General features: G+C 38.9%; 2 protein-coding genes across 4 annotated transcripts; one reads left to right on the forward strand and one right to left on the reverse strand.

Annotated features, from left to right (window-relative positions):
- Positions 1-203: 203 nt before the first annotated feature.
- On the reverse strand, positions 204-6,304 carry LOC115793761 (maternal B9.15 protein). Its single transcript, XM_030748854.1, has 5 exons — positions 6,150-6,304; positions 3,112-3,289; positions 2,879-3,016; positions 2,347-2,701; positions 204-1,416 (listed from the first exon to the last, which is right to left on the reverse strand). The coding sequence occupies exons 2-5, from the start codon at positions 3,282-3,284 to the stop codon at positions 1,219-1,221; spliced, it is 864 nt and encodes a 287-aa protein (XP_030604714.1). The 5' UTR covers positions 3,285-3,289; positions 6,150-6,304; the 3' UTR covers positions 204-1,218.
- Positions 6,305-45,513: 39,209 nt separating this feature from the next.
- spaca6 (sperm acrosome associated 6) lies at positions 45,514-50,652 on the forward strand. 3 transcript variants are annotated; one of them, XM_030750602.1, is made up of 9 exons: positions 45,514-45,781; positions 45,895-45,981; positions 46,174-46,245; positions 46,463-46,486; positions 46,592-46,669; positions 47,183-47,286; positions 47,705-47,861; positions 50,070-50,250; positions 50,417-50,650. In XM_030750602.1, the coding sequence occupies exons 1-9, from the start codon at positions 45,568-45,570 to the stop codon at positions 50,493-50,495; spliced, it is 996 nt and encodes a 331-aa protein (XP_030606462.1). In that variant the 5' UTR covers positions 45,514-45,567; the 3' UTR covers positions 50,496-50,650. The 3 variants fall into 3 exon arrangements, with proteins under 3 accessions (XP_030606462.1, XP_030606463.1, XP_030606464.1); XM_030750603.1 differs by lacking the exon at positions 47,183-47,286 and having other exon boundaries at positions 46,575-46,669; positions 50,417-50,652; XM_030750604.1 differs by lacking the exon at positions 50,070-50,250 and having other exon boundaries at positions 50,417-50,649.
- Positions 50,653-62,743: the final 12,091 nt, after the last annotated feature.

Consider the following 62,743-nt stretch of genomic DNA (forward strand, 5'->3'; position numbering starts at 1 on the left):
TGTCCGAGGAGGAACAAAGGTGTGACCTTCGGCTATGTGACGCATCCAGCGCACTGGAGTACTTCCGCTGACGGCAGTAACTTAACAGTCCTACCCAAGGATGCGTTCAGGCAGAGTTCTTATACTGACAGGTGATTTCCAAGCCAAGTACAAATATAAAAAAGTAAAAACGCAAACAACATTTAGATGCAAAAGCAAAGACTTTACTGAGAAGTAAAGGTTGTACAATTAATTGTCAGAACAATATTTTCAGGTAAAACCTGTATGGTTTAACTTTCTGCAATAAAACAAATGACTCAAGCAAAAACTGAGAACAAATCAATAAACTCGTAAGCTTCACAGTGGCGTAAAATGGAAATAAATATGCATCAAACCGAAGTCAAATAATTCATGGTTTATAAAGCTGTAGCAGATTCTCATAGCAAAGAATGAACAATATAAAAGTCACGGCCTTAAGCAAATTGATTTACAATTAAAACAAAGTGACACAGGTATTCTGTATATTACAAGAGAGACCATTTAAGCTATTAAATAAACATGTTCATGTTTGGCAAAGTGAGATATGAAATGTACATCAACCTAAGTTTTAAAAAATATATACAACTGAATGTACTGTATGTGGCATGAGTGCCATCCACTGGTGGCTAAATAAATTACAACAAATATGATAAGGTTATAAAGTGCTCAACTGTTGTGGTCATATTTACAGGTAGCTTAGTAAAAAAACAAAACAGTCTGTTCTACTTAATATACAGATATTGTCACTATTGCTACAGTAGGTTAAAACCCTGAATCACATTTCACAATGATTAACTGTGACTTATACACTGGCAAAGAGTTACAGGTGGTAAAATGTAAAAATATATATATTTTTTTGGCATTAAACATGTTGCTGAGAAATCCTGAGTTATTCAAGCACCCAGTGACTGATATCATTCTTGTTGAGTACAATTCATTAGTAGAAAATCAACAGTGCAAACATAACAGATTAAATGAGAAGTTTTCACTTGAGTTCTGGGGTATCCCTGTGCAGCGTAACAGCCATCAATAACAAAAGAAAGTGGAATTATTTCAGATTGTGAAAGGTATAATTAAAAACTTTACAGTTAAACCTTTTGGTCCAAGTTTAGCTGCACTCAGGCCTGACATCAGATGGCTCAGCTTATAATGCTTATAATGCCCCCAGCCTTGCCCTCCTCGTAGTTCACAACTGGTGAACTACTCCTTCCCTGCTCTCCATGGCTGCAGGGGGGCCTGAGGGATGATGAACTGTGAAAAGGTGCGTGGCAAGACGTAGTATCCAACAACCTGTTGGGTCGGAGGTGGTGGTGCGGTGCTGAGGAACACTGGAGCATGCTTCTTGTACTGAGGCCACACTGGTGTAGGGTGGTAGATGACCTGAAGGTTAGGAGGCACCTGAACAGAGAAAAAGACTGGAATGAGTACAATAAATCTGAAAGGAAGGAAAAGTGTGAGCCAGTTGGTCCAAAATGTCCTAAAAGCAGTCATCTGTTGTTACCACATATAGTATTTTGTAATTTATATGAAGAAATATTCTTCAGTGTTTTTTTTTAAATTTCTAATCACAACAAACCCCATAAAACACTGGACTGATACAGCCTTCAACAACAAACCCATAAATCTTCTTCACACTTCTTCCCTCAGAACTCTTTCAGCAGCTCAGTTCACCAGATTTATGGACCCAAATTGCTGTGGAAATTACACTAAAACTGGGCTACTTGACCCAGACAAGAAGACAATTTCACAGTGCACAAACGTCAGACAGTGACGTGATACAACTCACCGCAATAGCAAAACAGCAGGCTAGGGCCGACTTTGATGAAGATTAGCAAACAAGATAAAACAATGCTGACCTACTGGCTCAGTGAAACATTGCAACATATTGAATGTGTCTTGTAACCCTGGACTGTGAGTAAAGACACAACCCTCAAAGCTACATATAAAGCAGAAAAAAATAACCTGTGTCTGCATTCAACTCTCACAGGTCTTTCCATTTTAGGAAAGCCTCACCAACATGACCACATATGCCCAGCTGAATGTCTTACAAAGCATACAGGATAAGAATCTGTAGATTGAGTGTATATTTACGGCAGCTGGATGGTGTATATGTGTGTTTCTGACTACAAACTACTGTACTCATTTTCATGGTAACAAAGATATCATTTCCTGCAGCAGAATGGTTAATTAGTGTGAATTTTTATTAACATAACAAATAGGCTCACTAATGTAGACCCATGAGGCCACATAGGTAACTGCTTTAAAAAAAGACTGTGGTAAAACCCAACAGATGGTTCTTAAAGAAAATGGGGAGTGAGATAAACTTACCATATTTCTTGGGTATTTGACCCTATTTGATCCATCTTCATGTGGCTTCCGAATCCTGGGCACCATGGTTATTTTGTAGGTTTCACCTCGCGGTCCCCCCTTCTGTCCCTTCTCAGCAACCTCCTCTTCTTTTTCTTTCTCTCCCTGTGCCTCCCCATCTTTGGCCTCCTCCTCCGTGTCACTCGATGCAGCTGAACCACAATCCGAAGATGTAGCAGAGTGGTAATCTGAAGTCTCCTGGCTTAAAGAGTCCAGCGAGGACACATCCAGGTCATGTTTCACACACTCCTCACTCTCCTCTTCCTCCTCCTTGTCAAAAGAAGCAACTTTAAAGGGACTGTTGTTTTCTTTAGATCTGTGAAAAAAAAGTAGATTATTTTAAGTCATGTTACCCATTTTCCAGCTTGACTTCCTACTTGTTTTCACTTATCATTTCATATACTGCATCATGACTATGGCTTGCTCGTAATTCTTGGCTAGACTGAGAAATGTCTGTTTCACTGTCTGCCTCTGCAGGTACCCAGTGACTCACCTCGCAGACACCTCCAGAGGATCAATCCACAGTGTCATCTCAGACGGAAATCCCAGGTTGGTGGGCATGATGTTGCTCGCTTTGCATGCCTGCAGGATTGTGTCATCGCAGGGTATGTTTCTGTTTATACGAATGCACCTGTTAAAGTTCAAACATTAAAAGTTAGGAGTGTTTTTTCTTTGCAGGAAAAAGCCAGTCATTGACAACTGTGTAAAAGTTTAAACAGCAATTACCTAAATGCTTGGCCTTTGCTGGGACAGTCAGGGTACCAGTGGTCTTTGTATTTTTCACACAGAAGTTTTTGTAGATTTTCTGCAAACAGCTCTGCTTTGGCCCCATCGAGGTCACCACGTGACACAGCCATGCGTTTGAGGAAGTCTACCCCAGCCTTGATCTCTTGCTTCATGGTCACTGTAGACAAAGAGAGAAAACCACAATTTATCCATGTTATTCTGTGCATGCATTTTGTTTCTTTTGCTAGCAAACTATGACTTCAGTGAGGTGTGGAAGACCATGGACTTCGGTTATCACATTTCCCTGCGCAGTTGCCCCTTAAGTGTTTATTTTTCATATTTTTTTGCCTTCAGGATACCCTGAGTGATTTTACATATATTACCATACTCTATGATGACAGAAAGATAGAGTTTGTAAACAGGCAAATGAGATGGAAACTAGTGCTGCAGACGTGACATCCAAGTAATTTGACCATGCAAATTCAATGAGGTCATCGCACTGTTTATTTTCTGATAGCATGCCTGTTTGGGTTGAGTGTCAGTGTCAATTTGACCAGAGAGAAAAATGTGCTCTTCGCGGCCAAGGCAATTCAAGCTTTGCAGCCAAACTAGCTGACTGTGCTAACATCTTGCTGTTATCCCTGACAAGAAAGTCAAGCCTTGAACTTTGAGGTGCAAACTGTACTTTATTATTGTGGCTTGGAACGTGCCACTATTGCTTCAGCCTGTGTGATGTGTTGTGACAGAAAATTATTATTTTCTCTGCTAGATTCAGCCACAGTAGCTATGAGTCTGTGACACAAGCAGTATCTTTAAATCCCTAACAAATGTTTTGCTGTTGCATGAACTATGAGAACATCAATGTGTTATCATCCTTGATGTTGAAACAGCAGCTTGGAAATTCCAGTTTATAATTTGTCTGTGAGGTAAACAGGGACACATTGCACGTATTCTTTTGATTGTTGATGTTAACTCTGTTTTGCATTTTTCTCGTCACCTAAACATCATCCAACTAAACTTTTATACATGTTGCAGCATGCTGCCCTATTGGTTGTTACCTTGATCCCACACATAAACACTTTGTTGTTGTTGTTGTTGTTGTTATTACTGCTTTTTTTTTTTTTTCTTACAGATTTCTGTTTTGGTTCTGAAAAACAGTTTGTTTGTTTTTTTAAAAAGTCCCTGAATCTTTAATATTATTCTAATGTTTTTTTATTTATTTATTTTTTTTTTTTAATGCAACTTGACCTATATTCTTCTGGTTACCCTTTAAACAGAAAGAAGGTGATTGGAGTAACTGGATTGCATTGGTAACTGCACCATTAAAAATTTAAATTTAAAAAAGTAAATAAATATTCTGGACAATAAGATAATTTGAGAATTGATTAAAGAATTGTGGTATAGGTGACTGCAACAGCTGTTTAAACCATGCATCTGCAGATCTGGTGATGGACAGGGAAGCAGCTAATACATCTGAGCATTGCTGTTTCTTTCTTTCTCTGAGATCAAGTCAAGTCAAGTCAAGTCAAGTTTATTTATAAAGCACATTTAAAACAACGACGTTGACCAAAGTGCTGTACAAGATCTGTAACCCCAAGGACTATACTAAATAAAATAAAAATATATAAATAAATAAATAAAATAATAAAATAAAAATAAATAAATAAAAACATTAAGAACAATAAATAACATAAGAAAATTAAAAATTAAAACGTCAAACCTCAAAGATACTTTCTTTTTATAGCAGGTTAACACATACAATACCTTTATTTTGATTTTGGGCATTGATACCTATAAATTAGTAATTGATTATCAACATTACCCTAAATTGGATAAATAGATGGCTGGAGGGTGGATGGATGGATGGTTTAACATTGTTGCCAGTTAAACTGCTGTCAAACAAACAGTAAGTTAATGACGCTAAAGTGAAGGAATAGCTCTTTTTTCCCCTGTTTTGTTCTACTTGATTAAAAACACATTTATTTTAAACTAGATTACAGAGTCATCAATATGAATACATTGCAATATTTGCCTATAAATGGTTGTTGTTTTAAAACTGATATTCATATTTTAAATTCCTGGTTTATCTTGAGACAACTTTTGTCCTTGTGATTGGGTCATCATCGACAATCTAACATCCCCCACATCACTGCTAGTTTATTATAATTCTACTAAAGAGAGGTGGCTGGTATTATACAGTCGAATGATTTACGTTTTAGGGGAACTTAAACGCATCACTGACGGTGTTTGTTTTCTCTGATTACTTATGTATAATCAGAAGTTCAGTGATGCCAAAAAGTGGTCTCAATCTGCACAATATGTTTGTGAGCTGCTCTTTATGACATAGTTTTGATTCTACATCTGAACAGAACAACTTGACCTATTTTCAGGCTCGGGTTTGTCTCAGCTGCTAATACTGCGGTTTTTAATGTTTAACTACTAGGATGAAACTGTTAAAATGTCGGTCTGCTAAGTGGAGACCAGGTGACCCGATTTTTTGTTGTGGTTTCGTCGATATTCTTACGCCTGAGTGAAGCAGATGGGGACACGATGTGATACGTGTTCACGTGCTTATGGGCTGTTGTCCGTGGATATAAAATAAAACCAAGACAAAGAAAGAAGAAAAAAAAACAAAAAAACAAAAAATAAAAATGTCCCCAGTCTGCTGTGATAAAGGAAACCTCACGCTACTGGGTGGAAATAACGCGTTTTTGAGTTTTCTGGCGACGCGGAAAGCCCCCAATGGAAATTCAGAAAGTTTGTGAGAAGCCTGCAGTTGTAGGCAGTTCAGCTAAACAATGTAACAGTTTTTGAACTGTTTGTGGTAGTTACAAGTGAATTAGTAACAAGTTTTCCTGGGGTCAGGTACCAACAAAACCAAAAAGTTTTAAAATATTAAACGAGCTGGGGTTAAAATAAAAAAAAAAAATCTAATCAATTAAACCCGCGGCGACGTAACACAACCGAAACAACTCAATAAGCCAAACGTAACGTATCTAAACACGAAACTTCAAAGCTAAACAAAAGTGAGTACTCACATTTTAACGGTGTCCTCAGGTTTCTCCTCTTGCCGTAGCCTCCTGCCCCTCGGTGCTGATGCGCTGGTCTGTGGTGGCACGTTTCTTCCTTGTTCTCTTCGCAACTAAAGCAACAGAGACGTAAGATTACCGTCAGTGTGACTCACTTCCTTCGCTCCGCGCCGTGAGCAAGCGCTGACAAGCTCCCGCCCGCCCGGCCCAAATATGGACTACCGGAGTACCGGAGTAAACAGCTGATGAGTGTGAAAGAGAGCGAAATCCTCTCTGCGGCGCTTTTCTAGCCTAAACAGCCAAGAGGGTGGGGAGGTGCGTCCCTCCCACCCACAGTGAGAACATAGCTGTACTCTCCAAAGGTGTGGTTTCATCCAAACTGTGAAGCAATTTGCAACTGCGTGTTTTAGAATGTGCTGTACAAATAAACATTTTATTACTATTATCGTCACCCTTCAGTGGAATTAACCTTCGGATTTCGTGTAAATCTGTGTTATGTTTGTTTGTTTAAGAGAAAGTTTTTGCGAGTTTGTTACATACCAGCAGCTTCATGTAGCTGCAGATTCCATCACAAGTAAGAGGTTAACTTAATTAGTCTAATTACTACCAGGCTAGAGGGCAGCCTCTAACCTGCTGTAACGTTGGGTTACATTGCTGTGAGGACAGTGCAGTATTTGCATAAGCATTACAGTTAACTGAAATGAAACATGAGTGAGGGGAAATCCCCCACGCCTACGCTTACCTCCGCACTCCCCCCACCCACACACACACACACACGTGTCGTGGCGTAAGACAACTACTGAAGCAAAGCCAAAGTTTCGTACCCTTCAAAATAAAAGCACGGGGTTATTCCCGATACTGTGGATAGTCTGAAACTGGCTGTAGCCCGAAGGCCAGGGATATCTCAGACAGGTGAGCGGCGGCAGCTTTTGCCTGGGCAGTCCAGAGTGTTATTATGAAGGTCATGCTATTTTTGAAAATAAATAAATTAATATAATACATAAGGTCCGAATTTTTTTATTTGGCGAGTGTATTTGTTACTTTAATAACCGAATTACTCACTGGATCCTACACAGTTTAGGAAACCTCAGTAAACGGGTCCGTTTAGACCGTTAAGCTCAGGCGTCTGAAGCATAAATCAAGAAACAGCCTACAAGTGACACACAATACGCGCGAGTGAACAGCAATCGTATAATATAGAATAACATCATTAAGAGCGAGTACGAATACAAGCAGCAATTACACTGACCAAGATAACTATTGTCTCCATCATTTAAAATGGACTGAAACTCCCCATAATGACCACTTCTGCCAATTTCAGGTCCTTGCGGGAAAGTGACCGGGTATAATTCCAGCATAAAACGACGTTAACAGAAATATGCGCATGTCTGAATGTGGCTTAAAATGAAAAAAGAGATGTGAATGAAAACGCAACTTGATAGTAAAATAGTTACAGTAATAAAGAAATGTAAATCTATTGGTCCCAGGCAGGACTCTAACCAGGGCCACTGCAACTAAAAATGTACCTGGCTGATATAAAACTACTGTTAATTCTTCTTTGAGCGCGGACAAATTGATATAATATGACCTTTTCACGAACTGCCCCCAGATTGTGTAGCAGCCTTTATCGGCGTTCACACAGTTTACAATTCTGAAAAAAAAAAAACAGTTTATCAGAACTTAAGCTGGAAATCAGAATTTTACTTACAATAATGCTGCAGAGGTTTCTTCTCCTTGCGGTGAGTGCTGTGTTTGTCTCTCCTAAAAAGTGACTTGGCAGAGATCTGCCAAGTATTTAAGCACTCAGTAAGATGATTTGCATAACTGTAACAGACAAAACAAACAAAGTGTTTTTAGGTGGTGCCATTGTGCTGACCTCAATTTCACTCAAAGTCCAAATGGCTCTTGTGGAGTGTGAACTTTTCCAGCTTTGCATGACATGAAAACAAAACAAAACACAAAAACACAAGATTATGTGGTCTCAAGCAATTGTGGGCTGATCTTACAGGAATTCTGGGGAGAAGGATCTCTACTAATATGTATTTATTTTATTTAGGGTGAACGTGTCAGCAAACTTATGCAAGCCTGGTTAGCAAGCTGCATCCACAGAGTGTATGGGTGGGTTCACTGTACAGACACAGATACCTGCTAATTAGTGCTTAGTGAAATACAAACTATAAACTATAAACTTTACCAAAAATCAAAGTTTTAACGTTAATCTTTAAAAGAGAGAGAGAGAGTTTCTGTCTCCCAGCCCCCAAATTGGGAGGGGGTTTGTTCCACAGCCTGAAGGCTGTTTTAACGGCTTCAGACTGGAACGGCTCCAATGTATGAAATCACACACACACACACACACACACACACACACACACACACCTGACCAACCCAGACATAACATTTATAACTTCTAATAAAACCTCTTGAAGTGGTTGCAGTTCTAAAAGCTTACTGGGGGTCTGAGGTATTGAGCCTGTAATGGGATTGTCACCTTGGTCCTAAGAATCGTTGACCCACTTTCCCATTATGTGAGTCGTTAGGGTCATAAAGCCAGTCAAGGTGTGGGCTGTTAGGGTGAGATGAACCCATGTGTTAATTCTCTGTGAGATGTTGCCCCACCCTGCCATCAATAAAGACACAATTCAAGGTGTAAATGGGGGGTTAAGCATCTGGAAAGGGACCTCAAGGCTGTGTTGGTACCCTTCTGTTAAAGACAGATAAACCCACAATGGTCACTGAAATAACTGACAAAAGTAATAATAAATAAAAAATTTACTGAAAATTAACTAATGAAAATAAGACATTGCTTTTGAATTGTGGTTCAGCAGAATTATTTTAAAAAACAATTGAAACTGGCCTGGACAAAAATGATGGTACCCTTAATATTTTGTTGCACAATCACTGCAATCAAGTGATTTCTGTAACTTTCAATGAGATTTCTACACCTGTCGACAGGTATTTTGTCCCACTCCTTATCATAAGCAAACTGCTCCAGCTGACTGAGGTCTGAAGGGTGCTTTCTCCAGACTGCATGTTTCAGCTCCTTCCACTGATGTTCAGTAGCATTTAGATTAGGGCTCATAGAAGACCACTTCAGAATAGTACAATGTTTTGCTCTGAGCCACTCCTGGGAGATTTTAGCTGTGTGTTTTGGGTCATTATCCTGTTGGAGGGCCCATGAACTGTGACTGAGACAATGCTTTCTGACACTGGGTAGCATATTTTGCCTACACAGATAAGACACCCTGTGCCAGATGCAACAAAGCAGCCTCAGAACATAACCGAGCCTACTCCATATTTCCATATTTAACTGTTTTCTTCTTTGTATGCTTCATTTTTTGCATCTGTGCCAAAAAAAAGCTCCAGTTTTGTCTCATCTGTCCAAAGGACATTCTCCCAGAAGCTTTGTGGCGTTTCAATATGCATTTTGGCAAATCCCAGTCTCTCTTTTTTGTGATTTGTTTTCAACAGTGGTGTTCTCCTCAATCGTCTAACATTAAGTCCACTGTGGCTCAAACAGCGATCGATGGTGTGATAGGACACAGATATACCTTGACCTTGGAGTTCACCTCTAATCTCTTTGGAAGTTGTTCTGGGCTCTTTGGCTACCACTCTCAAGTGGACCTTAAACTTCTGAATCATGTGTGCAGCTGTGGTCACAGGAACATCAGGCTGCTTGGAGATGGTCTTATAGTGTCTTATAGAGAAAAATATGGAGAAGGAAAAGAACAACCTGAAATCCAAAGCACACATTGCATCATCTGGCAAACATGATGGAGGTAGCATTATGGCATGTGTATGTTTAGCTGCCAGTGGAACCAGATCACTAGTGTTCATTGATGATACGAGTGCTGATCGAAGTAGCAGGATGAACTGTGAAGTGTACAGGGCCATACTTTCTGCTCAGATTCAGCCAAATTCTACAAACCTGACCAGACAGAGTTTCACAGGGCAAATGGCTAATGACCCAAAGCAAAGTGCAAAAGTAACCCAAGAGATTCTCATGGCAAAAAGAATGGGATAGTTATGTCACTCACCTGATCTCAACCCAAAAAGGACTTCTTTTTAGTTATTAAATACAGAACTAAATACAGAGAGACCCACAAACAAACAGCAGCTGAAGGTGGCTCCAGTGAATGCCTAGCAGAGCATCTCAAGAGAGGAAATATATTTGGTGATGTCCATGGTTTCTAGACTTCAGGCAGTAATTGACTGCAAAGGATTTTCATTCACGTGATAAAACTTATATTTATAGTGATGTTAATTTGTACAATTAATTTTGAGTGTCTGAAAATGGAACACTAAGTATGAAAATAACTGTAAGTCCTAAAGAGTTAATGCAAAAATGTTTATTTAACCCCTTGAATTGAATCCAAAAATCTGCACATCAATCACATATTGATTATTTTGTTTAAAATCTGCTTTGGTGGTATACAAAGTCAAAACTACAAAAATCACTTTTTCCAACAAATTATGGACGAAGTGACATAAGCTGTAGATGGCCTCTTTTACTTCTTTCTCAAACCATCTTTCTTTTCTGTTCAAAATGGGCCCCTTCTCCTTTAACCCTCAACCTACCAACTGGGGTCTGTGAGGGGCTTTTTCTTTTTATCATTTCAATATTTTATGACTTTCGCAATCAGTTTGTTCCTAATGATGTCACATTATTGTTTTGATTAATGCTTTAAAAAAAATCACTAATCAAAAACACCCAATTCCACATATGCAGTGTTAATAAATTGAAATTTATTCAATTATTGTTTGGCATAGGCCTTAAATTAAAGTATCAAAGGAACTGTATATTGAGAGAGGTGTTATGGTTGGGGAGAATCTCCTGAAGTGATGAACAACAAGGGGGGTGTCTAGACCTGTTTGTATTATGAATCGTCAAGGTGGTGGAACTAGGGGGCAAAAGTGTTGAAAAGTACTGGGTGGAGAGGGCAGAAGTCTTTCAGTACAAACCCTTCAGGTTGTTAACTGCCTCAGGCCTTTCCTCACAGAAGCAGAGTCGTTTGCTAAGGAGTGGTGTCATTTCTTTGAGTAGGCCTAGAGCTATTAAATCTGTACTTGGGCTGCATTTTCAAAGTGCCTCTGTCTCCAGTCCACAGCATGTCCTCCTTTTCAAATCTATCCTCCCTAGCTTAGCTGTGAACCAAGGTTATCAATATTATAACTCATCCTGGTGCGTGATGGTATGCAGCTGTCCAAACAGAAGCTTGATATAGGATGTTACTTAAGGGGTTGCACTCCAACCTCCCAGGTTTTTTGTCCTTGGGATGAACCCATTTTTGTCTAAGGGTGTTGCTGGGTCTGAAGTGATGACTCTCAAGTTAAATACCTAGGATTCGCTATCAGTTTTCTGCTGAAGCTTTTTGGATATGAGATGAAGCATCTTCAAACTTAAAAAAAAAAAAAAAAAGAACTCCAGTTGCCTTCAGTTCAAGTGTTTAAGACTGTTAAGGTGCCTGTTTTATTGGGAGTTAGAAATGTTATGAGCTGGAGAAGGCCTTGATCATGCTCCGTTGCAGACACAGACACAGAGACGGGACGGCCAAATAGTCATTCCTGTTATACTTCTTTGAAGTCAGTTTGTAGTCCGTTGCCTGGAGTGCATGCATAATTGATGCATTGTAATGTAAATATGTCATGCAGACTCGACCGGACTCTCAGATGCAGAAAGTATGATCCCAGCCTAACTGAGAACATACACAGACATGAAGTCACCTTGTCAGGTTTTCTAAAAAAGAAACAAAAAAACTTTCCATTGAACTGCAGATGCTTCAAAATCTAAATCTATACATGCATATCAGCTACATCTAAAATAAAAAAAAATAAACATAAAAACACGCTTTGCAGGTTACAGGTTAAGAATCAGTCCTTTGAAGGACAGATATATTGAGTAAGCCTTCACTCTTAGAGTGAAAGGTGTGGAACACATTTTATTGGTTTTGTTGTTGTTTTTTCATGTTTCTGGCATGAACCCTGGTTCAGTGTCTCCTCAAGTCTCCTCCCTTTGTGTAGAGAAAGGGTATGTTTTCACTGGGCTGGCAATCATACACCTTCTAACAACATACAGAGACGAATTCTTCAGTAAAATTCAAGAAAGGAGAGTATAATGAGAGGGGAAGTGTAATGAAAAGTGCTTACTGGTATTGGGAATTTCTTATTACTTTGATATTAGTATTTACAGTTATCATTCTTTGTATCATTTAGTGATAATTATAGTGGTCATATACACTGGATTAATGAACACTGTATGCTTTAGATTAGTACTATAAGACTGAGGCCTGTTATATTGACTCTCATTTATGCTTGAGGCCTCAGTCTCATCTGTGCACATTTTGGTTCACATGACAAACCTGACATATATCACCTTATGTTATATTTCAGGTTATTTTATGACTGTGTGCCCCCTGGAATTTGGTTCTGCAGACCAACCTGTGTTTGGATAATATGAATTACTATGGGGATAAATTTTAGTTAAGTGGAGATTGTCCAAAAAGTGTTGTTGTAGCAAAGTTTTTAATTGGAAGAGGATCTTTTATTTACTATGCCTGTCAGAATTGTCATAAAGCATGGGGTACGCTGGTGACATTTGTGTGTTTTTAGCACACGTGAGAATGTAGTTGGCAGTACGTCTGGAGGTAAGTGGTCTGTGATCAGGTTTCAGGGAACAACACTTTTTTGCAAATTGAGAGGGGTCGAAGGCAAGTGGGCAGAGTTAGGATCTTCAAGTTATATAATGATGTGCCTGCTCTTTGTCTCTCTTCTCTTCCTGTCTCTGCATCTGTCCCAGTCTCTTTGTTTCTCTCTTTCCTTTCCTTTCCTTTTCTTCTCTATGTGTGTATTCTTGTCTTATTTCTGTTACCGTCTGTGTCCTGGGCTTTGCCTGTGTTTTGATATGTCTAATAAACAGCCTGCATTGGATCCTGCTCATCCCAGTGATTGTTTGGAATCTTTGGTTTTAATTGAGATTTATACAGGATTGAATCCACTTCATTTCGGCCGAAAAGAAACTCGGGGACCCCTAAAATTACAACTCCAACAGGACCTATTCATAGTTAATGTATACTAGTCATTATGAATGTTAAATACCATTAAGATTAGAGAGCTTGCAGTTTTGGTTTGTTTTGTTTTGCATTTTCAAACACATCTTGTTGATGCCTGCAACAGTGTAATGTTTTTAGACAAATTGGTTGATTTTTTTTAACCATTTGTTCAGCCTTCCATATGTATATTCCATATTTAACAACAAGGTCAGCTACAGTCATTCTGCTTTCATCAATTACACAGCTGTGTTCCTAATTCCCGGTACTTTTCTTCTCCCTGTCTTATAAAACATTTCTCCAGTGTTATTAAGTAAAGTCATGGTTTCACATGTGGCAGTGTGGAAGGACAGGCAATGGATGCCTAACACTTCTTGGGGTTTTGCCAGAAGTGTATTATTATAATCAAAGGCCAGCAGGTTTTAAAATTCATACCGTCACTGCATAGTTTGTGTATCATGTGCTAAGTTAAATTATTGTGTATATAATTTATCAAAGCAAAAGAGTTTGATGCAAGAACTGTATATATTTTTAAGAACTGCAAAGTGTTTTGTTGGTTTGCTGTAATGAAATGACTGGAATATTAGCAAATCATTGAAAAATACTATTTTATGTATTTTTGATATTGATTTTTTAAAAAACATTTTAGTTAATTCACAATAGTACAGAGAGCAGGAAATGTCTTTTGAACAATATATGGCAGCAACACTTCAAAAAAAACTTGCCACAGGGACCACCAATATGTGAAAGCTCTTTAGTGAAAATAATATTTTTAATGCCAAAATATAATTATTGTTGTTTTCCACAAATTTGCAAATTTACTGTTTTACAAAAAAGCAGGAAAAAATAGCAAAGCACAATTATCTGTTTTAATTAAGATGCCAAATTACAGTTATTCTCTCACATTCCTGAGAGAAAATTTATTATGGAAGTAACAAACCTTTGTAAAGTATTGTTAAAGTGAAGTTACATACTTTATAAAATATTTAACTTTACAAGGATTTAACTGTATTTAATTTTAGTTTGATTCTCTTTGTGACCATGTGAGGGCAGTGTGGTCTTTCTTTTCAAAAGAAGAGCTTCTGGGTTGTTTTTAAAACACATTAGTCACATTAGAAATGTCTTGCCTTGGTTTCTTTATCTTCATTCTTCTATATTCCTTTCTGAACTATTTCTCAAACCCATCTATTTATCCTTTATCATCAAACATGTGTGCCACAACAGACTGCCCCCCCCCCCCCCCCCCAAAAAACCCCCACCCAAGTCAAATACTCATATCTGTTCTATAAGACCGCATTAGCTACTGTTTCATGGCAATACAGCTGCTACATAAATATGTACAAATACAGGCTGTAATTATAAAGTTGTGTGTGTGAGATGACATTTTTCTTTACTTCTGCCTTTAGTGGGTTGAACTCGCTGTTCCAGGGACCATTACAAGAGTAAATTATTATTGTGAGCATGTCTGAGAGTGAGCTAAAGATAAAGAATGGTGAGAGAGGGGTGAGAGAGGGGTGAGAGCAATAAAAACTGTTGAGTAGGGCATGTATTTTGCATTGATTAGCATTGTTTTGACAATTGATTAGAATTTAATTGGTTTCTCTGTCTTTGTTTTCCTTTTGTTGACCTTTGTCCCACTCCATATTCTTCATTTACCCATGTACCCTAAGACTAACAGCATTATATCTTTAACATTTGCTTTTCTCTAACACTCACAGGTCATTCATCTTCTCTCTTTCCTCCCTTGTTTCTCACACCCCTCACCTGCTTCAGTAGAACTTTATCCAACTGAAAATTATTTGATTTTTTTTCCCTGCCAGTGTGCCATTTGGGTTCTTCAAGCACTGGCTGATATTGTGCTGTGATAATATGAACCCAAACTGGGACTCTTCATACACATTTATGCACCTTTACCTGTTATCTCTCTCTCTCAGTGTTGTCATTTATAGAAGTATTGGAAATGAGACCACTTGACCTCGAAATGTGATTCTTTTTCAGGAACAGCTTCTCTTTGAATGCGTCTGGCGGCATCAATGAAGCCCACACGCATACGCCACATGTAGCCTGCCTTGCCTTTAAAAACATATTGATTTCTCCCTTTCACAGGGAGCTTAATGTGATTGATCGTCCAGGCTCTTTCAAGATCAGCGCCAGTATAAGGATCTCTTCTTATAACACACATGCTGCCTCTTTTCCTTCAGCTAATGATTGTCCTTGGCCTGAGAGAAGAGTTTGTCTGCATTAAAACAGAGAACTGTTTCTCTGCCCCCTCAGTCCCCAGTAATGTGTAAGAGTATGGAACTTTTAATTTCCTTTTTAACAAAAGGTATGCCAGATGCAGCACACACATCCTTTGACCTTTATCAATCCTCACCACACCCCATACCTTCTCCCCACCTGTCAGTGGATCGATAGCTCTTTGTGTTTGCAATGCATTACACCCCTTCCCTCTGTTTGGACAAAAAAAAAAGTTGTCCTTTCTCAAGTTCCTATCTTGCAGGCATGTTTTTTAATGAATTTTTACTTTTTCCCATGTTAAAATCAAACATAAAAGCAAATAAATAAACAAATAAACATACATGAATCTTTTAACAAACATGTTTTTAAAAAAGTTATATTAGCAATGGAATTCATTTTGTGCCGTATGCAGACACATGAAAAAGAAAGTTTTCACAGCACTCCATGCAGTCCTGTGAAAAACAAAGTATACCCTTATTGTTTCTATAGGAATTAAGAGGGTAAGTAGCAGTCAGGTGCTACTAAGATTAATTGATTAATTGATCATCAGCAATGTATTACCACCTCTATAAAAGCAGATGTTTTGGCAGTTTCTTGGTCTGTAGCATTCAAGCATGTGTTAACACAGAGACACAACCTTCCCAGGAGCAGATGTCCCAGCAAATTTACCCCAGGGTCAGATCGTGCAGCACTCAAAGAAAAACTGACCCCCCCCCCCCCCCCCCCCCCCCCCCCCCAAAAAAAAACAAAAAACAACAAAAAAAAACAAACAAGAGCTGAATCATAAATTTTAAAGTTCATGATCGCATAATTAGAAAAGGACTGAACCAGTATGGCTTGTTTAGAAGAGTTGCTAAGACAAAACCTCTTCTCTCTCTAAAAAGAACGCGGCAGCATGGCTTAGGTTTGCAAAGTTCCATCTGAACAAATCACAAGACTTCACAAGACTTCTGGAACAATGTCCTTTGGACAGATGAGACCAAGGGCTGATAGACTTCTTTTGGAGCCACAGGACCTGGGCACCTTGCAGTCTATGAATCCACCATGAACTCCTGTGTATACCAAAGTATTCTAGAGCCAAATGTGAGGCCATCTGTCTGACAGATGAAGCTTGGCCAAAACTGGGTCATGCTACTGGGCAATGATCCCAAGCACACCAGCAACAGAATGGCTGAAAAAGAAAAGAATCAATGTGCTGCAATGGCCCAATCAAAGTCCAGACCTCAACCTGATTGAAGTGCTGTGACGGGACCTTAAGAGAGCTGTGAATAAACAAATCCCTGCAAACCTCAATGAACTAAAGTAATGTTGCAAAGAAGAATGGTTCAAAATGAATCCACAATGATGTGAGAGACTGACAGTCAGCCAAAAAACTATTACCTCAAGTTACTGCTGCTAAACGTGGTTTTATGCTGCTGAATCGTGGGGTGTACTTAGTTTTTAAGTTAATTTTTAGAATTTTAACCTTTAAACATCAGGTTCTGGCATGATTTTTAAGTTGAAAACCTCCAAGATAATTAATTGAGTGCTTGCTTGCTTGATTGATTGATTGACTGAATAATTGATTGATCAATCAACAGACTGAGTTTTGGAGAGGTGGCATATCACAGTCTGGAATAATTCTGATTTTGCTGATTTTGTTGTATTGTTGATAAAAACAACATCACGATATTTTCTGTTAATTGCTTTTTCATTCGTCTCTAATGTGTTTGTTTCTCTGAGTCAAAATTTTTTTAGCTGTAATTGTTTACTTCATTAACCCACTAGATGCACATTTTGTGGGCTGTTTGAAGTGGAGCAGACTGGGCCAGTTTGTATCTGTATGTAACTGCAGCCCGAAAGACACAGCTGATCAGAGCATTGATCAGATAATGTTTGATCAATGTATTGCTCAATTAATATGCAGAAATAATCCATAATAGAACAAGAATGAGATCACTGTTTTCAAACAAAATAGTGTTTAGCAATAAAGTGTCACAAACTAAAAAAAAGTGCATGGAACAATAATGCAGGGAACAACCTAAACTTGTATTTCTATATTCCACTGATATTTTAATTGGTTAATTCTAAGTAAACACTATTTTTTGCCTAAAATAAACTAATTATCTTCTAGTGATTTAAAGAAGTGTTTGTGTTGTTGCTTCACTTCTGCTCTTGTGGGCATGCTCTGAGTCTGATGATGTACTTATAATCCCTACACTGTTCTCCAGTAGATGCTGAGACTAGTTGAGATTAGCAGTAAATTTAGGCCCCTATCATTGCCATTGTATGCTGTGCAATGCAAGATATGTCTTTCCAAGACCTTTTCTATCTGTTGCATTGATATGTTTTGTGAAGGACGCCTTTTTTTTAAATTTTTTTACCTAAATGTCATGCATGTACTTGAGTGACTTGAGTGAGTGAGGATTTCCTGAGCTCCTGTACAGGAGATCAGGAAATCCACACAGAAATTGACCACATTTAGAAATACCAGTGAGTTCATAGCACAGCCATGCTTCTGTCTCTAGAATCTCACTATACTGTATATGTAGGCTATATTTTAACAGGTTATTTCCAAGTCCCACAGTTTTTGAAAGTGAAGTCACTAATAAATAAGAATATTTCCAGTATTGTGGGTGGAAAGTCTTTACTTCAGTTTTGCAGGCGGCCCTTTACGGGTAGGGTTCAAATGCTGAGCAAGTCGTGTCGGTGTTTTTCTTCCACTTATGTTTTCTTCATAGCCAAGACAGCTTTACCCCAACCCTCATATCTTGCTGTTATGCTTTAGATAGGTTTAATTAAAAATGAAAATCATTTGCATGTATTATCATGTAGTTAGGTGCCTCTAACTGGTTCACATGGTTGCTTTTTAAACGCAGCATACAACTTAGTTCTAACCATCATATTAGTACATTATGAATAAACAATTCAATAGAGAAAATTATTTTTAAAAAGTAATGAAAACCAAAATAACTGTTCAATATGCTTAATTTTCTGCTTGGAGCAAAGTTCTTCTGCTTCTGTTCGAAAAGCTTGCAAAAAGTATTTCCTGTTTTTTAAAAATAATTTTTAAGAAACACCCTCTTGAGTCCCCCAAATTTCCTCCTACCTCTCTGCTGATGCAGCTCAAATGTGAACGTGAAACACAAAGGCCAAAGCTCAGGTTCAAATTTCTGATGAGAGTGAAGGTAAGCTTTCGATTATTTCTTTTTGGTTTAGGGAAAAAAACTCCTTAAAAGAAAGGCTAAGTATTCAGAGCTTTTCACTGTATGATGTGACTTCTTTGTCTGTGTTTTAATGAGGAATTAAAGGCAAATCTTTTTCAGGACGCTTAAGTTATAAACCAATATATTTTAATTTGTATTTTACTGCGTTTAATAAATGCCTCCAGATGCATTTTTGTAACATACTGCCAAAACTGCAGTGGCTCTAGAAAAATCTGAGGGGTATTAAAGTGACTGATAAGGTGAAGAAGAAGAAAATACTCAAAAAAGGTTATATTTGCCAAATAAAAAAGGAAATTAAAAAAATAGCAGTTATGGTTTAAACCTATCTCCTTTCAGCCACATGGAGGCAGTGCTAACACTCTCTTTCCATAACACCCTCACCACCATTAAGTTTACTGGTACACTTGCTAGCCAAAGCATGTTCACACATTTATCCGTAACAGTGGAAAGTCATTGATTTGCGGTCATTATCTGACGTAAGTCCGGCATTTTTTGCTTTTTAAGCTCTGATTCTTTAGCTGGAATTCTCCACTTTATTCACCAGCTGGTTGTCATATTTGTGTGCTCTCTGGAGATGGTGGTGGACAGCTTTCTGCTGGAAAACAGAGCAGAGTAAAGTTGCAGGCAGAAAAAAGAAAGCAGAAAAGGTAAAGTGAAAGACAAGCCTCTTAAAATGAGGAAAACTGTAGAGCCATATGTTTTTCTACCAATGGCATCTTTCACAAGTTTTTTTTTTTTTTTTTTAGTTAAAAAAAGGATAATAGTGTTTGGCAGCATAGGCTTACAAGCTAAAACGGTCTGGAGCAGTAATAAAAGGAGCAGATGATATTTTAATTAGCTAATTTCAGCTCTATATTGAAAAACTAACAAATTGTGATTTTACTGACTTTCAAGTGTCCTTCAGTTGCTTAGTGATAGTATTTTGGTCATTCAATTTAAATACCTATTATGGGAGCTTGGGGAAATTTGACAAAAAGTTCAAACCCTTGAGAACTTTCTGACCTATGCACAGTCAAAATGATCAAAAAAGTAAAACTAAATAGGCAAAAATGTCCCCAGTGATGTAGAACAGTTAAAATGCAGAAATTCCCCTTTTCTAATTTTTGAATTAAAGATACTAGATCAAGCTGCTAAAGCAAAAATCGTGAGAGAAACCCAATCCCATCCTGTCATAAATGATTTAAAGCTGAATTGTATAAGAGAGAAATTGGCCTTCATCTTCTGCATAAAGTGCAGAAGTGGCTCTCGACCTATGAGCCTAAAAACTCAGGTCTCTAGAAAAATCTGAGAGGTTTTACAATGACTCATGAGGTGAGAAAGAATGAGGGAAAAACTATTATATTATATCTGACACTAATAAAACATGCAGTCGAAACCAACCTTCTTTCATGCAGTGTAAACAAGCTCTTACCATAACACCACCATTATGTTACATTAAATGTTTGTTACCACATCTGACTGTAACAGTGGAACATGATCGATGACTCATTATCTGATTATTGTAAGTACAACATTCCCATTTTTTCCTCCACACCAATCCTAGTGTCTACACTATGGAGACACCAATCCTAGTGTCTCCATAGTGTAGTGGTTTACAGTTGCCCAACAACTGTAAAATCCACAGTTTGATCCTGGGTGGAGTCATAAATCCCTTTGGGATTGTGTCAGGAAGGATATTTGGTGTAAAGAAGGAATCTGTCACATCAAACATGTGGTGGTACCTGCTCTGGTGTCCCCTTGTGAATAAGGAGGAAGCTGAAAGTAGCTGCTTTTTCTTTAGCACCAGTCCTCCAGCTGGTTGCTCACTTTGTTGTTTGCGGCTGGACAGATATTAGACATTATTTAAATTTTAAGCATTTTAATAGCTGCAGAGCATACAGAAGAGAATAAAGCTGTTGGGCAAAAAAGAAGAAAGCCAAAGCAAACAGAAAGATAAGCCTGTTAAAAATGAGGAATGCTGCAGTGTCAGATAATCAACACACACAAGTTACACAACAAACAATCGAAGATGGGAATTTTTTTTTTTAATTAAGAATGTTTCCAGTATCGTGGGTGGAAAATCTACCAGCTTTACTTCAATTTTGCAAACAGCGCTGTTCAAAAAGCTTGCAAAGTGCATTTCCTGTTTTGTTTTTTTTAAACTAATTTTCAAGAAACAGCCTCTTGATTCCCCTAAATTGCCTCCAAGCTCACTGATGATTTTTAAACTTAAATGTGAATGTGAAACTCCAAGGTGAGCGCTGAGTTTCAGTTATCTGAGAAGCGCGCTGATAAGCTCTGGGATTTCAATTCTTTCATTGTCTGGATTATAATGAGAACCTAACTGCAGCAAAAATCCAGGATTCTTAAATTATAAACCTATAACTTTTAAAATACTCTACAGTTACAGCATTCACTGTGAACCTGTTATGCAAAGTTGAAAATGCTGAGGGACAGCTGTAGAACAATTAAATATATGCAAGTCTAAGAGACGGAGTAAGGTTCAGTTTACTGTGTGCCCCCACTGGCCTACAGTTGAATCCCGCCAGAGCTCCTGTCTGCATTATGTACACCCCTTCCCCCCTTTTGCTTTCTCAACAATTAAATCAGTCAAGGTGAGGTGACTGCACACTCTCTTATTTCAAAAACGAAATAAAAAATAAATAAAATAAAAATAGGCAAGTGGATAAAAGCATAAGCTGGTATAATAGTCCACTCTATGACCCACGGCACAAATGAATTTTCTTATTATGAAACATTTCACCTGTATGTCAGCAGTTGCCATGGAGATTTGGTGCAGATATGTGGGGCTCTGCTTAATGGTCTGACCTTAACCTTGCACTTTCTCCACTGTATGCTTCTATGATGTAACAATCATACTGAAATACTTTATAACGTAAATCAATATTTCAAAAGCCAGTCCATTCTCCCACCTCTTCCACTCATCTTCACACATATCAATCGTTCTTTTAATATCAAAGCAGCCCTCAAAATGAAAAGAATGTTTGGGCTCCAGTTTTCATTTTAATATGTGTAAGGTTTACATATATACTGTATTTCTTAAACTAAGTTTTCCATAGCCTTGAGCCACCATTTACAATCCATTCCCTTCCCCCATCTGCATTTGTCTTTCTGCCCCTTTCTGCCCCTCTGTCCTGCTCTCACTCTCTCTCTCTCTTCTGCAAGCTGTGTCTCTTTCCTGTGTGCTGGGGGGCCAGCAGAGGGGAAGTACACAGAGAAAGAAAAGCACTCTCTGAGTTCAAGTGCACGGGCTTAAAGACACAGCTGGCTATAAACAAAGGGTTACAGGATGAGGAGAAAACAGGCGTGGACAGGTGGAATAATAACACTGCTGATAAGGTAGTCATGTACTCGAGGACAGTATACGGCTCATTCCATAAAAATTACATTTTAAAACATGTGAACAGGAAAAAGGGGAAAAAAATGTCTCCTCCCCTTTTCCTCTTCCACATACACACTCCTCCTATTCCCTCCCACCTCCTTTCTCTCAATCTCCGTCCCTCCCTCTCGCTCTCCTTCATTCCTGTATGCACACACACACACACACACACACACACACACACACACACACACACACACACAATGACTGATGCCTTTTCCCTCCTCTACTTGCGTTCTCCGTTTTCTCAGCTCTCTGAGCACCTCTGAGACTTTTGGTTGTTTGTCCTCCAGTTTTACCGTACGGTGGAACCCGCTCTGCACAGCTCCAGCACCATGCTGTCCCAGCTACAAACTGAGCAGCAGCCGCAGCAGGAGGAGATCAGCCTGCCTCTCACTTTACTGCCTGTGACTTTGTCGGCCGCCTTTCCGTCCTGCACTTTTTCCTCATGGTGTTAATTTCCTTTGTCTGTAAGGCATGTTTTCCCTTCAAAGTCCTGAGCATGGAGGGATAAAGAAAATATTTTAAAAATGGTGCATGTGGAAGAGGAGATGAGGCAACAGTGGATAAAATGTGATGAGGCTGGAGTGATATAGAGATGCAAGGCTGCAAGTCAAGAGGCAAAGCATTAAGTCGAGAGAGAGGAAGAGGAAAGAATCAAGTTGGAAAATAGACGCGGGAAAAGGTAAAAGAAAAATAGGCTTACATGTTATAATATTTTGTTATTTCCATCTTTAACTGTTTGATTTTGGAAGTAATTGTGTTTATTTTTGTCGCTTTGATTCCTGTTCTCGGATCTGCTTTGGTTTGTGCACATAAAGTCATTTTCCTTCCTCCCACTCCCACTGAAACATTTTCCTGTCTGCATGCTTCTTCAATAATCCAACTATGCCTTTTATCTCCTCTACTTGCTTGACAGTATTTGCATGTTTGCTTTAAAATCGTTTGCCTGAAATTATTGAGTTACAGCTCAGGACCGGTGTTGGGGCCCAGGATAACAGGGAAGGAAGAACGGGGTTGGGGCACTCACTCTTGTGTCATTATTGTGTCCGTCACCGCCTTTGTAAATTTTGAACATGTTGTGTGTTAATAATGAGGATTCTCTTACTTAGTAAATGTGTCTTCGGCTGGGTATTGGATTTTGGTTTCAGCTGATTTGAAACTTAAAAAGACGACAGAAAGTATCTGGATTATTTAGGCATCATCCTCCCTACTTTGGAACCAACACGTCCCACCTTCTACTTCCCCTCACTGTTTGTTTGTAGTATCAGCATGCATCCCCCTCATCTCATCTCATCCTCTCCTCGCTGTTCGTTCACGGCCTTGCCTCCATTATTTAGGTTTGACAAGTTACTGTCATGCCCCACATGTTGGAAATCTCTGATTTATCCTCATCCTCATGCTCTTAACAATCCAGGCTCTCATTCCAAAACTCACAGATAGTGAGTCTCTGTGTAAGGGTGTGCCATTTGACAAAGGGTAGTAATAAGGTTTCCCTGACTGGGGGATTAGAGTTTGAATGGGGGGTTGGTAGTCCCGAGCATTGATCCGAATACGTCCGATTTAAACCAAGACTTAATGTTTGAAGTGAAGTGACAGGCGGCCGACCTTGATGGCTGGTGGCTGGTTTGCACAGGGTGTAGCAAAGGCATGATAGAGAGCAGTGAATTCACCTTGCCTGGTTAAATTTGAGCAAACCTTTATTCATTTTGCTTCTGCATTCACAGTGGGGAGATGGATGTAGAGTAGTAAATGTGATAAAACCCAATAAATAAACCCAAGAGAACCAAAAAATAGAATGTGCAGATGTTTGCACCAAAAACTCAGTGTTAGATACTTTTAATTTTAATGCTTTTGACTACCTGTTTACATTCCACACATCGATGGCCAATGAAAAGTAAAAAATTAAAATGTAATATCAAAAACTGACTTTTAAAGAAATACAAAATACCCTCCTTTACAGTCATTTTGACTCAGTTATGAGAGTTACATTTAGTGCAAAAGAAGCACATAACAGAATAATGAATAGTTTATTTTCACACTAATTAATGTGCCAGTTATTTTACCAATAATGGGTTAAAATATCAAAGCATAGCAAAAATGTTGCATAAGCGATCATCCTTAATGTGGGGCTGTTGTTACCATCGAAACCATCGAAAACCCAAACACACAATTTGCTATACCTAAAGACAAAGTAACCCCTGAAATATTCCTATCTGAGAAGTCTAATCAGTTTTCAGTGTAGTCACTAATTTATTTTCTGCTAAGCGGCTATAATTTCATCTCTATTGTAACCAAATGTACAGCAAAATCATAGAAATAATTTGGATAATCATACAGATCATTGACCTTAATGTCTGAATTAGTGAGTGGCACTTCAGCTTGTGCCTCACAAAGTGTAGCTCGTACTGTGGTGTATACGTGGTGCACACTGAGTAATGATGTTTGTGACCCTGGTACACCTGACGGCTGACAGATTGGGGTGCTTTGTTGTTACTGTTTTTAATTAAACCACTTGTTTTTTTCCCCCCATGCTTCATGCTTTTGTGTTGACATGTCTGTACTCTTCTTCTTATTTTTTCAAATGATTATAGCTATTATAGTTTGTTTTTTTACTCTTCCTCTCACATAGGATAACTTAGTGCTCATGCTAATGATAAATTCCTTGATTCACCCACATTTTCAGTTTGGTACAAAAGTTGCACATTTTTTGTGACTCCTGTTACAACAAAAGAAAGAGTGAGGCGACTGTAACAAATTAGGCTAATTAAGCCTTATCATTTTTCATCACTTGCGGCATTCGAGCAGTTTAGACATTGACTACACCTCCATGGAGCTGCCTTCCCATACTGAATCCATTGTCAGAAATAATGGATTGCCATGGCTTTTTGAAGTGACAAAGAACCTATCAGTTATTTAAAACCTCTCAACTTGAGGCTGCCACTTACTGACCCAAGCATATCTAAACATTAGAGTAAAGAGGAAGCCATTCATGTGTTTCAGTTTATAAAACATAACTCGGCCTTCGCTATCAATTATGTAGTTCTGGTGTGAAAGAGATGGGAAAAGAGCCACACAACAGGCAGCCGGGTCAAGCGTGAGAAAGCGCTGCACCACGTGACTGCTGTAGATGTACTAACGCTCTCTCACGGTCTGAGTGAGAGATATTCCCCCTGGACTCAGTGTTCCAGTTGCATCAGTGTTTGTCTGCCTTCTCTAGGACACAGGGCTGAAATGGGGCTGGAGCTGAGAGAGCTCCATCTGGACATCCATAGGGCCCTCCTCCTTTATTGGCACAGAGCCGAAAATGTTTCTCTCTGTTGCATAGGATGCTAAGTTTTGCGCTAGTTTAAATCTCTAAATGACCTTGTATTTTTATTTTTTTATGACTCCTAGAGGTGCATGGCTTAATTTATTTTCAGCTGCCTAGCAATGTTGCTGATATATGCAAGCCAGTTTATTACTGCAGATGCTTTTGAATCTGTTGAAATATAGACATATACGTGTTGAACTGTTGGATATTTGATTTACAATTACTATTACTAACAAAGATATGATTATCTTTTTTAACATTGAATGCATTGTTATTGATAAATTGGCCAACACACCTTGACCTACACATTAACACCTAAATAATATTAATAAATCAATGTTATGCAACTGTTTTATGAATTAATATACAGAACTACATTATAAAAGACCATTTTCCATTAAGAAGTAGTTTCATCTATAATACCTTTAAGATATTTTGTTGCTAATACTTTCATGCAAGTAAAACCTTCAGTGCAGGGCTTAATTAGGCCTGAGTAGGGTAGTGCACTTTCTACTTTTAAATACTTTCTACTTTTAAATTGCAGCTGATAAATATCTTTTTTTTGCAGAACTACAATAATAAATCAACCATGGTGCCAGCATATATACTCCTAGAAAAAAAGTACCTTATTGTACTTTAAGCAGAACCACAGCTTGTCACTGGGGTGGTACTCGCTAAGGTCCTGCAGTCACTGAATGTTTTTACTTATGTGTACAATTGGGGTTTGTACCTCACAGAGACCAGTCTAGAACTTGTGACAGACTTGTGCCTTAATGGAATTGACCTTTAAAATGTGCAAGGTACAGGTGTTCTTTATTCTTTTTTTTTTTATTATTACTATTCATTCATGCACTAGAAAATGGACAGGCAGGAAGAACAAAAGCTTTGTGGACTTTTAAACCCAGAATCTTGTTGTGAGGCGACAGTGCTAACCGCTGCCATACTCCCAATATGTAGGAAACCTTAAAACTTAAGAATAACATTAATATTAATGTTTTTCTTTTTTTTTTTCCTTTTTTTTTTTTTTTTGGTCAAATAGATTTTCTTCTGATTCCACACCTTAAAATCCAGAAGAAATCTTGCACTATGTACCTTTTTACTGCTGAAGCTCTGGAACAGCCTTTAAGTGAAGACCCGTGGGAAGAGAAATTCACTTCTATGAATTTTGCAGTACAGAATAGAATAGAATAGAATAGAATAGAATAGAATGCCTTTATTGTCATTATACAGGATGTACAATGAGACTGGAGGGCCACTCCTGTTCAGTGCCATGCAACAGAAAATCAAACTCTCTAAAATAAAAATAAAAATATTATAATCTAGTATAATCAAGAAATATACAGAAAATAAACAATGTATAAAATATACAAAAAATAGAATGTATAAAAAATATATACATACATTACATTGGTGCATCTGTACATTGTAAGAAAAGCCAAAGATATGTTAGTGACAGTTTAGATTACACAGTTGTTGGCTGTTTTTTTTTTTCAACTGTAAAATGCTGTGCTCAGCACATATATTAGTTACAACAAACATACATTTGATTAATGCTCATGTTCTCTTCAAATCACACACACACACACACACACACACACACACACACACACACACACACACACACACACACACACACACACACACACACACACACACACATATACAAACCTTAGTGGTTATGGCTTAGATGTGTTAGTCTAATTTAAGATAGTAAAATAGTAACATATAACTGTCTCTCTACTCAATGAGAGAAAGCTCTTCAGTCAAAGAAAACTATATATGCTTAACATCAAAAAATGAATTATGCTTAACATTTGTTTGCCTATTTAGCTGTTCGTAAAATAAATCTTCTGGTAAAAATCACGTTACTTGATTTTTGTGTCCTGCAGTATGGAGAGGACAGAGTGCCTGTGTCATGCTGGGTGGAGGGTGTTTTGATTGTTTTGTCCTCCCACCCATTACTGTGTCAGAATCTTTTCTAAACCTGGTCGATATGAATGAGTAGTTTCCTCTTATAGGGGCCAGGTGGCTGCCTTGTGTGTTCAAAAGCAAGCAGAGGTGGTAAGGTGGGGGTTAATATTTGCAGGCTGTAGGAATGTGTTTGGAGTCAGCAGTGAGAATTCCTCAGTTCTGCATTAGTAGGTCACAGTATTGCTTCTTACCTCCCCTAACTATCGCAATCCTCACTTTCCCCCTCTTCCCACTTGTCTGTCTCTTCTTTCTTCCTATATAACTGTCACATCTTTATTGACATGTTCGTACCACTGTCTCATTCTTGATGCACATCTTTATCTGCTATGTTCTGTCTCAAGTTTTGATCCTCACCATTTCTCCTCTCCGACTCTTTAGATGTCTGCGAGACATCTAAAGAGCCTCAGGAGTTGGGGGTTGGGTAAAAAGCAAGAGATAGTGAAACTGTGTGTGAGTGTTGATAGTGCTATAGTGCAGGGCTCTCTCCTGCTGATTCCTCTTCAGTACATCAGTCATGTATGATTTATGGAGTAGGTTCCTGAGGAATTGGCTTTGTTGATGTCATCATCTGTTCATGCAGTCATGTGAGAAAGAAAAGTTTTCACAGGACTCTTTGCAGTCTTGTAAAAAAGAAAAAGAAGCACACCCCATGATTCAATAGCTTGTAGAACCACCTTTAGCAGCAAAAGATTGAAGTACTTGTTTGCTGTATGACTTCAGACTATCAGTCTTTCACAACGTTCTGCAGGAATTTTCGCCCTCTCTTCTTCATGTGTTGCTTCAGTTCACTGAGTTTGTGCATTTGTGCATGCACAGCTCTCTTAAGGTCCTGTCACAGCATTTCAGTCAGGGTGAAGTCTGGGCTTCAACTGGGCCAATGCAGCACCTTGATTCTTTTCTTGTTCAGCCATTCTATTGTAGATTTGCTGGTGTGCTTGGGATCATTATCCTGTTGCATGACCCAGTTTCAGCAGAGCTGTAGCTGTCAGACAGATGGCCTCACATTTTTTGCTAGAATACTTTAGTATAGAGAGAAGTTCAGGAGGGTCAACTCAATAACTGCAAGGTGCCCAGGTTCTGTGGCTGCAAAACAAGCCCAAATCCTTGTCGTGTCACTACCATGTTTGACAGCTGGTATGAGATGTTTGTGCTGATATTATGTTTGCTTTTGACCAGACATGACACTGCACATTATGGCCACACATCTTCATTTTGGTCTCATCTCTCCAAAGGACGTTGTTCCAGAATCCCTGTGGCTTGTTCAGATGCAGCTTTGCAAACTTAAGCTGTGCTGCACACTTAGTCTTTTTCTAATTGTGCTGTTATAAACTTTAAAATTCAGCATGCTAACTGAGGTCTGTAGAGTCCAAGATGCAGTGTTTGGGTATTTGAAATTTCTCTGAGCATTGTACAGCCTGATCTTGGAATGATTTAACTATGATGTCCATTCCTGTCAAAATTGTACAATTGCATTAACGCACCTGAAGGCTGTAGACCAATCAGACCAATCAGTTTATCAAGTGCATTTGTTTAGCAGCAGCTGACTGCGAATTCCATCCATCCATCTGGCCATCCATCCACCTTTTTAACCAGTTATCCAATTCAGGAATGGGGGGGGGGGGGGGGGGGGGGGGGGGCTGTAGCGGATCCCAGCTGTCCGGGGGGGAGTTACACCCTGGACATTTCGCCAGTCACGCTCTTAACTCCTATGAAAGCATAAAGGGTGTACTTATTTTTTTTACACGGCAACTTAAAGTCCAATGACACTTTCATTTTTCACATGACTCTATTTCATATGAATTAATTCAGCTACAGATCAACTACAGATCAGGTAAATAAGAGAAAAGACCAGTTGAACGTTTATTTTCAAGAGATGAGAAGACTGGCACCCCTCTCATGTCTGTCCATTACTGCAGTAAATATACTACTAACAAGGCTTTTCTGGCTCCTACCGGCACCATTTTTTTACATAAATAAAATCAAATACAGCATGTTATTTACTCAACTCTGTACATGCTGGTATGCAATCTTTCCAACAAAGCTCAACTAGCTGGTTCCAGTCTGTGATTCAAGCTAATTTAAGCTAGCTGCCATTTCGCACTTACAAAAAGTTTAAGCAAAGTCTTGGGAAGAATGTGAATACCTGAGTAGGCTTTATTGACTTTAACTGTTCAACCGCAGGCTGAAGAATGAACAATTTAAAGTAAAAAATATGAAAGTGAAATAAATGTTAAAAACACATGTTGTTTATTGATAGTCGTTTGAAGTGTTACCATGTCTCCTCTGGCAACATATTGATGGCATTCACAAGGCTCTGCATTACACTTTGCAGTGATACACATGCTCTGCAATGAGGTGTCGTCACACAACGACTCCCTTGAGCATGCCAGCTCTCTGGTGCCAGGCAGGGAAGAGGAGAGAGTACAACAGGGAGGAGTAGGGAGAGAACGTGAAGATAGAAGGCAAAAGAAAGATGAAGGTGTAAAGAAACATGCTGTCTGAGAGGTACAGACAAGTGGGTGATAAAGTAAGACAGAAAACATCTGAGGGGGAATAAAGGGTTTAATGCTAGAGAATGGGAGGAGGTGCTGTAAGTAAAGGAATGGGAAACAAGGAAATATTTCAGTGTTGCTCAATGTATCATTAGAAAATGAACCTTGTGATTCCTTATCAGGAAAAATGAGCCAGTTTAACAGCCAAGTAGCAGCCAAAAGTAACCAAACGCTAAGCATTGCATAAGTACATAAATGTCCTAACAATCAAACTTTTACAAGTTAAGGATCGAGGAGTCTGTAGTGAAGGTAAAACCTGCAGTAGCCGCCTGTTATTTGGTCAGTAGGTCGTCAGGGTCACATCTGTAAGATGAAAGGAGAGGCTTTGGTTGGCTGCTTCCACAGAGAGATGGAAAGGTCAGGAAGTGGCCCCAGCACAAACACCAGACTCATTGTTCAAGTTCAAGGTAACATTGAATAGGGTTTTCCATTCACTTAGCTCAGCCCTCCATCCTCTGACGAGCTGCTGTTTTTAAAAGGGTCGTAATTAGAGGAAAATTCTGCCTTTGGCATCATCTGATGTTGGTTTCTTGGTTATAATTGCAAACTAATTATGTCAGTTTTATTTATTTAAATAAGGGTTTTGGTGCCAACTTCAGGGGGGGAAGGGAGGGGCTATTTTTAAAGAATTATCGGAAACAAATCTTTTAAAATGTGAAAACGTGTGTGCGTGTGCTCACACGTGGCTCATGTTGAGGGGTGCCCAGTCTCTGCCCTTTCAGGCATTGAACAAGGTCACAGCCAGAGGGTCAGATGTCAGGGCAGTGTCTGCCCCTCCTCCACATGTAGCTGCTTCCCTGCCTGCCTCTCGCTCTGTTGTGTCTGTTTCACTCGACAGCTCCTCATTAACTCCTCACATGGGATTTCCTGTTCACCTCCTTCACTTTCCTGTTCATGTTCAAAATGGAACAGCATATTAGCTCTTTTTACAAAACATGAATAATTAAATCCTTCACAGTTATTGTGCTGACTCTGTGAACTAACAGTCTAAAAGTTGTTACTGAACACAAGGGATGCAAAAGCTAGTCGGTGCACAGCTAGACCGGTGATGGTGCCAAACCTTTGGGAAGTCTAGGTCTGTAATTGATGACTTTGTGCTTTCAATGAATACAGTACAGCACACACACATATACAGGGACATAATTCAGAGTCTGACGCACTCCCTTTAACAGAAAGTCAATAACAATACAGGAATGATTAATCAGTCGCTCCATGGTCCCACCCTTTCTACTCACCACCTTCCACTCTCTCTTCTCAACCCCACTCACCCTCACTCAGCTTAGTATTGATCTGAATGCATTTGCCTCCCATTTATCCCTTAGCACCCCTCCCCCATCACGTATGCACTGCCACTGCATTGAGCGGTCACAAAGAACCTTTTACACAGGAATGTCTCCAATGCACACAAATAACACACATAATTACGAGCATGTGCACATGCAGTAAGGCACATCACTGCAGCATGCACGCCATATGACACTTTGATAGGTACTACACTTGACTACATTGCACTGGGGGATTTGGCTTGATTATTCCGGGCTGTGGAGTACAAATTAGGAGGGTCCATTTCATAGTGCAGGTGCATTATGTGCTTGTATGTTGCACACACATTAGCCTAAACACAAAGCCGCATTTTAAGAGGTTTAACTGACAGCCCATTTGATTCCCCCCTTCCCCCCACCCCCTCCCTGCTTTCCCCCCTGGCATTCTGGTTGGTGGCACACAGGTTGCCATGACACCAGACTGTTTTGTCTGCCCTTTGACCTCTTTAAGGGGCTCTGTGGTCAATCAGGCATTACATGTGAGGGGCAAATAGAAGGGAGGAGAGGGATGGCGGGCTGCATTTCCTCTGTAAAAAATTAGGTCCAAAAGGTTCCTCTATACATCCGCTTTGTGCTGAGCAGAAGGTGGGGAGCCTCCAAGAGGCTTGCAGTGAAACAAAGACACATGTGCACATACTGACCTGCCAGCACTCTGGAAGGGTAAATGAACTAGGCTGGAGCTCCCAGGAGGTGGGGAGTTATTATGCTCATTGTGCAGTCGGCCAGCTAAAGCTGTTTGGCTGCTTCTTTTGAAGTTATATTTATCAAACCGGAGCAGGAGGCTTAGCGCTCCAAGCTGGTGCATTGCTTTGTCCACACTGCAGAATGCATGTGTGCACTGAGATGGCTTTCAAACATCAAGACTTGAGCATCCTGCAATGTTTATTTAAAAAACATCTTAGGAAAATAAGCATAAAACACAATTTAGGTTACAATGTTTCTACCAGTATCTACCAGTTCTACCAGTGTCTTTCCACGATAGCTCAAAGTAGTGAAACACTGATATGATATGATATGATATGATATGATATGATATGATATGATATGATATGATATGATATGATATGATATGATATGATATGATATGATATGATTTTGAAAATATCCAATCATTTATTAATGGAAGCATTCAAAACATTTGCAACAAACATTTGCTATAATGAAATTAGCTGAGATGGATGGAAGTGCTTTTTTTCCACATTCAGTCTCATGTGTTCCAGAATTATTCTAAAAATTAGATACTGGTTCATGTTATGGTATTTTAAGTGCTGATAACTGATTATCTGAGTGTGTCATTTTGTTGATTCTGTCTATTTATACACCTTTTGATTTCCTGGGTACTTTGTACTCATTCCTTGTTTCTTATTTCTAAATGCTGACTTACTAAACACTTACTGTATATTCAAGAGCATGTCAAAATACACAAAAATGTGTGTGTTTTTACTTTGTAATTATTCTGAGTTTTTAGATTAGATATTATTAAGCTAAATAATTTAACCCATTTTTTTCAGATTTCATTTTGCTTCAGTAGTGACCGTGTGCATTTCAGTTTGGAGAGGTCGTTCTCTAGATTAAGTTGGTAGCTGGTCCATCGGCTCTTCATCTCTTACAGACATTGAATTTATGACCTACTGTGTAAACAGCCTTTTCATTCACAAGGCCAGTTTTACTCACTCTAACCTTGATACCGTGTGTGTTTTCTTTATATTTTTCAGTTACTTTTCAGTTCAAATCTAAAGGAACATCCAGAACATGCTGACATGGCAGTGATCGCAAGGTAAAATCTCAGTGGGACATTTTACAGATTTCTAAAGTGAAATAATAACCTTATAATCCCTTGTGAATGGATAACTCTGTCACACATGTACACACATACTCACGTTTAAACTATATGCTAATGTACACATTTCATGTGTTGATGTCCTTTTTCAATACACAGCCAAATTAAATATTGACAGATAATTAACCGATACCTTTAGTTTCCAGCAACAGAGGTTCAACATATCACGAGAGAAAATAAACCACTTAATATCAGGCCTTTGATCATTCATAGTCACAAAGACAAGGATATTTCTTTTTAAATTTACCCTGTTATGTTTTACTCTAAACCAAGCCCACACTTAACAGAATACAAATGTATTAATATTACAGGAAAAATGCAACTGAATTTCCAGTGTAGTCTGAATGTTTTTAGCTCACAAAACACAGAGAGCAAACTCTGTTGATTAGCAATTTACTTTAAAGAATACAAATAAAAGATACTGTAAAAAAAAAAAAAGCACCCAATAAAATAAAACAACATGCAGTTAGTTAAGGACAAATCAATTAAAACAGGTGCAAAACAGAAGTTAAATAATTTGTGATCATGAATTCAAATTAATCTAAGCTTCACCATCCTGAACCTTTCTTGATATTACCTGATGAAGGTAACGTGGTTGCATCTATTTGAGTGCTTGTGAGAATAGTGCAAATAATTGACTAATTTCCACCAAGCAAATCGGGCATGGCTCTAACTCCCGCTGGCAAAGCCACTGAAGAGGACCATCTCATGATGTGTGCTACACGTGAGAGAAATGTCCTGACCCAACTCTCCAGACATTTTTCTAAACTTGTGTGAAAACAGCTATGAAGTTACTGGTGAATTCATTTTTATGGTGCATTGTGAAGGGCAAAGGAACTAAAAGCAGCTTTTCCAAGTTCAGCATAGACTTCAGGGACTTGTAATGAAAGCATTATTTGCTGCTTGGAACACCATGTATACACTTGCATTTACTGATTATATTTACAGGTCTGGATCATATTGTCCAGAGCTTCAGTCATGTTATAGGGTCATTCTCAAGTGTGAGGTTTTAAATACCTGTGCCCTTACAGGCTAATAGCCCCCCTTTCATCATCTCCTTTATCTGAAAAAAAATAGATCCTCAATAGTCATTACATTCATTTCTTAATGTAGAAATGGATGACTCTTTAACTTACTAAAGATTCATTTAGTAAAGATAGCTTGGATAGCAGTGGCATTACTCACAAAATTAATTCATTATCGTCATATTTCAAATGACATTTAGAAAGGCTGTAAGCCAAAGGGCAAGCCTCAAAAATATATTAACATACACTCAAACCACTTTGGTTTACAAATTTTAGCCCAGAGGCATAATGGATTGTGATAACTCCGTGGAGCTTTAGGATTGTAAATCATGTGTCTTTGTCTTATTAGACAAGAAATCAAGTCATTAAATAATGTTTATCCAAATTTAAAATCACGATTAAACTGTGATGCACCTCAGCAGACGCAGCTGAAAACTTAAGATCAAAATCATTTCAGATGAAAATGGAATTTTAAACCAAAAAACAAATAAAAATCAAGAAACCAAATGCAACCAAATTTCAGATGAGGATGCTTTGGGAAAGAAAAAAACAATGGACCAAGCTCATTTTCAGTTACACACTCCTCCACCAGCACAAAGCCACCCCTTTAAAACCCAAGTACTTCATTTCCAATCAGGTCTATTCTTTCATCCCGCATGTGATTGGAAACTTTGGATGGGAGGTGTTATGAGCAGCCACTCACACACCAATTCCAGTATACGTAGCTTGACAGCTGTGCCATAGCAACAGTTTGGCTATTTGCCATGCTGTTAGAGTTGCCAGGCAAAAGGTTCCCATGGCAACATTCATTTTGCCATCTTGGTATATGAGGTTGGCGTCAACCAAAGCAGATTAGTGTAGGTTAGAACTGCTTTCACCTGGGGAAGAACACATATTTCAGCAGATCATTGTTACACTGTAACAGTAAAAGAAATATCAGCATTAGCATGATGACACCATCAGTCAGAGATGGTGTTGGAATTCTTCAAATGCAAAGGGAGTGGTTGCTTGCAGAGGTTGCGTGCTAATATTTGAAATATAAACCGTGTTGGTAAAAATCAGGTGCACACTTCAGAGAGGACGAGTATTTGTCCACTTTCCATTTTCCCATTTGCATCATGACTTTACAGTAATGTTATTTCATTGTGTTGACTTGTGAATCAGGCAATTTTTAGGACTGAGAGATATCACATTCTGCGTCAGCGTATGTTGATGATGATCAAGTATGTGAGGAATTTTGAACTTAAAGTTACACCACCCCATTTGAGAATTGCTGCACACAGTTTTCATAGTGGAGTAATTTAATTTTATTTTTTACGACTTAAATGCTCAACAGGCCTGCTTAAGGGGGGAGTGAGACAAAGAGGGAGAGAGTCAATGATAGCTGACAGTGGCACAGTTACACTGCATTTCTGCGTGATTTGACTGTGAACTATTGCACACATGGAGTAAAGTTGTTGGTATGTAAAAAGGCCGGCCGGCATGTGTGCGTTCAAAGGGCAGGAGAGGGGTATGAAGACAGAGGGTGGCTAAAAGGGTAAGAGGCGGGAAATGGGGACCCATGAGGGATGAAGCAAAAAGTAAAGGTTCAGTTTGTGAGGAGACGGGGGAGTGGGGGGTGCACTTTGGGACAGCAGACTGAAAGGGAGTGGCAGAAAAAGAGGGGCTAGGACTATGGATGCATACCAAGAAAGAAAGAGGAAGAGAAGATGTGCACAAATATATCTAGCTGCATTTTTAGTTACAGACTGCAGCTCAGTTGGCTTAAGGCTTTCAAGATGGACTATTTAGTTTTTTCTTCTCTGTTTCTAATGCTTCTTTGTTGGAAGATGGATACTTAAATCCTACATACCAGCAAATGCTTTCATGCAGAGAATGCAGAGCTCCCACACATACAGGTCTTTCGTCAGCGATGAAGAAATGTTTTAACTTCTTCATAAAAAATGTTTCCATTTCTATAATCACCTTTATTTTTTATATCATTTGTTGTTACATTTCTGCCCTGATAAGGGTCTGCTGGAATTCTTTAAATGCCATTTACACATCATATCATCTTGCCCCAGTTATGTCTGAATCAGTGCTCAGTGTAGCCTATCACTCCTGGCTTGTGTCTTTTGGAATGTAGCACTGTGCTAGCAAATGTAGCACCACAACACACAACAAATATGATTTCTACAGAGGGTGTCCACACATCTAAAAAGTTCCAGTTTAGCAATCATTGTGTGAAGGAAATTCCCTTTTGACTGTGAAGCAAAAGTCCCCCAGATTTAGATATAACAACTGACAGCAGATTTGATGCTCATGACAGTGTTATGGCAGATGGCCTTTAACTCCCATGAAAACCTGTCAGCTATTAAGCAGAATCAGACAGTTGATTTGGATGAAATGCTGCAGTCAGTGAACGCAGGTTCAATAATGGGTCGATGGCTCTGATGGAATAGGAGACTGTGATTGTAATTTTCTGCATGTAGCAATGCTTAGACAGTCAGGCCCTGAAATTGTATTTTGTAGTTGTCAGTGCTGCTCTGTTGCAGACTAGTGGCACTGATAGAACAAGGCCCAGAAGGGAAAGCAAGCAGGAGTTTGCCCAGTCACCAGTAGAGGGCAACAACTCCTAAGAAATGGTTGGAAATACTATGAATGAACAGATAAATTGACACTTTTGTAGTACTCACACTTGCATAAGAGGCTTAGATGTCAGGAAAAGGATTTTCATAGTTCTGTTCCAGCATTCTCAAATTTCCGACCAGCAGTGTTGTCTTCTTCCCTCCTATAGTACATTTGATTCCATTGCCATACATATGCATGCTGAGAATCTTTGTGCTTTTGTATACACGTGCTCTGCACAACTTGTGCCACTGCAGCCACTTAACACCTTCCTCCCTGTGGCATCACTGCAGCAGTGTAGGTGAATTTTCTGGGGTGCAGCCATACAGTTCCCATCTTTCAATCAGGATTGCATGTTCAGTCCCCATTCATTGTTGCACAGAAGTAACATGCATCCTCTTATCCTTCTTTTCATGCTGTTCATAGAAAAAATAATAGGAAACATACCACTGAATGAGCTCAGTAGAAAAGAAACAGTCTTTTGTAATGTCAGTGAATCAATTTTTTTGCCCAAATCCAAGCTCAAACAGCCTCATTCCATAGCACAATAAGAAATGCACAAAAGGAAATCAAAGAATAAATTCCCCATTGAGTTTGTACAATTCCATCTCAAAAACTAGCTGAATTATGTAGTGAAGAGAGCACTAACTCTATGAATGTATTGCTGAAAGAGTAAAGTGGGGCATGGGGTAGGAGGCAGACAGGTGAGTATGTACACAGATACCTACGCCCTGCTGTTGAAATCTTGTCTGGAGTCTCTACAGTCTGTGCTCTGCAGTGTGAGGTAGTTGGTTGTATGGTTTCGCATAATAAACAGCACGGAGATAACTGTACAACCTTCTAGCTTTCCCTGCGGAGTCACTTCTAGCCACGTCTAGTGTACCACCAGCAGAGAGGTAAGTATGTTTTGTTACTCTGTGAGCGGATCTCCTAGTGTTTAATGACATGGCACGTCCTTTTCAACTGCAGTGCCTTTTATCCCCCTCAAGGTCTTCATCATGATGCTCTCTCCTTTGGGCAAAACCTTATGAAGTCTCTTTCCCGGTTCTGTGTCATATTGAGGGCAATATTTGTGGCAGTTGGATTGTATTTGTTGGGATGACTACCCGCTGCTTGACAGTTTGCTGGCTGTACAGCAATCAGTGGCGCGTACTGCAGCAGAAATACTCTTAAGAGAGGATGCCAAACCCTCATTTTTATCAAGCTGTAGGCTCTGAATTTGAGTAGAAACCAATAATAAGTTAAACAAAATAGTCCAAAATAATCCAACTGCTTGATTGTGAGGAAAGGAGCTGCTTGCTGGAATAATTGCCCCACATATAACCACATAGGTAACTTTAAGATTTTTTTTTAACTACCAAATGATGAAATAATAAACAAATGATGTAAATTAATATGAGATGCTCTCCTAAAAATGTGAGACCACCTTTCAATCACCTAAAAGAAAAAGCAACCACTCTCCACCTCTTTCAGTTGCCCTCTAAAATTTCTATACAATACCCAACATATATGCATAATTTACATAAGTGACATTCATTATATACAGCCTCACTATGTAATTCATGAATTCCCTGCCTGTATTTTCGCAGTATTTCACAGTATCCATGTATTACTATATGTTACCACAGGTTGAGGAGCCGTTATACCTATAACCATTTCATTACCCTGAAACCTCCCTGCCTCCTCCCCTTCTTTGCTTCCCCTCAGCAAGTCAGACTGGTGGTTCGAAACAGCAGCCATCTGCAGTGCGTTACAGCCGGCTCGCCCCCCTCCTGAAAGGGGGGTGGGGGGGGGGGGGGGGGGGGGGGGGCATATATCAGAAATGTGCTGATTCTGCACTGTCAGTCGTAGCGTTCTTTATCATCTACCACACACTGCTGCTCTCCTGCCTGTGCAGACAGCTGAACATCAGACAACTGCTAGGTGTATGGAGTAATAATTATAATGTACATGGGAGGAAGTAGTATTAACCATGCATATTTTTTTATTGGCAAAGTAAAGATTGTTTATTACAGTGATTTCTTATACCTGGTTTCCATCTTAGCGTTTGCACCAGATTGTACATATGTGTGACCAGACTGTTATGTGAACATATTCTCATGACGTCTGCACGCACATATGCTGTTTAAAAAATGTCCAAGAGACTTGGAACTGTGAGGGAAATGCTACAACCTCTATATGAAGTGCTATGAGTTCCTTGAAGTACCTGCTCACTCAACCACATGCAAAAATTCCTACATTACTCTGCTTAAAGCACACTTTGGACAATACTTTACAAAAACCAGTGCTGCCATAAACAATGCCGCGTGCAGTCTCTTGGGATATATTGGCAAACTAGAGCATCCCAATCCTGAGACAGACAAGGCAGACTTCATCCCAGACTGATGATGTCATCCCTGTGGAGCACTCCCAGTGCTTTGTCTGTCAGTGGCACTGCAGAGTGCAGCCGCAGGCACACACACACACACACACACACACGCACACACACACACAAATTCAACCCCCCCCCCCCAATCCACACACACACACATCCACACACACACACACACACACACCTGTCCGTGACTGTGACATTCTGCATTTGTCACTCAGGTTCGGACACTGCTGTTGTCAGAGAGAGGAGCTTTTTCTTGGTTCTTCAGCCAAAATGGCGCCCACATTGCCTCTGTCTTGGAACGAGGTGCTTTAGTCTACTGGCAGAGGAGAGCAGGCACAGACTCCTGCACTCTAAAATCTATCCACAGCCAGAATCTGCATGTTGTAAATGCACAGGAGTTTGTCTCTGTGACATTAAAGTGGGATTAGGTGGATTATATATGCTGCACAAGATGAGGAACTCACATTCAGTGCAAAGGGATAGCAAAGACCAATAAATGCACACATCACAGCAGATTGTGTAAACACATTCTGTAGTGCTGTTTCTATGCAAATTTTAGGTGTCTTGCTATTACAGTATGATTGCAGCTATGGAGGAGAATGTTAAGAGCCTGAGGAGCATAAATTCAGTATACGTATAGAATACAAGCTGTGAAGTGATGCAGACTACTATATAACCGACACACAGCATGATTAGCCAAAAAGTGTTATTAATGAGTGCTATTTGTCTCGCTTTGTTTATTTTTGAAAAGTCTTTTGAAAGAAAGTGAAGATGAATTCACATCATTTGCAGATGTTCAGTTCTTACTTTTTAGTGAGAAGGCTTTTAAAACTTTCACCTAATGAAACACGCAATCAATATGCTTACTTGTTCCTGCTGTTTTCTTTATGTCCTTGCCTTTTTTATGGTTGCCAAGTTCTCAACTACCTTTTCATTACATTGAGGCTTTTATCAATTCATCACTGCAGCCCCTTTAGGCCAAAAGCAATGTATTTTCATTGTCAGTTTACCCTCGTTTGCTCTAAATGTGTGAGACACCGGTGATGCGCTCTGTTGTAAAACATGGTCAGAACACTTTAGGGCCATTAATGATGCTTACACATCAAGTGTAGTGTTTATGCTCCCTCTCACTGAAGAGACAGCCAATCAGTGTGTTCAAATTAGATTTACTTTCATTTCTGAATTTCCCTCGGGGCTGTATGATTCTGTTACCCAGCAAGCACAACAGCGACTCTCTGTCCTCTCAGAGAATAGCTCAAATACTAGAATCAAACTGCCTTAAGACATTCAAACTCATTGAACAAAGAGCAGAAATATTAAATGCATTTGTATGTATGTGCAAAGCTGTTGCAGTTTTGTTATTCCTGCATGCAACAGGGATGCAGGTTTTATATTAATTTCTCATTCTGTTTAAATAGCACCCATTTCAGACTCATTTGAACAAATTTGGTTGTACAGAATGGCTAAATGCATGCTGTTCACCTCTGATGTCAAGCTGTATAATCAGGACACATTTTACAATTAGCAGAGCTTTCCACCATGGCTTTATTTAGTGTGTTTGAAGTCACTCCAGCTGCAATTTACGGTGGTGTTGGAGCAACACCATAAATCCTGTAATCAATTTGATGATGGTATGATTGCTGTACACATATGAGGAGGCAGTAATGTCAGCCTCTCAGGTTTGTGAGACTCCTGGGCTTCATATTTTCTCTCTATTCTCATCCTATTAGAGATTCTGACCCTCCCCCTCTATCCCCACTTTCTGCTAGCCTCCCTGCTCACCCCCCCCACCCCCACCCCAACACACACACACACACACACACACACACACACACACAGTTCGTCTCTTTCACACACAAACACACATGCATGCACTCACGCACTCATATTCCCTCTCTCCTTCCATCTCTCACACTTTCACACACATATATGTAGCTCGCAGACTAGAGCATGCGTTCGTGCGTGTGTGTGTGTGTGTGCTCGCGCGCGCGTGTGTGTGTGCGTGCGTGTGTTGGGGAGGTTACCGGGTTTGTGTGAGACTCAGAAAAACGTGTGAGGAAAAAGAGGGAGATGGAAGGATGACGACTAGAGAGTGTAAAAGAGGGAGAGAGCAAAGGAGGAGAGGAGACTTGGGTACAGTGAAAGCAAAAAGAGATGACTGGAGACCACTTATGCAGCATAGAGGGTAAATGTGTGTGTATGTGTGTCGTCTTTAAGTGTTGGATAGTATGTGCAGCAGGCAGTTTGGTGTGTACACGGGCATGTGAGCGCACAAGTAAGCAAGCTTTTTTATCCCCTCTTCTTTATCTTCCTCTGTTTGCAGCTCTGTGTTTTTGTGACAACAGCCCTGCAGAGACAAAAGGTGAAGTGCTGTATAGGTGCTGGTGTTAGTCAGGCAGGTAGGCAGTGAGAAGAAGAATAATGGAATCAATACTATTGTCTGTAACCTACCTGCCGCTGGGCTCCCTGTCTGGCCCCGGCAGAGACCATCAGAAAGAGAGGGAGCTGAGAGGAAACACAGAACCACTCTGACTGGGAAAGAAAAGGAAAGAAGAGGCTGAGTGCAAGGTGAATTTCTTTCTCTTTCTTTCTTTACGCATTTTTATCTCACAAGTTCAATGCAGAGTAAGGATGGTATTTTTTTTTATGCCGCTGTGAAATGCATTTTTATACGAAAACTTTTTTTTTTTATCACTAATAATTCACATTTGTCTCTTTGATTATAATAAAACAAGCTGCATGTGTAAGCTTGTGAGCCCTCCTGTAAGTGGCTATATTTGTAGTATTTATGTGCTATTCTGTCTATGTTGGCATATGCTGAATAGCCTTTCAATTAGTATCTAGGATCCATGCTGCGTGCTGTCGAGGTCATGTCTGCATTTCATGTCTAAGTTGCAACTTGCTTTAATTCACATTTTCTGTTTGCCTCTTGTTCATTCGTCTCAGTTTAAATTAATTCCCTTTAAAGCTGTCAGTGAATTTCAGTGTTACGACAGGCAATAAAATTACATGCATTTTAATTAACCCAAATATAATCATTTTCCATGAGCTATCTAATTAGAGTTTAATAAGAGTTTTCTTCTCTGGATACTGACACAATTTTAAACAAACCTTAAATTCTGCCTCTTCTGCAGACAAATCTGTTATTCCATTCATTTCTGCTATTCCCTGTAGTCTGCTCCAGCTGCAACTGTTAACAAAGACAACCTCAAAATTCACACCTCTGTCTTCCAGAAATTGAAGGCCTGTAGATTATAAAGTCAACCTGTAGGTAATACATGATGTAATACCTGATATACATTAATGCAGTTCAATTTGATGCAGCATGTGATGTGGACACATTGCACCTTTATTCGCATTCATGCTAAGGTGTTGAAACAAGGCGGAAACATTATTCCTTCACAGATGAGTTATGATATAGATATTTCCAATTTTTGAAATATGTAAGATCATATGCAGTCTTCCTCAGTCAGCATGTGTTATTCTGTCTGTCTACCAGTGGGTGGCATTGCCTTCTAATATTTCTACGCAATGACATTTCGTTCTTGGGTAAGCGGAAGAAAATGGATGGATGTTGGACATTTCTGTCTTTGACCAGCAAAAAAAAAAAAAAAAAAAAAAGGTGTTTTACAGTGATGCTGGCACAGTTTAAGTGACGATGAAATGTAATTATATTATGTCATCTACAGGTGGATTGATACTTTGAATGCCGACGGTATCCTGCTCTGCTTCTTCTTCTGCTTCTTCTTTTTCATAATCTTTGAAACTAATTTCATCTTTTACTGGTAAGTCAGAGGACAGATGTGGTCTTGCTTTAAGACGTGGACTGACAAAGCATAATGCAATACTGTAATATTAAGAATTGCACATAGAGATAGTCAATCCTGAAAGCCCCTTTGAAATGAAAAAGTCTCAGACTGGATGCATGTTGAATGTAAGTGCTTTTAAACTCAGACTAATTTGAAGTTTTCTTTACAGTGAGTTGTGGACCTCCACAGTTACTGAGAACGTAAGGAAAAAAAATTCTCTGCTTTGTATATGCCTTACATATTGAAATAATTATATGCCAGTTATGACGACTTTAAGATATCGACGTCTGTTTGACGTGTGTTAAGTTCAGCCCGTAATACATCTAGTAATCTTACATCAGTACTAATTGGTTTTTAAAACCTCTTTAGCTCAGAAAGCTTTTAAACTATAATTTGTCCATGCTAGCTCAAAAATTATGTTCAAAACTCCCATGGCATTTACCAACAATTTAAAATTAATTGTTTCCCCTAAATTAATTGTGTCTCCTCTACAATGAGCCCTCAGCGGCTGCATTTCTGAGATTATATGTGCCTGCTGTGAAAAATGTTTCTTTATATCTGATTTGATTCACTGCAGAACAAAAGATTAGCATGGATAAAATGTGGACAAATCTGTCCCGATTATGCGGCGATTACGCTTTAATTGAACTGATCAGCTTTGCTTCTAATCTGCAGCAAACCAGGAGACCGGTTGGTGCCGCAGAATCCAAATGTCAGATGAGGTCATTTCTTTGTCTCTGTGCAGTGACTCTGCAGTTCTCTCTTTTTAACACATTTAAACTCAGCATTGGCATTTTTGTACAATAAACGACGCTGTCTTTACACCCTCTCAGTGTATTTTAATTTTACAGTATGCCCCTCTGTCCCTGAGACCCTTAACCTGTGAGGTCAAAGCAGGTCACAGGTGAGGTCCTCGGGAACAGGGCTGCATTCAGTTTCAACATCCTATAGAGGAGGGGATCATTTTAGCAAAATATATTCTACATGATAAACATTTTTCCTTCTAGAAGGTATATTTGATGCTACCATGCTATTCCCACTTAAGCCACTTTAAATGCAACAAAATTCTCGGGTGATTTAAGTCGTTGTTTCTCCTGGATTTAGTGCATCTTAGTATCCAGCTGAATGACTCCTCACACCATTTTACTATGTCCACCCATCATGTCACGATAAAGACGTTTCAGGTTGAAGAAGAGGACGACTGCACTCACAGTTTCAGGGAGCCAACCCTTTCGGCTGGCTTTGTGTTATAGACCCTAGTGGGGTCAAATAGGAAGACAGCCAAGGGTTGTGACCCCGTCTTATATGACACGTTTGAAAATCTGTGGTGTCATTTTTTGACTATGTACAATTTTCCATACTTTGCTGTTTTTTTCTTTTTACCACTGTATGTTAATAAAATTTTAAAATGTACTGCGTGTTAATTTTTTTTTACAAAACATTATTGGATGATTAAAAAAAATGAAGGCACCGACTATACAGTCTCCCAGCTTTCCTTTAATTTTGTCTAGACAGTCTCCGAGATTAGGGAATTCTTTATTATTGTTCTATTTTTTAAGTGACAAATCTTTCATATACATAGTCTTTTTTCTCACAACCAGACATTTTGAAAGCTCTGAGTGAGTTTGTAAATGCACTGGATATGGAGCAGGAAAAAATGATCAAAGTGTCCTTGTCACCAGACACAATTAAATGCCCTCAAACATACACACATATTCATTTGGGATTTTCCATGTCCAGCCATCTGACTAGCTGTCTGACTTTGGCAGTCCTGGAGCACACTCTTGCCTAATATTGATTGGCCTGTCTGTGTGGAGACAGATGAATGCATTAGTACCCAGCTCACCCTGCCACTGGAAATATATTAAGTTCATGTATTAGGCACCCTGTCTGGTTGCCATGGAGATGCACCAGGAGTGAGGGACAAGGGGGGGGGGGGGTATGGGGGGGAGGAGGAGGATGGGAGACGAGTGGGGGATACAGGATGCAATGAGGCAGTCGACTTGATTTGTAGTCCCGCTCCCTCTTTCTCTCGCTCTCTCTGTCTGTCACTTGCGTGTCCTCTCTTCCCTCTTTTGTCTTTTCTTTGTTTCCTTTTTGTTTTTCCTCACATTTTTTCACCAATTAAATTTTTTTTCTAAACTTCATCAGCCAGAACGTGCACGCTCTCTGCTCACTACCCTATCGATTTTGTTGTCCCTTTTGTTCTTTATTTTCTATTTGGCTTCTTTCATTCCCTGTCTCATCGTCCCCACACCACCGGTTAGACTTTCATTTATCGTACATCATGCATTTCTCTTGGGTTGTCATGCTGGCACCCTTCACACTTCATCCCCTACACGTACATAAACATTTAACTCCATCTTCATCTGCCCCTCTCCCTCTCACTGCCGCCACCCTCCTCCTTGGCTCGCTCCATCTCTGTGCTCTGCAGTAAAACTGGTGCATTGAGGCAGCAGGAAATAGGGACTAGAGACAATAGAATGGTGGGAAATACAGAGAGGAGTCTGTGATGCTCTCCTCTCATGTTAAGAAAAGATGAGCGTGATATACTTTCAAGACTTTACTTTCATTCTCGTGTGGGATGTGCACACAAATACAAGGCTCTTATTCTTAAAGCTCCCAAAAATACCCAAAAAAACAAAATGTGGAATTTCCACATTTGTCGTTGCTATGAGACGAGGATTTGAATCAAAACAGTTCACAGGGAAACATTTGCTGAGTTTTTAAAGCTCATATTGAAAAATGTTCACATCTGCTTTGCGGCTTGTGTACATTAGCTTGCTGTTGAGCCCCTCTCAAAGCTGCTATCAGTGTTTCGTTGATGTGAAAGACAGTCTTCGTCTGTGCTGGGGTTACCTTTTGACCAAGTACAATGTGAGAAATGTTGACACCTGCTTCGAGAAGCTGGACCACATCTTCAACAATAATAAGACGGTGATTGAAGCTGGTAGAGTGGGTATGAAATACTTTCTTTTTGCTACTTTACTGCTCAGATAAATGAGCAAATTTGGAAACAATTTTGCAGCAGCATCTAAAGATCTGTGTGATGTGATTTTTTTTTTTTTCCAGGTAAAGGCTATGACATCCAACTGAAGGAAATTCTGGATGCAGAGATCCTGCCACTGGTGGAAGAGTTTGACCGAAAGCTCAATAACGGTAGCAAAACACCTGTTCGAGTAGTCTATATAACCGTATCAATAAATGAGTCAAAAATTGTTAAGTGAGGTCAGAAAAGGAGAGGAGTTAGAAATTAGATTTAAAAAATGACGCCCCCAGCCACACAATTCCCCAGTATGCACTGAGCTAAATATTTCTATCTTCCTCCTCCTCCTCCTCTCCATCTATCAGACACTGTGTATGAGCAAAGGTTGCAGACAGCAGCAGACAATTTCATCTCAGCTGCCTCCAAACTGCCTAGAGGTGAGCTACGGACTCTCTCCTTTTCCTCCATCTTTCAGTCCATAATAACCTATACTAAGTCATTACAGCTCACTGTAATCTCTGTAAGATACTAGCTACATTTTCAGAGCCTCTCAAATATTGTGAAGGACCCAGGAAGTGGTTAGTTCAAACTCACTTTCACTTCAGGGTGCTGTGTCAGAAATATTCATTCATCTAACTTTCCTTCTCTTCACAGTCTCTGGATGTTTCCCCCCATGTGGTTGGTCTTTAATTTTTTTTGTCTCTACAATATAGCAATGATTGCTTCTATAACCAAAATATTATTGTCATCAATATATCAGTATCAGTTTTATGCAACCATCAGGTTTTCAGAGTGCAGGTGCAGTGTACAACTGTATCACCTGTCAGTATGACTCCTGTGAATTCCTTCTCGACTGTCCAGGTCAGTATTGATATTATACCCTAGCACATCGGATTACTGATTCTGTTATGTCACAATTTTCAACTACGAAAAAAATATGTACTAATCCACATGTGACATATCCTTAAATAAGTATATTTTCCCCTCCATAAGCATCCACTCTTGATCCTTGAAATGCTCTGCTTTTGATCCTTGAAATGCTCTTAGCAAAAAGTGAGGATTTGAAAAAAGAGACAGAGGAAAGGTTTTATTTCCACACATTATATCTTTTGCACAGAGCCCCCAAGATACTCTTTAAGTCCTTGGCTTCTTTATGCAAGGTGACAGTTGACTCCCACACACATGGTATTCATATCAAGCCTTTACAGCACAGCCACTCTTTAGCATATCATCACTTTTACTCCACTCCTCAGAGACTGGGCTTAAGTATTATCATTAAGGAGGGCTCAGACTGCAAGAGCTGCCCCTATGTGAATGTTATCTGAGTGTGTGCATTTGCCTATATGCATGTGGGTGGCTATATGTTTATTTCAGTGGAAGAAATTAAAGTTATGGAAAACAGCAGGATTCGAATGTGGTGCGCTGTGCCATTTGCCTTGCCAAGTGATATTGAAGTGATCTGGAGGTTCGCAGAGGAGGTACGCTCAGCACATGGTGAATCATTCAGGGTCACCGCCACTGATAAAAGTAACAGTTCAACATTTTACAAAATACGCATACTAGCTTCCTCGACAAGAGTTAGACAAAATGAGCAATATAATTTCATGTCTTTGAAATATGAGGCTGGAGTCAGAAGAGTGTTAGCTTGGCTTGAAGACTGCATGTGAAAACATCTGCTGTTGCTCCTCTGACCCACCACCTCATAAACGTCTCCTATTAACAGGGTTTTGCAGTGTTGCCTAAAAATTTCCAGATTTATATCTATATGAACAGTGTTATGATTTCTTGTAAGAACAATTTTAAATATAACATGGTGAACTGTTATTTTAACACTTAATTCTAACAAAATCTGTCAGTGCAATGCAGACAAAAACTGAAAGTGTTTTAATCCTTCAGGTTAAAACCCAACAAATGGATCAGTTTAAAGAAGTGACTGTGGGAGTGGACAGGCTCTACTCCATCCCTTCAGTGAGTTTGCAGCATCAGGGCACCTACCAGTGTGAGATTTACTCGGGCCAACTCTCCATTGTCAGAGTATACTACTATATCTCAGGTAAAATATATCATTTTCAGAATGACCTCTGGAAATTGTAATTGGTCTGTGGGAGAGCCATTGCACCACAAAACTGGCAGCTTCTTCACATTTAAAGCAAAATTACTCATAGTAGCAGTTAAAAGTTTGGAGACTAACCTGAATAAATAAGGACAAAATGGCAAATCTCTTTCATATTTTGAATCATTTTCTAAATTAACTTTAATTTCAGGGCACATGTACACCCTCACCAGTCAGATTTTCTACCATAAATTTCAATCCAGTATTTTTTGAATGCCACGTTTCCCTCTTTTGATGCTTCTGCTTTCATATAACACACCCCTTTAAATTGTGAATTAGTAGTATGGGTACTGTGAGTGACAGGCTGGTTCCATTTTGTCTTGCTCACCATTTGATTTTACTGAAAAACACTCTCAGTAGTTGAATAATAAGTCTCTCCAGTAAGTGCATTTCATTTAAAACCTTCTCTATCCAAAATGAGCATCCTATAGAAAAATCACTGAATTATCCATGCACCTTGCTAACAAAGCTAGCTACCCTTTGCCAAGGGGAGGCCTGTGACCTCTAAACATACCACAGAGAGCTTTTAACTTAGCTGTGTTGCTGCCACATTACTCATGAAATCCTGAGAGAGTCTGATTGAAAGTGCTGGTTTGAATCTTTGTATCAGAATAATTTATTTTCTCACCTCTCCTCCAGACTGCACTTGGCATCCAGCTAGTTCAGACTGAGTCCAGGCCCTTTTGGACTCCTTCTTTGTGGTCAGGTTTTTGGGAGCTTGTGCCAAGTGTAGTATGAAGGAGGGGGAGGTCTGTCTGATGTTTGAAGAAGGAGCTGATTTTAAATTGGTAAAAAACAGGTACATTGTCTAAATATATCAACATTTATTTTCTCACTCTTCAATTCTTACCATTGTCTTTGAATGATGCATTGAAAACTGTCGTAAGTTTGTTTAATACTTAATTGATATTTAAGTGTTATTTCTTGGAGAAGGAAGAGTTATTAACTATATAGGCAGGAGTTGCAACTCCACTCAAGGATTATTGTGTGTCAGGCCATGGTGGTGAGCAGGTCACAGTGGCTGTACTGCCAGAGGCCCCACTTAAATGAAGTTTATCCTGTCGCACAATTGTTTGATTTAGTTTTAGATTCTAATCTTTAAGTTGGAAACACTAGTTATTTTTCTTTTGCTTTCTAGAAAAAAAATAGTCAGATTTTTCTTTAGTTTGACCAACTAATCTGCGCGGTAAATATGGCACACTAATGCACTACTGTGAAGAAAAGGGGAATAAAAAGACGGTTGATCTGCTGAAAAGACTCTCACACCCTGTTTTCCAAACATGTTTGCATCCAGTTAAATTAAACTGTAATTATAATAAACTCAAGACTTCTAAACAGTATTCCAATACCAATGAGAGAGCTTCCAAATGAAGTCTATGATATTGAGAACATTTGTGGAAAAGTGTGTTTCTGAGGAATGTATCCTAATACAGTTACTGAGGACTCAAAAACCCTGCAGCAGAGGGCTGGCAAAACAAGCACTGGCTGTTTGGAGTTAAGAGGAAGTGGCCTGCATGAAAACAGAATAGAGATCTATTAACTAATCTAAAGGCTAGCATGTCCAATTTGAATTACTTTGCTTTTTCTAGCCAAATTCTTCCTACAGGACACTAAATTAGACTTGGTTGGTGTCTGGCTTTGTTAGCAAAGTTGTCGAGATGTTCAAAGAAATGTGGAAAAATATATCAAAATGTTGAAATCATATTGTGTAATTAAAATGAAATATGCTTTCCCCGTGTGCACATTTCCCTAATACTGGAGGTAAAGGGGATATATAGTCAATGACTGACTATAGTCAGGTTATGCAGTTTCATACATTTTTGCATGTGTAAAAATATATATGGGTATAATATACTACAAGCACGTGTGTGTCTTGCCTCCTGGATAAGAATTAAAGAATTAGTTTAATAATTGCTTTAAATTGGTGGGTTAAAACTTACTTATGATAATGTGTCTAATTTGTTGTCATACAACAAATTAGACACAGAAGACTAACTAAATCCTAATTTCTGCTTAATAAATATGGAAACTCCTGCCACGCAAAAGATGGTCTCGGCAAACTGAACGCTTCCCTTTCTTCACCATTATTTCTCACTGGTTCAATTCGTCTCTGTGTTCCCTCTCTTCATCTCTTTGTGTCTGTCTTAGTGACCCCCCAGCTTGTGGCAGGCCACACAGAGCTGCAGGAGATATTTGACCTGTCTCTTCTCCCAGGAGGGCAGTTATTCCCTGCATCTGGTGACTCTCCCCGCTCCTTCCTCGCCTCATTGTCACTGCTTCTCGCTGCCTGTTTAACCGCTTTACTGCTGCTGCTGTTTATCTCCCTGGGGTAAAACAGAACTATTATTTGCACAGTATCAGCATTAACAGATTTTAACAGCAAAGACACTTAGAAATGCACACCTGTCATGTGAATACGTGGTGCCCCAGAGCGACTACGTGAGCTGGTATTATAGCTCACACTTGTTTCATTTATTTATTTTTTGCTGTTTCAGGGTTCTGTGTTGGTCATCAATACAAGAGCAAAGTCATACTGAAGAAACAGATGAGGATGAAGATTTAGATTTATTCTGAGTGTTTGGAAAATACACGTTAAGAAACAAAGGCATTTCATCAAGTCTGCAGAGTGCTACGTCATAGTCCAGACAACCTGTGTGTGACTCTTTCCACCACTAGAGGGCAGAATCCGCCTCTTTATTAGTAGCATCCACTAAATATTTTGCTGTATGCAACAAACACAGTGTAGTTGATTTTGGTTTCACATTTGTCTCTCTCTCTCTCTCTGTGTGTGTGTGTGTGTGTGTGTGTGTGTGGACAAACAAAAATGCATAGGCTACATGCATATTGTCATTATAGCTTCATGATGAACACAGCCTTGCTATCACCACTGGTAATTAAAAGCCTTTCTTTATAGTCATAATTGACTAGAAAGAAAGACCAGTATCAGACAAACCACAAGACAGTTGGTGTTAAAAATACCAAACACATTTTTCATATTTATAACCACCAGAATGGAACGTGTGGTAATTCCTGGATATGTACAGAAAATTTAAGTGCTGGATTGAACACTGGCTCAGGTTCTTTGGTTGATCCAGAAGGTAGCCGAGCTAAAAATATGAGATCTTAAAGACAGGCAAAATGTGTTAATGTATCAACACAGAAAGACCTGATAACTTGCATGAGTCAAGATAGACTGTAAGGAAAAATGGTGAGGTATAACCAGAGGTGGCAAAAGTACAGACATTCTGTACTTAAGTACAGATACTTGTGTTAAAAATACTCTGGTAAAAGTTGAAGCACTGATTTAACTTCTTTACTCAAGTAAAAGTTATGTTCTTAAATGTACTCAAAGTAAGAAAGTAAAAGTAGCTCACTGAAGGACTATTTTTGTGTAAAGCTAACTGAACCTGGTATATTAATATAATGATAAAATGGTATAAACTGAGAATACAAACATCAATCTAAATTCTAATGAATGTACTCATCTTGAAGCTGTTACCCACATTGTAGAGGGTGGCTCTACCTCCACACATAAACACAAACATTAGTACAGTCAAGGGTTAAAGTGGGATTCAGCAGGTGGGGGAACCCTAAGATCAGTTGTGGTGGCTCAGCGTGGGGAAAAGAGTCACAATGATCTCTAGTGTGAAGTCCAGTAGATTTTTATTGTGTGCAGGCTGTGATCAGCTGACCTATGTTACTGCTGCTCTTAATGGATGAAGTGGATTCAACAAGATGTAAACCAGTATTTCACATGCTATCTTGGCTGATTTCCATCCCCTACACCAGGGGTGGGCAACTCCAGGCCTCGAGGGCTGGTGCCCTGCATGATTTAGATGTGTTCCTGAGCCAACACACCTGAATCACATATAGAAGTCATTAGCAGGACTCTGGAGAACTTGACTGCATACTGAGGAGGTAATTCAGCCATTTGATTCAGGTATGTTGGATCAGGGACACATCTAAAACCTGCAGGACACCGGCCCTCGAGGCCTGGAGTTGCCCACCCCTGCCCTACACTGACAGCATACTGTTTGTATAAAGGTTGAATTCAGTGAATGAATCTAAGCACCACCAGCTTCAATTCAAACTCATCTCTGCACTTGATGTAACCTGTAACTTTGACTGTGAACTCAGCCACTGTGCACCAGAGCATTACTGTAAATACAGTACAGCAAGCTAGCCTGTTTATTCTACACTAAACTGCAGTATTTTCATGTAGTCTTTGAATAACAAAAAGTTAGTATACCTGAGTTTGTTTACAGGATGTTTCACAATATGAAAAAACACATCACATACAGATCAATATCAGATTTTTTAAAAATGAGGACATTACATGTAAGCTTTAAATTTCTGATTTATCAAATGTGACTGAGCAGTCCTTAGCTTTAAATATAACCTGTCTGCTTCCTCTTTCTTACATCTTTCTCCATTGCTGAGTGAACTTCTCTCTCAGCAGCTGCAGCTTTAGCTAGCAGACACACCGTGTGACAAACTGCACACAAACAATGTGTTTCCTGATATTTGTTGAGGTGATAGAAACGTTGCATTTGAAATTACTGGCTACAACATTTTCCTCCCTTTATGCTCACTTCTCTTCAGTAGCACTAGCTAGATGCTGAAATACCGCGACCACAACTCAAGGACATCTGCACTCGGTCCGGCCCACTGTAACCTCTGAGTACAGTGCTATAAATGATACATAAAGTATATGGTTTTGTCTCTTTGATCATTTCATGTATGCGATAAGTCCCGGTGATGGAGACTACTGCAGCGGGATTGGCTTTTGCGCGTTATGATTCCTTCATTTAGTCTCAGATTGGTTTGATGTTTGAAGGCGCAGTGACCCGAAATAAAAACTTCCCTCAAATAGCTGAAACCTAAAGTAACAAGTGCGTTTTGAAAATTTAAGGAGTAGAAAGTACAGATATTTGTGTAAAAAATGTAGGGAATAAAAGTAAAAAGTTGTCAGAAAAAAAATCTGTGGTGTAACAGACAAGTCATGAGTAAGCATTGTGACCATGATTGCACTCTGACTGGTTGATGGACTCAGTTACACCCAGACAGTTGTGTTGAATACTCCTTTCGATGTTATACTGCAAAAAAAGGAGAAAAAGGTACCAAAAGGGTACAAGGAAAATCCTTTGTTCCACTACCCACAAGTAGAATAGAGCCACAGCAGGTGACCACAGAGAGGCAGCAACAGGCTGCAGACTACAGTCAGTCTCAGAGAAACCACAAGGAGAATTCAACCTAGACCTGTTTAAATATATGTAGCTTGAATTTGCATTGAACTTTGTGGTTACATTGACAAAGTGTCACATTACTGTGGGCCAGGAAAAATATGGTTGCTTAAACAAACCAACGTCATCATAGACTGAATCACATCTCATATGATGAAACAACTCAGTTGCAAAACACTTTACAAAAGTTGTGACACTTTAGTCATTTACCAACCCTCAAAGCTGAAAACCTCAAGCAAAAGCTTCTTATATCAAAGTCTTCCTTTGTGATTTGCAAAGAAATTATAGCTGACATCATTAAGCATTATGTAACCAATTCAGCCTATGCTGCACTTTGATCAGTATGAGCTGAAAACACGTCTTATGGTAGATAAATGTTATAAATCACCAATGACCTGTGATGATAAAAAAGCAACTATTAACAGGAAAGCAGCCCTTAATTATTTACTGATTACATTCTTTGCCTGTGTTAAGGTCACACTGGTTTGTTGACTTCCTGGTTTCTAATTTTGTCATTCAAAAAAGGAGCATCAGGCTAAATCAGTATTCAGTTTTATGCACACAAACATAAAAGCTCGCGTTACAACGCTAAAACCACTGATTGTTGAAACAAAATTGCAGTTTAGCTGTATTCCTTTTTATATATTGACAATAAAGATAAAGATCTCCTTAACTTGTTACAAGACAAGGTACTGGAAAACCTTTGGTCGTGCAATTCATGTCCTAAACACTGCTGAAAAATCAAGCCTCATGGCAAGACAGTGCACCTGCCACACCACTAAAAATTCTCATGGGCAGCTCAAGAAACAAAGCACACAGATCTTAGCCTCAGAAAAGTCTTAATCCAATCAGGCATCTATGGGATGTGCTGGAAAAGCCTGATCCAGGCCCCCACTCCACAAACAACAAGACCAGAATATGTGCATCTGGACGGAGTCTAGCATATCCTTTACGTACTGCATGTATGAATGTCAGTTAAAGCGCACTTCCAGTTTTTATTGCTTTGAGAAATTGTAACATTTGTTTACAACTGCAGACAATATGGCTCAAGCCATGCTTGTGAAAATTTCAATATCACCTCTCAGCAGCATCTTATGAGAGAGTTTTTTTTTTTTCTCAAAATAGCAAATATCCAGTTGTGCGGGCTGACACATGTCAGATGAAAATAGTCTTTCCAGGATGTCAATAAAACTTATGATGAAAGAAGTGTCATGACTCTACACACACAATAAATTCCAACACATATAAATAGTACATTTTTAGCCATTTAAATAATATAATACAAATATTATTGTTTGTCTCTAGGATGGATGCTTGCGTGTGTTTTGAAGAGACTGATAGGGTTAAAACCATAAAGTGAACGTGAAAGAGACAATTAATAGTTTTCAGTTGTACAAAGCACTGATCCTCCAGAAAAATGTTTGGCTGAGATTAAAGTTAAGCTTCATAACTGGATAGTTTTATTTAACCTTAATGTCTTACTGAAGCAGCCCTGAATTGGGACACAGCCTGACTCTCAAAACCCCACGTGACATGATCTGTGCATAGCAGGTGACCCATGCATGCACATTTAACTGTCAGTAAGTAAAGATAAATACTGTCACAGGTATTTTTAGACATTTGTACATGTGTGAGGCTCATGAAAGTGAAACGATTCAGATTTGTAAATCATATGATCTTATTTGGGACAACTTTTAGATTAATTTCTCACCAAATCCTTCATATGAAACACAGCACGTGGTGGTAGTTGTGTTTGTGTCATGACTATTTTGATTAAATACACATTTATGCTTGTCTTTCTGTTGTTGATCTTGTATTTCTCAAATAAAACATTATGAACAAATTAATTGTATAGAAATAATTCATCTAGTCTAGCAATTTTCCCAGCACCTTCCCTAACCACCTGTAGGAGATTTTTACTTTACTGATAATAAGTAATAAAAAGTATAATTTAGCAGCAATTAACCTGAAGGTTAGATCACACTGATAACATTGAGTCACTCCCCAAAGACAGAAAAATGTGTTTAATTTTTGTGTAGTTTCAGTAAATTAAATCTGTTCCAGTACAGATAATGTTATTGAAAAGTTTACTGCAACAAATGTTAAACTTACTGTTACATTCTCACAGCTGTGAGTCACACTGAAACTGGTACAAGAAGGAGATACAACTCTGCACAGTCTATTCTCTCGGTCTTCATATTAATATGTGCAGTTTTCTGGAAACTACCAGAGCACCATACTGTTAATGAGGACTGCATTTAAAGGGAAATTAAACCAACTGTTTGTTTTTTTAAAAAGGTACATAAGTGGACTCTTTTTTGTTTTTCTTTTTAATCTCACATTGAATTTTGTGCACGCACAAAATGCCAGATGATTCAACCCTGTTTGAGTTGTGTTAGATCAAACATGGCTAAGTGGGGTTAGTGGAATGGGTACAAATTAAAGTTGATGTTAAATCAAACAGGGCTTTTTTAGTTAAGCACAAACTTCAGAAGTGGTAATGAATTACCCCCAGTTAAACAACTGATTTTCAAAAAAAAAACAAAAAACAACACAATAATTTAAGACATGGTTCTTTCACAGTCTCATTCTATTGTTGAGCTACTTTAGTGAAACTGTGCTGTGGATAAAAGCAAAGCCCTTCTAGAGCCAAGACTTGCCACTCAGTCACCATCTTAAAATGCCTTATTTGTAGCTTTTATAAAACATTATGTAAGGTTTCAGGTAAACCTTTTCCCCATGGAAGTTATACTTCTAGTATCATCTTTGCAAAATTTCCCCCCAGGGATTTTAATTCAGGATTCTTTCACTGTCGTGTCTCAAGTCTCTGATAAAGTTCATCACATTACTTCTCTAACAGGGTCAAATCCAGGAAAGAGCTTTTTTCTCTTTTATCCTCAGTAATTAATTCATTTTATCCACCAATAATTTATTCAAAATATTTTCATCCTTAGTTTCTGGAGTGTCAACAACCTTGCTGAACTTGAAACTTCAATATCATTGTTCTTTACAAATTCTAATAAAAACATTTTTTTAAAAATAGGATTTTAACATGACATTTAAAACAATTTCATTTCCTTCAGTTCTGTAACACACTTAATGGGTTTTACTTTATGAACACCAAGTTACACTTTTTTGAAGTGCAAGCTAGAGAAATTTGTAACATTATAAGAACTGGTCGTTAAGAGACATACTTTAAAAAAGAAAATTATATATATATATATATATATATATATATATATATATATATATATATATATATATATATATATATATATATATATATATATATATGTTGAGTGTCTGTAGTATTTGCCTGAAATGAATAGTGTCCTGTTGGTGGAGAAAAGACAATGTGAGGACAGCCTGCAATATCCAAGCCTTATAAAGCTCTTGTAGTCTATCTAAATATAGTCACACATGACTCAACACTCTACGTGCCATCTAATGCCAGATTGCTTGTGTTTTTTCCATTCACTTACCAAGTTGCCAAGCCAACCTACGATGCAACGTGAAAAGGAGAACGTGCTTTTTTACTTTACTGTACAAAACTCTTCAGTCACCCGTTATTTCTTAATATTTTGCCTCCAAGGAGTTCCAACAAACTGTAATTTTTTAAAGTGGTCTTGAGCAATCGTTCTCTAGACTTTCTGAAGGTCTTACTCTTTTGACCCTGGGCTGGTCGCCCAGTATGCTATAGGTTTCTTCTGTGAATTATGTTTGTACTTTGGATTATGGGTTAGGCTTTTAGTTTATCATAGTTTTCTGTTTAGTTATTTGTGTTTAGTTCCTGTTTCCCTCATATTGTCTTTCCCATGGTCTGTGTTCAAGTGTCTGTTTCGCCCCTCTGTGTCTAGGTTCTTTGCCTAATCTGTTTTGGTCATGTTTAGGTTTCTTCTATGTGTCAAGTCTGCGTGGACCATGTGTAGTTAATTCCTGTTTTATTGTGACAGTCTCGTGTTCCCTGTACTAAGTGTTTAGTTTTGCATCCCCTTGTCTCATCTGTATAATTATGTTCAGCTGTGCCCCTCACCTGTTTCCTGTACCCTCATTATCCCTTTGTGTATTTATTGTCTGTGTTTCCCTTTAGTCTTTGTTGCGTTGTTGTTTGTTCATTCCGCTGTGTGCTTTATGTTCTATGCCTCGTTCATAGCTCATAGTTCATGTTTTGTTCATAGGTCTGAGTTTAGCATTGCATACTGCTGGCACCTGACCAGCCCCACTTTGTTTATGTTGTTGTCAATAAAGCTTAAGCTTAAATAAAGCTCCTGCCTCTAAGTCCTGCATTAGGGTCCTCTGCCTTGCGTGACACAGCAGCAAACCTGACACAAAGCTTTTCTTTAGAATTTGGCTGCTTGTTTAGAGAAGTACTGTCAGATTTAGAGCTACCATGCAATACCATCTGGAGTGTCTGATTATCAGTGGCTTCATTTTTCAGAATGTCAGTGATCCCAAACATACTGCCAATGCAGTAAAAACATACCTGGGTAGAAAAACACACAATGGAACACAATCAGTCATGGACTGACCTCCTGAGACCTTCAAAGAAGAGCTTTGAATGTCCTCCAAGAAGCCTGAAGAACTATTCCTGAATACTACTTAAAGAATTTTTCTTAGCAAACTATAATGAAATAAAAAGTGACTCAACACTTTTCCACAGTACTGTATTTCATTATTTAGGCCAGACAATGACAATAGTATCAGATCTTTTTAAGGCTTAGCCTATTCTAGATGGTCTTTTTCATTTTGGCCCCATAGTTAAATGTTAAATGCATTATTAAGATTGAAAAGCTCCTTCAGCTGTCACTAAAGTTCCTTTGGCAGATCTCACTGTTGACAGAACCATAAATATTCCTTTTCTTTCATAACGGTATGGATAAAAGGTGCAATTCCTTTGGTTAACTTCTAATTTTGAATGTTTGAGTATTTATGTTTACCTATAATAGTACGTGGAAAAAATAATGGCCTTATTTGCAGTTTATCATAGATTAAAAACCTCTTTTTAAATAAGCAAATAACCTATTACATGGAATAGTATCTGGCCATGTGGTGTGCTGACAATAACCTGCTCCTTAATGCCAGAAAAACAAAGGAACTCATTGTAGACTTCAGGAAGAAGAAAGGTGGCAAACCTGACCCCATCTACATCACAGGGATGGCTGTTGAACATGTCTCCAGTTTCAGGTTCCTGGGAATACGCTCAACAGAGGATCTTTCCTTCACCACAAACATTTCTAGCCTGGTCAAGAAGGCTCACCAGTACCTCTTTTTCTTGAGGACACTAAGGAGACAACACCTGTCTTCATCCATCCTGGTGAACTTCTAATGCTGTGCAATAAAAAGTATCCTGACCAGCTGTATTACAGTCTGGTATGGGAATTGCACTGTCGCAAACCGTTAGACTCTACAGCGAGTAGTGAAAACGGCCCAGAAGATCACAGGGACTCCACTTCCATCAGTTGAGGATGTCCAGACGAAGCATTGTCTGCGGCGTGCTCACGGTATTCTTAAGGACTCCTCCCACCCTGCCCATAGACTGTCACTTTGGCAGGCGCTTTAGGAGCCTCCGGACCAGGACAACCAGACTGAGGAACAGCTTTTTCCCCAGAGCTGTCTCCTTACTGAACTCTGTCCACTGTTAACATTCACTTATACTCTGGACATTGACTGCACTACATTCATTTACATCACTTGTTACACAGTACATAACTGTATAATTGTATAACTGTATATTATCATAGTTTCCACTTATTCAGCATATCCTGTATATACATGCATATATCCATCTCTTACGTTGAGCTTTAAATGTAATGCTATGTATAGCATTTTATATTCCAACTGTATATTATGTCCATAGTAATTCTATATTACATCTGTATATTATGTCTATAATACCTCTTAATATATTCACATTAATATATTCACATGTATATTTCACTACTGTTTATACCTACTGCACTAGCTATTTATTGCACTTCTGGTTAGATGCTAAACTACATTTCATTGTCTTGTACTGTACATGTGTAATGACAATAAAGTTTAATCTAATCTTACTACAGCTGGCCTTTGCATAATTACTCAGTCATTCACCTGTTGCAGTTGATCACCTTAGGCGTATTTTTACGCATAATATCGCTGATAGATGTGCACTAATTTTTTTTCTTTTTTGCATTTTTGGCCACAGCGACTTTTATTGGCAGTGAAAGGGACTACAGATGCAGGAGAAGACATGCGGGCAAATTGACAACAGGCCGGGACTCGAACGCGCGCCGCAATGCGGCATATTTATGTGGTCGCTGGCTTCACCACTAAGCCACCCGGGTGCCCAGATATGCACTTTGATGAGGACAATAACTTCAATAACAAATAGGTACAGTAGAACAAGTATGTAAAAGATTTTGTAGAAAAAGAAGAAACTAATTATAAACTAATTATAGTTAAAGTTTAAGGAGTATTCTGGGTTATATTAAAGGAAAAGGAAAACAACATTTCAACTTTTTACATTTTAATTGGGTCTATATTACAGATTGTTATAACCTCTCCTTCCTACATTTATTCTAGCATATCCTAATTTTCCCTTCTTATATTTTGAGACACATACACTTCAGTTGCAGTTACAGGAAGAGGTAGGTTTGAAAGGGATGAGGTCTGGCAAGCCCTCTCATTCAGAAAGGAAATGTGTCACACCTAAACGCATTTTCCTAAGTGAGAAAATTAAAAAATATATGTTAAAAAAATGAAAAATAAATCCTAATTAAACTGCACATTCAGTAGTCCCGAGTTATTGTCCCAATTTTATGTGTAGGGGTTTGTCTTTAGTTTTTAGCTTTTTGGTATGTAATTAAAGAACTAAGAGTAGAGACAAACAACTTCTTTATTGTTGGTTGCTGGCATCCATTTTTATCTCCACTGCTGAAAAGTTCATGTTGTGTATTGTTTGTGATTACTCGTTTTTCATTTTGTTTATTTAGTCTTTTCATTTTACAAGCCAAAACAAAACATTGTTTCCCACAGCTGTCTTCAGTGGAGGGCCTTCCTAACACAATCCTCCTATTTTTCCAGACTTAAGACTCCCTGAGGTTGACTTGGTCAGTTCACATCCCAGTCTTAAACCAGGGATAAAGTAAATGTACTACACCATGGAGCCCCTCGCTATCTGAAAACAAAATAACCAAGGCAATGAAATGAACAATCTTTCTCCCCTACTTTAAAGTAGCAATGAGGTATTTATTACATTAAAAATGTACACAATAATTTGTGTCTGCTCTCTTTTCAAATACTATACTTTTGTTTGTTCTTACCTTTAAAAATGCTAGTTGGCACCCCCTTGCTATATGTGTTATGTTTTTTTTTAATCAAGCTTGTAAATTGTTTAATTAAATTGAACTAATTTTAAATTAATTAAATTTCTGGTTTTAAACCCTGCTGCATGGAGTTTTCCTGTTTTCCGTGTCTGTATTAGGCTTTCTCCCAACGTCAACAACAATAGGCTCCAGCTCCACCGTGAACCTGGGAGTATCTTTAAGTCAAATAGACTGGCATTTATATATACAACTGTATCTTGCCCAAAAATACTTCATCATGGCTTTCATCATTTTTGTTTGTTTGTTTTTTTGATGATCCAGTGTGACAAATGACTCCAAAGACCTCAAGGTGGTCATCAGTCAGTGTTTGTCATCAAGAAAATGGGACTGTTTTATTATCCCTGCTACAGTGACTTCAAAAAGTTTGGGAAAAGTTGTGGGCTCTGATTGGTGTCCCCTGGTATGCTGCTTCAAACTATGTACTTTTGCGTAGTTTCCAGTAAATGACAGCTGCTCCACCAGCATGAGTATGCATGCAGCATGTAGACAGGGAAACACCCTCAGTTTAATTTGTCCATATACTGAAAGCCAAAAATAACTAAATGATCTAACAGAGCTGTTCATTCTTATCCTAAATAACGGTTCATTCTCTCAGCCCTGCTACTTTTTTCCAGGGAGTAAAAGAACGGTAAAGAACTGGAAACCGTAAATTTAATGTGGAAAATACTGCAGTGGTAATTGCAAGCACAAGCCACAGCAAATAAAAACCTAAAAACAAATTTGTATGTGTTACTTTATCATCTTATTGTTATTGTGTGGAAAGCAATGTGAACATCAATATCAGTATAACCTTTATATTACTGATGTTATTGCTACCATAGCACTTTCTTGGTTTTTCTATTCAAATCTTGTATTAATTATAAGATTTCAGTGCAGCATGATCATGATCACCATGCTGGTTTCCAGAATTACAGCAGTTTGGTGGGAAAGGTTGGTGGGACAGCTTCCTCTAAGAAGCGAGTGAGCTGCTCAGATGGAATGAGTCCAGGAGGTGAAACATCACTTCTGGTTCAGACGGGAGGGAAGTTGAGACAGGGTGGGGGAGGACAAGTTGATTAAAAACAGACGTGTAGGGAAGTGATTTTTATCTTCGTCATACTTCAATTTTTTTCTCTCCTTTTCATTTCTCTGCCTCCAACTGTACCAACACTAATTTCCTCTAGTAAATCACCTTATTGCTCTAATTTTGTGTGGAGACCAAGAACACCTCCACAAAATCGAATGACTAATACAGTATGAAATCTAGACACATTTATCGAACGTGAGAAAATACTTTAGTCAGCCATCACTGGTCTTGGATGGTGTCTGCTGTATAGCGTCATGCTGGCAAAACACCAGGTGCGTCTTTGAAGTTAAATCTCTGACGCAGTTTTGTTCTATCTTTCAAATAGCGTCAAATCACACAGACACAGGGAATTCAGTCTGCATGAGGTCTTTTATTTTCTTTTTAAGTTGACCAGATTTTCTGTGCTATTCATATGTCTAACTTCTTGCCCTAATTATTTGTTCTACGTGACGTGATATAAAAAAACATTGCCGTTACTCTCTTTGAAGCGATGCAGAGCTGAAAGCCGCTGTGACACTCCTGGGATAGCTGGAACGTTACACAGCCACACCCAATATATTTCTGGGGTTCGAAGGGGCACAGTGGTGTATTTGTTAACTAGTTACCTTGTATATTTGCAAAACTTTTGACTGTTTTAAAACAAAAGTTGAGTAGTATCATCATTTTGAGAAGTCTCAATTACCAATACCTTCAACAGCCTCAATGATCTCCCGACATTGTGCATTGTTCCCTTCACAGAGCTTAGCAGACCCACATAGTATACACATTGTAGCTATCAACTGACATCTTGGGGGTAAACTCATAAATAAGTGGCACAAAGAGTAATGTGGGCTACTGTTTTTCTACTGTTATAGTTCATGTTAGGTTAGTCCCTGCTGCAAAGAAGACAAGTTGAAATAGACAATTTCTTTGTAGTGAAGGTAAACAGAGGAAAAACAAAACTGTCTACTGAGCTAGTTATTTTTTTCTTTTAAGTCAGAGATCAGAAAAGGCCAGTTTTCATAGGGTCATCTGATTGTTGGGGTTGTCTCTCTATTTTTGTAGGGTCTATACCTTATAATAGCACCTTGAGGCGACTGCTGTTGTGATTTGGCCCTATATAAATAAAATTTAATTTGTATTTAACTGTTCTCCCCGTGCTTGCGTGGG

Source organism: Archocentrus centrarchus, chromosome 16 (assembly GCF_007364275.1).
Source record: "Archocentrus centrarchus isolate MPI-CPG fArcCen1 chromosome 16, fArcCen1, whole genome shotgun sequence".
NCBI classification, from domain to species: Eukaryota; Metazoa; Chordata; class Actinopteri; order Cichliformes; family Cichlidae; genus Archocentrus; species Archocentrus centrarchus.

What these genes read in the sequence shown, in the direction of transcription:
- spaca6 (XM_030750602.1), top strand. Translation starts at nt 45,568, where the DNA reads ATGTTCACATCTGCTTTGCGGCTTGTGTACATTAGCTTGCTGTTGAGC. An exon ending in TGACCGAAAGCTCAATAACG is followed by an intron (nt 45,982 to 46,173) that starts GTAGCAAAACAC and finishes TCCATCTATCAG; the next exon opens with ACACTGTGTATGAGCAAAGG. An exon ending in TGGATGTTTCCCCCCATGTG is followed by an intron (nt 46,487 to 46,591) that starts GTTGGTCTTTAA and finishes TGCAACCATCAG; the next exon opens with GTTTTCAGAGTGCAGGTGCA.
- LOC115793761 (XM_030748854.1), bottom strand. Translation starts at nt 3,284, where the DNA reads ATGAAGCAAGAGATCAAGGCTGGGGTAGACTTCCTCAAACGCATGGCT. An exon ending in CCTCTGGAGGTGTCTGCGAG is followed by an intron (nt 2,702 to 2,878) that starts GTGAGTCACTGG and finishes TTTTTTTCACAG; the next exon opens with ATCTAAAGAAAACAACAGTC. An exon ending in TCAAATACCCAAGAAATATG is followed by an intron (nt 1,417 to 2,346) that starts GTAAGTTTATCT and finishes TTCTCTGTTCAG; the next exon opens with GTGCCTCCTAACCTTCAGGT.